Source organism: Amblyomma maculatum, chromosome 1 (genome assembly GCF_055883805.1).
Source record: "Amblyomma maculatum isolate TAMU_Amacu chromosome 1, ASM5588380v1, whole genome shotgun sequence".
Taxonomy (NCBI): Eukaryota; Metazoa; Arthropoda; class Arachnida; order Ixodida; family Ixodidae; genus Amblyomma; species Amblyomma maculatum.
This window is the reverse complement of record NC_139344.1, coordinates 167,915,723-167,987,590: the sequence shown is the minus strand read 5'-3', so window position 1 is coordinate 167,987,590 and position 71,868 is coordinate 167,915,723. Positions and strand designations below refer to the sequence as shown.

Sequence of the window (71,868 nt, the reverse complement as noted above, 5' to 3'; positions counted from 1 at the left end):
GGCCGCGTTTCGATTGAAGCAGAAAGCATGGCTCCCGTTACTGAGCGGTGCCAGTGCATGTTGAAAACTCTGCGTTGCAATAATTGGAAGGCCACCACTGCGGTGTCCCTACGAGCCTGAGTTGCCCTGGGAAGTACGCAAGCCCTTCTAGTGCGAAGGTACTACTTCACGAGGTGCTAAACCCGAATTCAGATTTTTATGTTCCTTGTCCTTGAAGCGACCTTGTGAATCTAGCATAGCAACAGCCAAACTAAACAAAAAAAAAATGCCTGAGAGGAACGGATTGGAACTCGGGCAGTATTCGTGGGAAGCGAGTATATCTCATATGCGATCACCATATACAATATTTACACAAGCACATTCAGCCGCATTTGACTGGCGTAAGATGGATGAATTTTCTTGTTGCTTTTAAGGATTAATTGCGGGAGCTAGTCACATGCCGGATCCACAAGTTTGATACCTTCAATATATCTTGCAATAATTTTCTGAAAATACCCTCGCACTGGCCGTGCCTAAAAATTTGCGTGACCTACCACCATCTGCTTCTCGATATACTATGCAGACCCAAAGTCATTCCAAGGTCCTATGTAATTCCCCCCTCCTTTTCAGTGGCGAGGTACCTGGCGCTGTGGCGGTGAAACTCCTGTTTTACTCGTTTTACTCCATTCTCTGAGACTGTGCATTGCAAGCAGTATTTATCAGCTTCCATAATGCACGCAATAGATCCAAATACACCGCTGTCGCATCACCCTCTTAAGGAGCGTTAAATGTGATAGATGGTTTGGCTAATGAACTTTGCACACCCTCAAACTTTTGGTACCTTTAAATATGACTTTGCGCATATCGAAAATTGACTAGACCCATATTGAAAAACAACTTGGCCCACCGCCAAAAATATACTTTGGCCACCCACAAAAGTTGGGTGGTTCACATCTAAAATTAGGTCGGAAAATGCTTAACAGTGGATGGACAGCCGAGATTTCCATGCTTTCGCATTATATTACGTTGGCTGGCTGAGTCAGGCCATCTGTTACTTTCGCTTTTCATCTCTATTATAAGGCAACCAGTTCGGCCATGGTTTAAACCCGTGAAATAGTGTCCGTTAAATAATTTCATTCCAGTGGCTGCGAAGACACTTCAATATTTAGACACCACGGACTATAAACGATAACTGATTAAAAGTCTAGTGAAAGCAAAGTAATCTATTATACGTGCATGCACCCTTTTTCCTTTGTGTCTTATCTTTGCTCAACTAGGACACCGCTGTTCAAAAATCCGATCGGGAGAACACGCCTATTTATCACTTTTCTTTTTAGTCCGAAAAAAGAAAAGAAAAGAAAAGAAAGAAGGTTCGAAGCCTCCACCTCGGTGGAGCTCAGGCCACAGGTCGAGGCCCGTGTAGTGCTCTGCTACACATTCCGAACAAGTACTGCACTAACCTGGAAAGAGGATTTTTTGCACTGGTTCTCGGCAATGCGTCTACGCTGCTCGCCGTCGAATTTGCGTGTGAAACCGCGGTCGTTGTCAATCGTCTCTTCTTCAAACCTCTTCTCAATGCCAATCTTCACTTCATTCACGTCGTCCAGGTCCAAAGAACGATCCCCTGGCGTCCGCCTCAGAGTCGAAGGAAGTCTGCGCGTCCAAAGAGGAAAGCGTCAAGAGCTGTACCGCACACTGAATCCTTGTGCCGATCCAGGCCCCCGCTCCAAGTATGAGCATGCGGGCGCCGATTCCTATCAGTAATGAAGAGCATTTTGCTATGCAAAAAAGCCGCGCATCTGCTGTTTGTGCGACTGGCCAGTGGGACAGACGTGAGTGAACCAATAGCGCTGAGCAAAACTCGGCAAGTTGTATAGTTGTGTCAGGGACGCAACACTAAAACTATTCACCCACGCGGGTGATGTTCGTTTCACGATGTAGCCGTTGTACGTGGCAAATCTGGAAGAAGGCTATCGTGTGAACGCCGATAAAAAAGCCCCGGTTGGCGACGTGCAAGGAACGACCTTGCTCCTCTTGTTTAAGAAGCTATAGAAAAACTGCCAACGCGTAACTGCGGCACGTTTCAACACGGTATTAAGCGCCATATACGACGAGACTGGTCCATTTGGTTACAAGTCATAGTGGTATGCTATTTTGACTTGGCACAGCCGCTTTGATTCAAGCAGGAAAAGAGGCCCTGCGAATTACTGCAGAGGCGCGTGTGTTCCATTTATTGAGAACTGCCACCTATAGGAACCGGTAGACTCCAGCGTATACTGTATGCGTATAGTAGCCTGTAAAGGTGACACGCAATAGAACTGCTGAGCGGTGGAATCTGTATATGTATGTGTGCTGCAAATCCCTGCAACTTATATTTTTACCCGTACGAACAAGCTTTACTGCATCATACATTGGAAGCCATCCCAACCGCAGCACTGTTCTACGATGCTGATAAAACGCTGGGAAGGACGGGAAGATATAAATACACTTCCACTTATTTTCCCGTATGGCTAACCTCTTAATTTGTGGCTCTATTATTTCGAACTACTCATTAGCATACGATCGTAAACATCCACATTATATGAAAGACCACAAAGCCAAGCTTAAACCAAATCGCACGAACTTGCTTGCGTGGCCTTGGAGTAGCCTGTCTACCCCGGAATCAATTACGATCTCACCCTCCCATCTCAAAGTTGGCAGATCCTGATAATTCGACCATGTCATGTGGTCTCGTGACGTCACACAAACCACTGACCAATCAGTGCCTGGCCATGCCACCTGCCGAAGAGGCACAACGCTGACGCCGACACGCCGACGCCAACAGCGGATTTTCTGGAGAACGGAGCCCTTTACGCTATGGCGTCAAAATCATTGTTGCAGTACTTTTCTTAGTGTGTCTACGTTAAGCACGTAATGCTCTTGACATGTTCCTTGCACATAGACTGCGTGCATCACCTTTACGCGGTGAAAAAAAAAAAAAAAAACCTCGATAACGAATGCTTGACTCTCAAATGCTTTCATGAATATTGGCTACAGCGTGCACTAGGAGGTTTTCCAGCACTTTGAAGGCCAGTCGCAGCAGCACGTGCTACTTGACGAAAGAAATCACGTTCGCGAGTATATTTTAGTGGTGGCACTAGTTAAAGTACAGAGGCGTGAAGAGACTAAATATGGGAAACCACGCATGCAGACAACGTAACGATTGGCTGCACGTTATTACCAGGTGGTGAAAAGCGCGCATGAATCTTAAGTTGATCTTTGTTCTTCCAAGGCCATTGTTATCCTACTTATACCAAAGGTGGGCATACAGCCTATTGGGACACCAAGCGACAGGTTTCTGTGACCCACATGGGCGCAGACATTGACACAAGAGATTGACGCGGAAGTCGCTTACCTCTGCAGAGACTGTTTGAAGTCGGGGAATGCAGTCTCGTACTGGCCAAGCAGCATCGCATTGGTGGTGTCCCCCTCCTGGGGCCGCGTCTTGTTCACCGTATCGATGAGCGCCCGCAGCTCGGGGTTCTCCTGGATGTACGCCATGTTGGGCTCAGAAACCACCTTGCCCGCATTCTTGACGTCTTCGTCGCGCACCTTTGCCATGGCGGCACCGCGACAGGGCTGTCCGCTCCGAAACGTCAAGGGGGACGCCGGCACCGCTCCAGCGGTCGCATGCCGGCGTGATTTCGTCTTCCTCGTCGTCCTGGCCGCTGATCTCGCGTCATCAGCAGGTTGGCTGATGATGCTGATGCTGATGCGGCCATTCCCCTTTGTATCGGGGGATCACAAAGTTCTGGATCAGGCCAGGAGAAACCGGTAGAAAAAATTGAGGAGTGAGAGAAAATTCTATGCTAAATGTTCAGTCAAATAGTCCGAAGAAGTAAGAAAGAGAGAGAAAGAAGAAATTTAACAGGCTTCTCTGTTGCGCCACCAGTCCTCGAGGCGGCGCTTTGTCGTCTCCACTGCCCTCATGATTACCCTAGTCTCTTCGGGTGGTGACGTCGACTGTAGACCGAGTGCTGTCAAAAGCGCCTCCGTTGGTGTTGTCGCTGTTGTAGTGGGGGCGGGTCGCAGTTCTGGGCACTCGATCACTACATGTTGGATGGTCTCGTCGGCCGCGCCGCCCCTGGGGCACCGGGTATCCAAGCCCTCGGTGTATTTGGCTCGTATTGTCCTTGTGCGCAGCACACCGCTCCGTGCCTCGCAAAGCAGCCCGCTACCTCGTGTGTTGTCGTAGAGGTTTGCTTTAGTGATGGTATGCTTGGCATTGGAGTATACCGCCAGAGATGACTTCGCCTGTGTTTCTCTAAGCCATCTCTCTGTTTCCGCTTCCCGAACCTGGTTGCGGATCTTCTTTCTCCACGCAGGCTGGGATACCTCTGACAGGCCAGCTTGCGGAATTCCGTACTTTTCGGCCAGCCTCCGAGTTCGGAGCATCCACTTGGTGTTGGAGCATTTAAGTACTATGTACTTTTACACCTCCCTGGACCATCTTCCGTCGGGCAGAGCACTCAGGCGACGCTGCATGGCAAGTTTGGCAGTGGTCTCACGCGCTTCAAAGGACGACCATCCGAGGTCGCCCTGTACGGCCTCGTTCGTGACATATTCATGGACTCCCAGCGCAAGGCGGCCAGCCTCACGTTGGCGGACCTCGAGGGCCCCCCGTGTAGCTGAAGAGAGGCACAGTATGGAGTTTCTGTAGGTGAGCCCAGGTACGGCCACCAACTTCCACAGGGCCCTAACAACCTCGAAACGGCTGAACGTCCACAGCGCCCTGGAGCCAAGGAGCGCTCTCCTCGCCAATGCCTTGGCGCGGAGCTTTATTTCATAGTCCCTCAGATACGCTCTCTCAGCAGCGAGTTCGACGCCGAGGTACTTGTATACCGTTGTCCAGGTAATCTCGGTTCCCTGGAGTCGCATGGTTGGCTTCTCGCCTCCTGCTTTAATACTATTGGGCTCCAGGAGCGCCGATTTCCTGGCGTTGAAACTCATGCCAAGGTCTGAACCCTCCTCCGAGCATATATCCAGCAGGGTCTGGAGGTCCGGGACTGAGTCCGCCATCAAAACGATGTCGTCAGCATACAGCAGGGCTGGGATGCGGCGATGCTGGGAAATACCATTTTCCATGTATGTGAGGTCAAAACCCACACCACTGTCTGCAAGTCGTTTTGTCATACGGGACACATATATAGCATAAAAAGTATGGGCGACATGGGGCATCCCTGCCTAAGACCACGAGATACGGTTACCGGCTCCGACACCATGTTGTCCCACTGTATGAAAGCCCAATTTTGTGCGTATATGGCTTTCAGCAGCTGTAGCCATTCTTCCGGCATCTCAATACTCCTCAGCACTGCCCACAGGGTGCAATGGTCAATGCAGTCGTATGCCTCGGAGATGTCAAGGAAGCCCAGCAGTAGCTGCCTGTCCTCTTTAGCGGTAATCTCGAGGGCCTCGGTGACAATAAAAAGGTTATCCTCGATGAAGCGGCCTTGTCTGAAGCCATTCTGTAGCTCTCCAAGCACCTCCGCGTTTTCTGCCCATCTGTGGAGCCGCGAGTTGGCGATGTGGGCAAAGAGACGGTAGAGTACCGGTGTTACTGTGATAGGGCGATAGTTTTTCACAGATTTCTTATCGCCACCTCGCTTGGGTACAAGCCGGACTCTAGAATGCTTCCATTCTTCAGGGATGGAGGCTGATGTCATCACTACGTTAAGGGCATCTCTCTGGAGCTCCCTGGTCTTGGGCCCTGCTTTTTTTATTAACTGGATGGGGATGCCGTCCAAGCCTGCTGCTGTGCGACCATTCATGCGTTTTATGGCCCTGTCTAGGTCTCTCGGCGTGATGAGGTCTCTGTTTCCGGGCTCGAGAGAGCTGATCTCGTTAGCGACGTGGCTAACTCAGTAACTGATTGCGCCGGTGTCTCAGAAAGGGACGCCGTACAATCACCAGTCATCTGCCACGATCAATGAAATAAATTGAAGAGAACTGAAATTTATTTTCATATAAAACCGCTAATACCTGCCACAGCTGACTGGTGGAAAAGCGGAGAAAAAGCAATCCCCTCAACTATTCTTCATTGCAACAATACGCGTTTTTCCTACTCTTGATAGCTAAATTTTGAAACGCCGGTGATTCGCTCGGACGATCGTGGCAATCGAAGACGGCACAACAGGGACTGCACAATGGGCGGTGATCTGTAAAGTTGAAAGATAAAGAGTACTTTGCATCTCCTTCTGCTCGTCCGGCGACACGTTGAAAGCTGGGAGAGTAAACTTGCAGGGACGCGGCTAAACTCATTTCAACGCACTTAACCAAAGGTCGTCTTTATCTCGAGGGAGATGCGTGCCATATCAGAGGGCAGTCGTTTAGGAGAAAAGTTTAAAGAAATTCCCAGTAAAATAAGAACGGTCACCTCCCTGGAAGGGTGAAGGGAGTACTCTGTTTTCCAAAGCGCTTGACTTTCGAGTCGTAAACAAAATTTTTCTTCAATAATTTTATTTTTGTTCGTGACTATATTAGTTTATATTGCATAAAATAATTACGCCTGCCCAGTTATGTTTGATTCTTGCGACTGCACCATACTCTAGAACTAGGGGCTTGACTGAGTCTGCTTTTTTTTGTTTTGTTTTTTCTTTTGCACGCACGCGCACGCTCTCAGCTCGCTACGTGTAGACGGCGGGCGGAACAGTAGCATGGTATGGTTATCACTCGTTATACGATCAAAAACGCATCAAAATATGAGCACACTGACAATCACTGGATGAAACGGCGGAAGAAAGCGGCTGTAGGGACGCAGGGTCACGAACGCCGCACATGGTGCCCAGCAGGGCGGACAAAATCTCTGTTAGAGGAATGCTCGTTATTTTCAGAGTTTTTGTTTGCAATAATGTCTAGATAATTGCATTTTGCGAAGAAAAAAGAAGTGTAAAAATATATCGGTTCTTTCTAACGTCATTTTTTACGCGTTTAGAAGATGGATGGATGAAATATAGGAGCGTCCCCGTTGAAACGGGGTGGTAGCAGCAGCTATCATGCTCATTTTTCTTCCTATATCTTAATTATTGTTTTAGATTGGTTAACTATACCATCGTTCTATTTATTAAATTTTTGTTTCTACATTACTAACATTATGATACTTTTCTGCTTTTAAGCCACCATCCAGTCGTTTTTTGCTAGCTTCCACCGCCGGTTTATTCACCCGGCCACTGGTATCTCTAAACCCCAGAGCTTCAGAAAGAGTGACTGCGCCTGCATCAACTTCCGGATGGATACCATTACATTCGAGTATAATATGGTCAATTGTTTCACTGGAGTTACCACATACAGCACATGCGTCATCTTCATCGTTAAATTTCTTTTTGTAGCTGCGTGTTCTAAGGCACCCTGATCTAACTTCAAAAAGCAGGGCACTGCCTCTTGAGTTAATAAAAGAAAGCTTCCTTCCTGAGCTGCCTTTTCCACTTTCGGTATAATTCCACACTGTTCCTTTTCCATCGAATTTATCCAATTTTTACCTTCTGTGTTTTTTACCTGTTGCTTAACGCTTTTTATTTCTTCGTCCTTGTGACCAGCATACTTACTGGTTAGTTTCCTAGTTCTTTCCTCCATTGTGAGTCAACGCTTTTTAGGTATAGGTATCTAAATACTTTAGCTGCCCATCTGTCACTGTCCAATTTCCTCAGGCGTTCCTCATATATTTTACTCTGAGCTTCCTGTACTTCGAAACATGTCCAGCCCATATCTCCCTGTACCACCTCATTTGTGGTTTTGCCGTGGGCACCTAGTGCTAATCGTCCGACGGCTTTCTGATTTATTTCTAACGTCGACTGTACCTCTGATTTTAGGCACAAAACCGCATTTCCGAAAGTCCGGGCACCATAATTCCTTTAGAAATACCCCTCAAAACCTCATACCTGTTGTATCCCCACAATGCCCTATGCTTCATTATCCCGGCATTTCTTCGCCCTTTGGCCTTAAGTGATTGCTCATGCTTTCCAATGTATGTCAATCCTTCGTTTACCTATACCCCGAGATATTTATATTCTGCTACTCTGGGTATTTCATGGCCATGTATTTTAAGACCCTGATCAGTTGAGCCGTTGAAAATCATCAGACCCGACTTAACTGCGCTAAAACTGAAGCCTAGAGCGTCCCCTTCGTCTCCGCAATTCCTAACTAGAGTTTGCAATTCTTTCAGACTTTGTAACAGCGCCTAATTATCCTCTGGCGGCTCTTCTGAGAAGCTCGTTGCAGCCCGTGTGACACGGCGATGACTCCTTTGAAGCGAAACTCCCTATGGCTCCATTGCGCTCCTTTAGGAAAAGGAAGTTCACGGTAGTTCTCAGACGACCGTGTGACGGGGATGTAAAACGCTCTATTGCGGACGGAAGACAGTACATGCATGCATTTGGGAAAAAGGCAGTTCAAAAGCGTGTGAGACTCGGCGCTCTCTTTCCACTCTGTTTGTGGCTCTTTTTAAACATGTATTAGTTAGTTGGACAGCACTACTTCGGGCTTTCTTTAAAAAAAAGAGAGAGAGAAAAGAAGCAAAAGTTCGAAATAAAAAGAAGTTTTAAGGAAAACGATGAAGTAGAAAAATAATTACAAAGTCTGAGTCCCAAACAGATCTCCTAACGAGAGGCGAGGCTGAACAATCGTTTCCAAGAGGCAGCATCCTGAACTGCAAAATAGAAAAGCAGAAAAACACACGGAAAAAGCAAAGAACAGCAGCAATACAATGAACCAGAAAGACAAAAGCCACATAGAATGTGCGGGGAGAGAGAGAAACTTACGGTATGCAAAGAAATGAAATAAAGGAGACACTGCGGTATACGTAAGCTGGATGATCCAGGACAAAAAGGATGGACGGAAAATCGAGCATACCAATCACACTACGGCACTGTAAGAGTCAACATTGCTAGAACCAGCTAGCAACGCTGTGTGAGAGTAGGACCACGAAGGAACCACAATGGAAAAGACTAGAATGAGGTTCAGAAGAAAGAAAAAAGTGCAAAGTTTAATGGAAGCCGCTAACAAATCAAGCCCAAGAGAAAGAGAGAGAGAGGGAAAGACTCCAACAGAGGAAAAAATAAGCAAAAAAGAATAACAGAAAATGCGAGCGAACCTGGACAGATGGAGGAGACGTCCATCACTACACCGACTTCAGACTATACCCGACGAGACGTGGTAAGCAGAAACACTTGATAAAGGTGCAGAAGAGATAACTAACGCACCCCTATCCTAAACAGCAGCAGCATGAGAGACAGGGAACAAGAGTAAAAAAAAAAAAAAATAAGAAAAAAGGAAATATACATATTCATCTATACCAATGCAAGTATAATCCAAAAATGCCAAGCGTGAAAGTAACATCATGAAAAAACTCAGTCCTTGTCTGCAAAATGTCTATGAAGGCATAAAATTGCGTGCATAAGAACATGCATAAGTAGAAGCGAGGGATGAAAGAGGAATGCGATAATTAATGCACATCAAGCCCATTGCGCAGATACTGCAGGCTTCTGGAGCACAAGTCTCGAAGAGTGAAGGTGCACCACATAAGAATCATAAACAGATTCGACCCAATTCGTACAAACCAGTCGCAGTACACATTTGAAGGGTAATGCTCCTGAGTGAGGTCAAGGCCCGCCAGAACTATACCCAAAGTGGCTCGACAACTCCGGGAACTGGCAGGGCACTCGGTTGAAAGACGGTTGGGACGTCGTGCTAGAAAGCTGGCCGCCCTGTATATGTACCGCATATGTATATGGCCGACCTCGAATGTACCGCAATCCTTGAATAACGCTAATGTTATCTTGATCGAGACGGAAGAAGTCAAGGACAAGGTTAAATACCGATCAGCTCGCTCTCCGATTTACTATACTATTTGCTAAAGTAATCGCTAATATAATCAGGACAACAATAAAGTTCAGTCAGTCAAAGATCTGGCGGACTTTCGTAAAGGCTACTTGACAATAGGTCATACCCACGCTGTCAAGCGGGTGATAAATTGCGCTGAATATAACGAACCATATCCTTCTTAGATTACGAAAATGCATCTGATTTAGCCAAAACACCCGCAGTCATTCAAGCATTGCGGAATCGGTTTGGTTTGGTTTGTGGGGTTTAACGTCCCAAAGCGACTCAGGCTACGAGAGACGCCGTAGTGGATGGCTCCGAAAATTTCGACCATCTGGGTTTTTTTTTTTTTACGTGCACCTGACATCGCACAGTACACGGGCGCCTTGTTTTTCGCTCCATCTAAAATCGATCGACCACCGCGGCCGGGATTTGATCCCGCATCCTTGAGTACAGCAGTCGAGCGCAGTAACCACTGAGACACCACGGCGGGGCGCACTTCGGAATCATGGCGTAGATAAGCCCTGTGTTAACGTTGTTAATGATGGCGACAACGGGTTGGCGCGGGAACTGCCGCTTATTTCCATCAAGGCAAGGAGTCCCGACAGAAAGAGGTGAACGGTCAGGAAACGGCGACGGCGAGACGCCACTTGGAGTGGCCATCACAAAAGAAAGCCGGAAAGGAACGCGGGGTTGTTGCGCCGGTCAGCGACAGCGGTCAACTACGGGCCATCGGGAACAAAAGGTTCAAGTGTCTCCCGGTGTCTCCAGCATGGGTCCGTACCATCAAGGCGGCCACGCGGACATTTCTACTGAGAAGTCGAGTGGAGTGACAGACGGTGTCGTCTCTGGCTACGCTTCTTCAATTCGTCTTGTCGTCAGCGCGCGGCAACCCGTTCGACGCAGGTGTGCCCCAGACCATGAGACGCCGGCAGCCACTGATCGACACAGGTGAGTCACAGACGATCAGACGTCGGCAGATAACGAGCTCCTCGTGTGCTGCCATCTACACCGCCCCAACAGCTTCTTTCCCTATCAAGTCTAAACTTTCGAGGGGGCGCATCTGCGAGAGTGAAAGTGTGTCAATGTGGTTTGGTTTGGTTTGTGGGGTTTAACGTCCCAAAGCGACTCAGGCTATGAGAGACGCCGCAGTGGAGGACTCCAGAAATTTCGACCACCTGGGGTTCTTTAACGTGCACTGACATCTCACAGCACACGGGCGCCTTGCTTTTCGCCTCCATCGAAAAGCGGCCGCCGGGGCCGGGATTCGATCCCGCATCCTTGGGAACAGTAGTCGAGCGCCGTAACCATTGCGCCACCCCGGCGGGGTATGTGTCAATGTGGATGACATTAAAGTGATAAGGACACTCCCTCAACAACGAGCCCGCCCTTCACCTAGGCAACCTGGGGAACACGAACCCTTTAAAACTGTGTGTGCGGGCATCGTCAGTTCTTCTCCGGAGTTCCTTTCTACTCCTCCTAACAATGTAAATAAACGAAGTTTTCGTCCTTCAACTCTTAACTCCTTCGCTCAGCGGCACTTCTCGGCGTCGATGCGGCCGTGGATCCGTCCAGCGGCACCCGAGTCCCACCTCTAACAACGTACTGGAATATACTTATTTTCCGGCAGCACAGCAGTCGTAGTGTTCCATGACAAATAAAATGTCTGCAACAAAGAATGTTCGGCAAGGAGACACGGTCTCCCAAGCGCTATTCATCGATTGCCTCTACAGGAAATATTCAGGAACCAGAACTGTAGAAGAATTTATAGATAACATTTAATGGAGAATACCTGATTAATAGCTGGTGGCGCTGCCATCCAAAGTAACTGAGGATATTAATTTCAGAACCACTGACCTGGACCGGCAAAACAGAACAGTGGGCCTAAAAATTAATATGCAGAAACCTAAACTAATCTCCAGCAGCCCGGATTGCAACACCAGTTTACGATACGTAGCCAGGCGCAGGCAGTGGTGAGGGAATGAGTGTACTTAAGGCAGGTAGTTCTGCCTGATGCAGACCTCGACAGTGAAATAACCAGAAGAACAATGGGGTACAGAGCATTTGGCACGTAGTCTCAGACCATGAATGGCCGCTTACTGGTATACCTCAAGAGAACCATATTATAACAGCCGTATCCTTACGGTATCCACCTTTGTGGCAAAAGCCGGAGGCTAGCGAAAAGGTTTCAACTTAGATTAACGACAACGCAGCGAGCCATAAAAAGATATAGATGCAACGTTAGGAGACAGGAAGCGAGAAGAGAGTGTTAGAGCGCAAACACGAGGTAATGACGTTCTAGACGAAAGCTATAAGTAGAAATGGGCAGGGAATATAACGCAAATGATGTAAGGACAACCGATTGAAGTTGAAAGTATACTGAGTGGACGCCAAGAAAACAAAAAGTAGCAGGGGTAGTTCGATGGTCGGATGAGATTAGGAAGTTTGCGAGGTCTAAGTAGATGCAGCTGGCAAAGGACCTGGTTGATTGGATGGATATGGGAAAGTGAATGAATGCAGTGAATGTAGTGATGGTTTGGTTTAGTTTGGTTTGTAAAGTTTAACGTTCCAAAGCGACTCAACTCAGGCTATTTCGAGAACACAAACGCCTTGCTTTTCGCCTCCATCAAAAACCGGCCGCCGAGGCCGGGATTCATCCTTGGACGCAGTAGTCGAGCGCCGTAACTACTGCGCCACCCTGCCGAGGCTGAATGTCGAGGCTGATGACAAACTAGTCTTCCAAATAGGACACGTGCGTTTTACACTGCTCAACTGCTCAGGAGGCGAGAGATGGTTCAACTCCACTGGCCCCTTTCAAAGGTCTTTTTAGACGATTCCCTCCTTTCTAAAATTCGGTACTCATTTTAATTACGCAGATTAAGCCATCACCCGAACCATGCTCATCTTAGAGAACACCATGCAATACGAAATATTTTTGCTATTGCCACATACGCACTTTTCTAGTTTGACCCTGTGTCCTGTCCACCCCCCCCCCCCCCCCCCCTTTCTCGCTTCTTTCCACTCAAAAGCGGAGTTTTCTCATCCGAAATGCGGATTTTTTAGTGGTTGCTTAGTCCGTAGTGCGAAAAATAAACTTGCAGTTTTAAGTTGCGAAACATTGCACGCAACAGCGGCAATAGTCATGAAAACCGTTGCAATGTACGATTCAATAAAACCGTAACCATGAACTGCAAAGCACTGCAGCTTAAAATTCCTCAGATGACTCCATTATGTGCGACCTTGGCTTTCAAGCCATTTGATTTGAGAGCGGACTTCATTGCTCTTCGCCGTATTGAAGGAAGGCGCCGGACCCATTAAGACACTAATATGTGTAATGTCCCAGAGCGTCAAGTTAGCTACGAGACGCTCCGTATTGGAGGGTTCCTGATCTGTTTCGAGCACCTGAGGCTTTTATACGTGCGTCAACATTACGCAGAACATTTAAAATTTCGCATTTCGGATTCATCAAATGCGGCGACCTACTTCAGGATTTGAGCCTACAACCTTAGAGTCAGATTGAAAATGTACACTGCGTTGCAGGACGGGCTTTACTGAAGCATGCACTGTCAATTTACTGCGTGGTGAAGACCACTCAACCTCGTGCGGAATAAAACGAGACAGCAAAACATCTGAAAGGCCACAGGACTTTATTACAATGTGGTGGTCCAAGCAATGTTGGAGACCGACTCGTGAAATGAGTATGTCAGTTGGTTGAATGGTCGAAGAGCGATGTCAATGATCGAATTATCGATGGCAGAGTTACGCGACATGATGCATGACAGAACGGCAAAATTACAGCGTGTTTGAGTTTAAAAGGGAGTTCGTGGAGGAAAATGGCAGTGCGATGTCACTTGATACTCGGCGATAGGTTCCATCCATTTGTCCTTTAAGCTGCACTTATAAAACATACCAACAAAAGTGCATACATTAGTGAAACGATGCAGGCAGACGCAGTTGCGAGCTCCTCGCCAATTGCTTGAACGTAGTTGCCAGAAGACATGTACAAATCAGGGGACAAGAAAGTGTCCCAGGACATACAATCAGCCGAGGTTACGCATCTCAATTGTGACTAACAGTTGTACGAGTTAAAATACGGTAAATGAAGAGATGAAAAACTAAGACAACCTTCAGCTTTTGCTTGCGTCACACTATTTGCATACAGAAGGAGCCCTAGGCGGTTATCGCTCAGGAACTGTCTTGCTCTGTCTTGAAACAGCCGCACCAGCGGGAGAAGCAACGGCAGCAGCGACGACACCGGCTCCATGCAGGGCGTCTGGCGGGTTAAATACGTAGGAGGGCATCTCGAAGGAGGCAAGCTCAATATTGAGACGTGGACTGGAGGACCGTGAGGTGCCCGTTGCCTCGATGTTTGCCACAAAATCCGGCAACGGCCGGCCCTTGGTCTCAGGCCACGCGAACACCATTGCCGTGGCGATCAGCATAATGACCGCATATAAGGCGGCATCTCCGGTCGGATTCTTGAACTGCACGCAACGAGGAACAAAAAAATGTTGAAACTGCCATTACCAAGCAGCATAATAGGTTACAAATGTAGCAATGGCGACGCAAAGAGTTGCATATCAGGTCTTGTGAGGTCGGCTCTGAAGTTGAGACAAGACGGCAAACAACGCAGACAAATTGGTGCGCTAACATAGACCCCCGTTCACAGAGTTCGACGATGTCGGTCTGAAGCAGTCGGAAGGAGATGCTGACTTGGGCAGCACTTTAGGGATGGGGATCAAACCCACTGGGATCACTAACAAGACTCACTGCTCCCAGGCCCTGTAGAAGCGTTCGTACGGCGTGGTTAACGCGGGGCTTTATATCTATTATTGCGAAAGCACTCATGTGCTCATCACCATCGACCAAGGATTTTGTGCGATCTTGTTTGTGCCGCCGCTGATTGGCTGAGCTGCTCTGTGAAGTCACAACCTCGTGGCTTCGCGCAGGTCATTCAAACCAAGTCTCCCCGACATGTAAATTTCGCCAGCTGACAGAGTGGTGGAGCTATAGTGGAGCCTAAGCATGACCAGAGACTGACCATGACCACCACTTAGTGCTTTCACACTAAAACAAAAACCAGCTGAGCGGATTCGAACTCATCGGGCTCGAGTACCCGGGTTCCGAAGCCGAGCGTCTTAACCACTGAGCCTCAGCGGAGGGTTCTTTCGCTCGTTATAACCAGGTTTAAGTAGGGTTACACATCTGTCATTTGACGCGACGGCTCTCAGATGGCGCTACATGTAGGGTAAAACTAAAGTCCCTTATTAGGTAAAACAGGTGGCCTCCGTGATCAAACGCGCCGTTGCACCGGAGCTGATCACGGAGGCTACTGTTCAACCTCCACTATTTGACACGGCGGCTCCCCGATGGCGCCACATGTACAGTCTGTCAAAAATATACTTTCTAAGAAGTCTAACTGGGTTCCTGGAAGCAATACTGGTATATGAAGTTAATCATATAAAAGTGCGAGAACAAGATTTTTTGTCTACAAGGTTTCGAGCGCTGCATATGCTTAAAGAGCCTCGTTACGAGGCTTAGAAGCAAAACCCTTGGGCCGTATAATTTTGACAAAGACTGTACGTACATGTCAAACTGCAGCGCGCCAGACTCATAGCCACACAAGAAGGAGGAGGAGAAAATGAGGGTGGAAGGCAAGGATGCTAACCAGAAAGAATGAATTCCGGTCGGCTACCCTGCACTGGGGAAGGGGAATGGGGGATTAAAGGGGAAGGGTAGAAGAGGAGAGGAGGTGCGAAAGTCAGTGTCAATCAGGCTAGTCTCTTGAAAAGCGAAGAAGTGCCTTGTAGGCTTGGAGCGCGTGGAAAACCAGTTTCCTCCCCCTTCGCCGCGACCGACAACCACCACCCCAACGAGCTTCATGGCAGCGCCGGCTGGGAGAGGAGGTAAATACCTCCCCTTGGAGGAAGGAGACCAGCGATGGGTGCGCCACCAAGACGTCTACGCGGGTTCCCGCGAGAAGACGAGAGGTAGATTCTGGATCCAGCCGGCAACGAGAGCGGTCGTCTCCCGCCGCCTCTCCCGGCAAATGCCGGGGGATAGCGGGCACGGAGTACGCTGCGCACACGGGAGGACCCGTCGTGCACAACCGCCCATCTTCTGGTTCCCAACGGCGAAGCGACCGGTAAATACCGCACGCTCTCGCCGCCTCCCGCGGCAAACGCCGTGGTACGGCTTTGTCCGAAGAATGCAGCGCGCACGGGAGATCCCGGCCGCCATATTCATGGCGCGTGCAAATGTCCGCCGCCGAAGTCGCACCCCCATTCCCCAGCCGGTGAGTCAAAAGTCCTTACGTAGCCTTGCCCTTCCGAGGAATACCTTGTTGATGTATAGCTAGCCGGCATGCTCTGTATTATTTGCAAGTGCAATAAATAGCATTGGAGTATTACCATGTGTCGTCCCCGTCCCTTGTCCCCCTTTGTTCCCTCCGCGGGTCGCCAGCGAGGACGTTGCACCTGCGGAGTAAGAGCGGGGCGGAAGACCGTTCCCCCTTTAAACCCCACAATGGCGCCTCAACGTGGTTCTCTCGTGCAGAAGCACTTGAGCTAGTTACCCCTCCCTAGGAACAAAGGACGATAGTCAGTTCACGGCGTGGAGTGTCTGCCCGGACTTTTAACATTAGGCCTGACCCGACATCGCTATGCTAGCAAGGCTAATATGCTTTCTTGACGGCGAGGTGGGAGGAGTTGCAGCGAGAACAAATGGTCGTGCATGTATTTGTGTGTGTGTGGAGCATTTTTTTATTCGTGTGTGTTTGTGTGCTGAGACCTTCGAGAGGTGCAGCCACGAGGTCCGTACATGGAGCGCGAGACCGAGCCGTCCACGGAGAACAGCACGCCGGAAGCAAGTGAGTGCCTCAGCCGGGACGGTGGCCCTACTTTTCTTGTATATAGTTATAACTTGTAAATATTCCCTCTCCTGTCTCTTTGGCTCTGGGAGCCAGGTGCCGCAATCGGCTGACTGGTATTGCAGCCGTGATTGCCGGAAAGCACCGGGGCGCTCCGACACCGCTGGACGCGGTGGGCGCAGTTCGCTCAGAAGTTGCCTTTGGATGGCAGCGAGCGAGTAGGGTCACCCTGGGTTCCTTGGTGGAGATGCACATCCTCGCGGCGCTGCGTTCTAGCTATTGTCCTTAGCGCTAGAGCGAATAGGCTTAAGGCTCTTTTTGGGAGCTGCCTGTCGCACGTCGGAGGACAGTCTAACCGTGGCATGCAGCATGCGCAAATGCGTTTTGCTTATTTTATATTGACCTCGCTGTAGCCGAACATCTCGCTGAATTAGAGAAAGCTAACTTCCTTCAAATGAACTTGATATTTTTGGGCTGAGAAGGAGAATCGGAAATTTTGTGGAACCAGATTATGCCGGCAAACGAACCTCGGATGCCCGTGCTTCGTTCGGATTAACGGAACGCAGTGCGGTGCCGGATAAAATTGTTTGGCACTCGCATTGGCCCGCATTTTACCAAATGGTCATTTTGCTCAATTTATTCAACCTTTTTGGAGATCCGGAGGGTTGTGCAGATATCAAGTGAAGCCGCCTGGACCTGCTGCCATTGTTTACGTTCCTGCCTGCTGCCCTGCGGCCGTGAATCACCGAAGCTCGGAGTCTCACGGAACCAGTCCGGCTTGACGGGAGAGGAGGCCAACCCCTACCTGCCAACAAAGGCGCGCCAGCGGGAACAACACCCTCCCGTCACACTGGCTTCTGGGACCTGCCGATGGACAGCGGGGGCCCCTTCACCTTGCTGCTCGTCGGATGACACCAACGTTTGGATCGCCCTGCTAAGCCTGGTGTTTACCTCTCGGATGGCGTCCAAGGAGCAGCTCTCGACAACCATAGGTGAACATTAAAGGAGGGAGGGATGTGGAAAACCAGTTTCCTCCCCCTTCGCCGCGACCGACAACCATCACCCCAACGAGCTTCATGGCAGCGCCGGCTGGGAGAGGAGGTAAATACCTCCCCTTGGAGGAAGGAGACCAGCGATGGGTGCGCCACCAAGACGTCTACGCGGGTTCCCGCGAGAAGACGAGAGGGAGATTCTGGATCCAGCCGGCAACGAGAGCGATCGTCTCCCGCCGCCTCTCCCGGCAAATGCCGGGGGATAGCGGGCACGGAGTACGCTGCGCACACGGGAGGACCCGTCGTGCACGACCGCCCATCTTCTGGTTCCCAACGGCGAAGCGACCGGTAAATACCGCACGCTCTCGCCGCCTCCCGCGGCAAACGCCGTGGTACGGCTTTGTCCGAAGAATGCGGCGCGCACGGGAGATCCCGGCCGCCATATTCAAGGCGCGTGCAAATGTCCGCCGCCGAAGTCGCACCCCCATTCCCCAGCCGGTGAGTCAAAAGTCCTTACGTAGCCTTGCCCTTCCAAGGAATACCTTGTTGATGTATAGCTAGCCGGCATGCTCTGTATTATTTGCAAGTGCAATAAATAGCATTGGAGTATTAACGATGTGTCGTCCCCGTCCCCCTTTGTTCCCTCCGCGGGTCGTCAGCGAGGACGTTGCACCTGCGGAGTAGGAGCGGGGCGGAAGACCGTTCCCCCTTTAAACCCCACAAGCGCAGATGACTTTTGTGGCCATGGTTCTTCCCTTCCGTTAAGGGGTGAGCGTCCAGACGATCCAATGCAGTACGCAGCTTAAGTCGTTCAGTTTCAAAAACAGGGCAATCACAAAGGAGGTGCTCAATCGTTTCATCAACGCCACATCGTTCACAAGCAGGGCTGTCAGCCATCCCGATCAGCATCCTTGCATGTTGAGCCACACAAAGTTTGTATCACGCAAGTGTCGTGTCAAAATAGCAATTACACTCAGTTAAAATAAAACGAAAAAGCTCTTGCTTTCGCATTAGAATCGGTTTAACAGAAATAACCGCTGCTAAATATCCATACAGCGCACATAACTTATTTTTACATACTGCAGCTATATCCGGCACCATAGCAGGAGGGGACATTTTAAACACAAAATGCGGGGTAAACGTATACAATGTGATCAACCAAATAAGAAAAAAAATCCTAAAAATGCGAAAGTTTAGTAATTGTACGAGCAAACAAACGAGTGACCATCAGGGGCCGATTGCATTATTAAAAAAATAATGTAATGGGGCGAAAGCGATATGAGCCGAGAAGCCTGTATGTAATTTCTGCCTCGACAGGGACGGAGGAGCTGTCAGGCAAAGCTGTCATGGACAGCTAGACTGACCCGTTGCCTCTGTATATACAAAGCAGCAGAGGAAAGCCTATCATAAACCTATTCTCTGGACAGAGGCAAACAGCCGCGGCGTGCTCGAAGGCGACATTCTTGATAAACGTGAAACAGCTGCAGGGAGTGAAACACAGTGGTGAGAAGGAACAGTTGCAACACATTACAGCTTGCATTTGTAGATATGTGAAAGTTATGCTGTCGAAATTCCACAGAAACGAAGTCAAACTAAATCTTTCATCAAGGAAGATATTTGGAAAGTTCTTGATACTTAATGTAGCGCAGTCAAGGCTTCCAGAGCGTGTTGAACGTTTTATGCCCGTCTCACCTGTGACTGTTCCATTACAAGCATGTATAACATACGCCCTTTATTCACGTAAGATGACCGTTTCTCAATTTCTTGCGTGACATTTAACAATGCCAAACAAAACCATTATAGTGCACTTCAAACCATGACACTGGCGGTATGCAACATAACGGCGAATTCAAAAACAGAATTAGACGTTTAGTGGGCCCTTCTAAAAGAAGATCTCAGCAGTAAAACTGATATTTTGTCCAATTGTGGTTGCAAAATATGACAAAAATATTCCTACAGACTTGCCTCCGCTGCGCCAATTAGCTGTCATTGTTGCGAGGTTCGAATACACGAGCGAGGAACGCAGACGAAGAAATTTGAGCCCGTGCAGAAAACTTACGGGATGGTTGATGAGCGGTTGGATGGCGGCGCCGATACCGAACATTGTCTGGGCGAACCCGATGGCCAGCGCTCGGGCGCCTGTGGGAAACATCTCGCTGAGGTAGATTATGTTGATGTTGATCGCGTTGCCGATGAACAGCCGGCCCACAAGCATCATCACCGTCTCGGCCAGGCCGTGCTCTGGACGAGGCACACTCATTTGTCACATTGTCACTGCACTTATCGCCATTCGTTTCGAGAACTTCCCAAGGCAATGCAGTTAACTCGATCATTTTGCCACCAACTGCTAAGAGCAATCAGTCTCAAGGCAGTGCCACCAACAAATTCAGTAAAGGGTGGACAGTAAACTACAAAAAATATATAAAATCCGCGAATTTATTACAATAATAAGCTTTAAATATGGCAAGGTATTAAACGCAGCGCAAAACTGGTGAGAAGACGTGCTGACAGGTTATGGGAAAAAGTACACCACTAATAAACTCAAATTATTGCACATGTATATGCGACTTCATTTTGTACCAGTATGCGACTTGTATACGTAATAAACATTTAACTGAGAGCATTTTGCCCTTTACGACAAAGATTGCAAAAAACAGCCAACCTCTGTCAGATTAACAAGCTACTATTTTGACCGTTGTCGCTGCATTTGGAATTAACATCAAATAAAAACTACGGGAGTTCTTAATTTTTGTACGGTGATAATTAGCATTCGGTCTTTGCTCTGCCATTCTTCGTTAGTGTTACTGAGCAAGACATGAATATTGTTTCCTAATCAGCTACCCGCCGTAGTCCCCCGCCATTCTGCCACAAGTGCAGCTTCAGTGCCCATCTTCACAGTGCCATTTGCCATTCGTTGTTGCTGGCGTGTGTTCAACACTATGGCATACGCGGGCTTTTCACGGTGAGGCTTGTAACGCCAACGCGTTTAAAATCCAGTGGGGAAAAGTAATCATACTGGAGAACAGCGCTGGGATGCGCTGTTCCCCAGTATGATTACTTCCCTAGTATAATAAATAAAAGCGCAATAATTATTGCGCTGTTCCAAAATATGAATGCATGTCAACTCGCTCCAATTTCAGCTTTACTAAAAGTGGGCAAGTGATTCGGCAACTATCTCACCCTACCATGTTTAATGCACGCCAAGCATTCCATGCACATTCTTCGCTCTTCTCTTTAGGAGTAAACTGTTTGCTGCAGGTACACAGGCTTTCCAGAGGCACTACGGCTGCTTCCACTGACTTGCAAGCGTGCACTGGCCAATCTTAACCCCATTTATGCATGCAGCTCTAGCTTTTCAAGCTACCAGCGCAAAGGACTGAGTACAATTTCTTCCCACCAAAGAACGAGAAAGACAAGGGGAACTATGTTCTCACAGGAATTCCTTCACACAGCGTTTATAAGCGTGTATATTAAATATCAAAGCACGACACGTGGTGTTTTGGCATCCTTTTAGTGAATGGGAGTAGAGACAAAGCTATAATGATGCTCTATTAGAAGAGCGTGTTTTACGCGCCAGCGGAGATGCACGAAGGTAACTCCTCACATCCATTACTTGAAGTTGTCGCTGAGCGATCAGCAGATACACGAGCGTCCAGTGGCGCCCTCTGAGCTGAAGGCTGAGCTCGATGCCTTCATCCAAGTACGCAGGAGAAGCGCGGCGGCGCAGGAGTCTGTTAGGTGTCCAGGTAGAGAATCATCTGATCTCTACGAACTGGGCATAAAGCTATAATAATTTCCCGCAGACCTTTGGGCAGATAGTTCACGGAACAAGATCAAGGAAGTGAGCTAGCGCTCCTGTAACAGTAGGTCAGCCAAGTATGTCCGTAGACAGCAGCAATACAACTGGCATTCCCGATCAAGCGTCTACAGTTCACACGACTTTCGCCAGCCGCTCGTAAACAAGATGTCACCGCAAAAAAAGCAAAACAGCTAATGGTGTCAAAATTCAACTACCTTAGTAACGTTAGCTTTCGGAACTAAAACCACAAATGGATACAGACCTGAGGGCACGCAGGCGTGAATAGCGTAGGCGGCCGTGGTGAAAAGCAGAAAGCAGATGGTCGACAGCTTGCGGGGCAAGTACCGCAAGATCCCGTAGCTCAGTAATCCGCTCACCGCCTCGATGCCACCGCCGACAACGAAGTTCAAATACGGGTTCAGCGGCAGCAGATCAGTGTCCAAAGCCAATTGGTAGCGCACAATAGCTGTGCCGAGCCTGCCGACAAGTACAGTGCCGTCTATCAATTCTACGAATTCTACCTGCGTGCTTATAATTGCTCAACACGCGCTGCTATTCACAAATAGTAGCATTCGATCAAATATTGTTAGACTAACTGGTAATGAACGACTCATAACGGAAAGCCTCAACCGAAAAAACTTCCACGGATAATATTATCTGTATAGGCGAAGTTAGGACGGCCCGATACCTTGCTAAGCATCACCAGGTTTGAACGTCCACATAAATGTGATTGCTCCGCAATAAGCTCGTTCCCTACCGGGCCCGTTGACTATCTTTAGCAGGCCAGCGATGAATGCTAGCGCCAGCTCCGAAATGCTTTCGCATTGCACTTGAACAAGCTGCATTTTCTGCCTTCAAGCCAGAAAACTACACTAATTTTCCCTCCTTTAATTTGTCTTTTTGACGCTGTCGTAAAAGCAGCAAAGCGTGCATATAGAAGAACGTCTGATTGGGCGAGTTGCCATGACGAACAGTAATACAAGAGCGCAACAAAAAAGCATGACAAGGAAGGGAAGAGGACAACAACGGCGCTATTTGTCGCGTTTTTTGTTGCTCTCTTAATTACTGTTCGTACGTATAGAGCTTGAATGGCCGCCCCCGCCAGCGTGACACACGTCTCGGTACGCTACAAATTGGTTATTCAGCGGCGTTCGTGCAGCAATGACGTCATGATGGTGCTTCCTCATCATGAATTTAGTTCAGATGGCGAACACGGCCCGATGAACCAGACCAAAACATTGGCGGCCGCGCCGCAGTTGGATTCCTACTTGGGCCAATTTTCTCGACTCTGCGGCTGTTTTTTCAAAGGCTATTGAGGGTATCTTTGGAATTTGTCTCATTTCGACTTCCATACAATTTTGGAACGATTTTATACCTCCTGCGCTGTGAACGGTTGGCCGGACTGTTTCACACAATGGCGCATGTAACCATGGTAACCGCTTTCTAGCCAGATAAGTGCTCGCGCTAGAGTCGATATTCTTCAGCTTATTCCCTATTAAACAAGCAGATGAGTTGTATAGCCCAAAGTTTCGTTAAACTTTTATCTCAAAACCTGGATTTTGCAGATAAATTGTGATAACAGGTCAGAAAACATTGAAAGACCATGTTGTTAAAGCTTACTTAGCTGGCTTCCGACCTTTATACATTTGCATTTTTTTTTATTTCGTAAATCTGTCACGAAAAATTAACAAGAACCAATAAAATGTGGCATTTTTTTTTTCCACCGTAGGATTTAAAATAGCGCGACAGAAAACGATCGTTGAAGAAGGATGCAGTAATACACGCTGTACTCACAAACTAGCAGATTTTAGCTTAGAGGCCTCAAAAGCACCTATTTGTTTCTGATCTTAAGCGCATCGTCTCGATGCCGTTTATACAGCCAAGCACGAAGCGTGCTAAAACTAATAAAATTGATCGTCACTAAGGAAAAGCCTTGCGTAGCAACGTGCAGAATAATATGTTACAACCAGACCATGCAGTTCGTTCATAACAACTCCTGGCGCGTAAGTTTACGGTATCTTTTATCCACATGGAGCTGCGCTACCCGGAGGTGATTCCTTCCGCAAAGTATAGGGTTCGAATACACTTCGGCGAAGGTAGCGCTGTAGCTGGGCAAGTTTCATGCAGCGCATCATCGCGTATTGCAGTCAAAGCTACGCTATGAATGCAATAAACGGCAACTGCAATAGTAAAATGTAATATTTAAAGGCGGCTGTCGCAGTTTCAAGCAGCAAGGATCGTCAAACGATTTCGCGAGACATTTAAATCAGTCTCCAGCAAGTTATATGCAATAATAATGTACAATTACAATTCCACTAGTACTGAGTGTCCGCCTGAAAATGTGCTCTTGTGCGCAGTATAAGCTAACGAGCCATGGTGGTCGATAGCAGCAAAGTTTCCAGCTGAACAGTGAACTACAAGGAGCAAGAAACTATCCCGTTGTTTACATTTTGCCCTAAACGTGCATCTGACTGAATAACACGTCCTTTAACCTCGTTCTGCAAGACTGAATCCAGCTAGTGTAACAAGGTAGCCATCTAGCCTTTGCCACATTTTATCTTGCTGCCTACCCGGTTTTACTTTCAACGCATAGGGGATTAGCGAGCGCTAAACTACAAAAAAAAAAAAAAAAAAAAGAAAAGCCGTGCACTTACTGGAAGACGGCGTTGGTCAAAGTGAACACGACCATCTTTTTAGACTTGCAAAGGACCACAAATCCAGTGCCGCTGTTCGCTTCTTCGGTCCTATGTTGCTGAAGAACACAGATATACACATCGTTCAGCTCATGCCAGTAGGTGTAAGCCGACTTGAAATCGCACTAACGTCCGCGCTAACTTCACACTGAAAGCAAGCGGTAAAGTGCACACATTCAGATAAACTGAGTTAAAGCTCTGAAGTGAATGGAGAGGCGCTATATAAACGCAGAGAGCGTGCGTAGGCCCAAATCACTGCATACCGATAAATATGCAGCTGTAGCACTGCGCACTAGTCAGTTGAGTCCTCTATGCTGAGTGTTCCCGATTACTATTTTCATAGCAATATGATTCCAAATGAATCGTGCAATGCAACCTTGTGAAAAATACGCATAGAAGATTCTGCAATGTGATGAGCCAAATATGTCTTAAAAGCATTTGATTGCGCCGTCGATCGCCTTACTTCGCACAGGAGAAATTCCAAGCACATACTACGGCTTTACACAAGAGGGCTACACCTAAGCAATGCATTTAAACCAGTACACCAATGGGAAAATATTGTCACAGACAAATTGTAGACTCGGAAAAGCTTTACTGAGATGTGCTTACAAAGTAGTAAGGGGCAGGATGACTAAGCCGCCAGTTCTCAACGCGATTAAGGCCAGACAACTGGCCGACAATACAGTTCAGCCGCGTGGTGGCGCTACCAGTGTGATCAGTAGTGGTGAGATATTCGGCACTAATCCGGCATGCAGTCCAACTTCAGACAGCACAGCCCTGCAATTGTACGTTTGGCATTGTTAAAGATAGCTGGAAACAAGGTCGAGCATGAATCGGAGGTAAATCGACAGCACGGGTTCAAGCGTGCAGCACTGTGTTCATTGTCCCTCATCAACACAGAAGCAGTGTCGGAGGGCAGTTAAATTTAAGCTATCACAATGCTACGTCTTGCTTTACGTGCTACAGTTCCGTCAACAGGATGCAAGAAATATGGTTGTGTGATCACCGTTACCTCTGTGTAATAAGCCTTCAGTGTAGCAAATCCTTCTGCATTCAACTCCGGGAGGCCGTTTATCTTCGATATTTTCCTGATGGCTTCTTCGGCTTCTTCGTACTTTCCAGCCGTCAGGAGCCACTTAGGAGACTCCACTATATAACTGATAGACATAGAAAAAAAACAGGGGTCATACAGCAGTCAAACATAGAATCAAGTATACTAAAAGGGTCAGATACAGCGCTGTAACAAAAAGACCATGAAACGGTCCTGGAAGCGGCTACGAAATGTGTATATTATGTACAGGCTATTGAGCACTCGTGCTGCTTACAGGTCTTCAAAAGCGAGCAGATAGACATATCTTAAATCATTTCCACGGCTCCCGACGACTCACGCTGCCTTTTTCTTGCGCGAGTCTAGCATTACGATGTCGTATGGCTAGCGTGCTATCGTGGGACTGTCATTGCCTCGCCGAATAACGTTTTATTAGACGTAATAGGCGGCAGTAGATACGTAGGGACTCCGCCATGCTGGGGGCAGCGCACACTTCTCAGTCCAGCCATAGCGGTGCAGCGCGCGCGAAAACCGGAAGTGAACAGCAAGCCGAGTAATGTATTTGTGGGCGAAGCGTAGCCCCAGCCTGCAATTTTGGCTTGCTCGGTCCTACGTGCGACAAGGAAAAAAACAAAAAAAGGGAGGATGGAGTTTTTACTGAGCGGTATAAGCAATAACAATCTACATCAAATGAAGTCAAAACTTTTAACGTTTTGTTGTGTCACAAGTTTCATTTGCTGTTTCAACCTAAGCATAGAATGCTTGTTGGTTGTCCAGGCAGCTCGAGGAATAAAAAAAAGTGTACAAAAATTCTCCAAAAAATAATGAAAGTGCATCAATAGATATTTAGAAGTGTGCAATAGTATAAACAACGGAGACATGACCGATAAGGTTACATTACAAAAAGAAAAGAAAAACAACTATATATGTTTGCTTTATATGAGCAGTATGTAAAGCCAGTGACATGATATATATATATATATATATATATATATATATATATATATATATATATATATATATATATATATATATATATATATATATATATATATATATATATATATATATATATATATATATATATATATTCAAAGGACATTCAACATGAAGGCGACCGTCAGCGATTGGTCTAAATATGACATTTTCTAGTTGATTTTGCCTTTTTTTTTTAAAACATTGCTACTCTCCTCCAAGTTCATTAAATACCTGTGGCACGCAATATTTCCTCACATTTTTGCCATAATTTGTAAAGCCCCATGGCTTGATATATTTTTGGCCTTCCTCAGCTCAACGGTCTTCATAACAGGTACTTTGCAAGCATTTGTAAAGTAATTAACGCGTCAGTACAGCATAGTAAAATATTTCCTGCATTTCCAATATACCAGGCCTATTGCACTGTTCCTTCTCATGAAACTGCTGCAAAGTATTACCCAAGTTATACCGTTTACTACTCTTTATGCGATTTATAGCTTCTACATTGGAATCCGAACAAGGGCCATATCATGTAATACCATAGCTAATAACTGATTCAGCCAAAGCCTTATATAGGGTTCGTCTTAAATACGTCGTTGTTTAATACCCTAGGTTGCACAGTAAGATTCACTGTTAAAGGGAACATCCCGCGGCATGGCCGCAGCGTGGAGTCAGCTTTGCGTCGTCTGCTACGGTGCTTCTCTGGGCGCTTTGCATGCGGAGATGGAATATCTAGAACGCGACAGCCGAACATTATAAACTGCGTTTTACTATTTATATATATATATATATATATATATATATATATATATATATATATATATATATATATATATATATATATATATATATATATATATATATATATATATATATATATATAAAGGAGGGCAAGGAGCGATTTTAATGGAAGATACTGAGCAACCCATCAGGGCGTTATCCCGGCTTTCTGCTTTGTTGCGTCGCGGTCACACTCGCCCAGTCTTTTTTATGCGATTACATTCATTGCCTCAGGCTTTATGTGGTCAGACAGTGGACTATGAAGCGCTACCAGAACGCGTGCGCAGAAAGTCATTCGTACCTGTCAATCACCCAGAGATCGATAATAATGGATCAATCGCGGGAATAATCATAATTGCATTTAATTAGGCATAGTTAGTCGTAGTTATTCATTGTAATAGTCATGGTTAGTCATAAGTAGTATATGAAAATGGCTGACTAACCATCATTAGTACTAAATATGACAGAGTAACCCTAAACCCCAACTGTGACTATGACAAACTACGACTATTAATAACCCTTAAATGATTATTAAGATGACTATGACCAACCAATTATGACTGAATAGCAATGTCAGTCAGTCATGGGCAGTCATAATTATGGGCAATCATAGTCACAGTAATATTCTTTGTTCGTCAGTCGTGGATTAGGCACAGTCATGGTTAGGCAGTCGTAGTCATGGCTTGTCATATTGATAATCATGTTTAGTCAGTCATGAGTTATGGATAATCATGGTTCGTCATTCTCATGGTTAGTCATAATCAGTAATTCTCATGGTTTGTAAGTCATAGTAATTCTCATGGTTTGTAAGTCATAGTAATTCTCATGGTTAGTAAGTCATAGTCATAGTCAGACTAATTAGTACTAACTAGACTAACTATGACAATGGATAACTGACTAACCATGACATTGAGACTAAAATCTTCAAATGATTAATTATCAGTGATTCATTTAATTATTCTCTGGTTGATTGAAAGGCACAAAAGGACGTTTTCAGTTCACACTTGTCAAGCTTTCTGGTAACACGAATCATGAAGCAATAAATGCTATCGCATAAAAGTAATGACTGAATGTGACCGCGACGCAACACAGCACAAAGCCGGACGCCCTGGTGGGTTGCTTAGTCTTTCTCATTATGATCACCCCACAGCAGCAACAGGAGAATGTCAGGTTGAGGGCAGGAAATCGTCGAAAAGTAAATGTAAAAGAAGTAAATTGCGTCCGAAAAATCGATAATTATATATATTTTGAAAAAACTTATATGAGCAAGGGTTGAGAGGAAGCCTCAGCTCGCGAGCTTAGCCAACGTCCTAGCGGACTGAGGCTGCCCCTTTACCCTTGTTCAGTCCTCTTTCATACTGTGTAGCCATTTTCTTGCTCTCGTTCTGCCCCCCCCCCCCCCCCTTTTTTTTTTTGCAAGTGATATCAGAGAGTAATATGCAGTTTACAATTTTAGTTCAGCTTTCGCATTCTAGATATTCCACCTCCGCAAGGCAAGCGCCAGGAAAGCGCCGTAGCAGACGACGCAAGGCTAACTCCATCTTTCGCACTCGCTTCGCATTCTCGCCGGTTATAGAAAGGGGCTCTCCACGGAGCTCTGCGGCCATGATGCGGGATATTCCCTTTGCAGCTCGAAGCCTGCTATAAATATATTGCACATGATTATTTAAACATTATTCTGGGGTACTTCACCACGGGTTCACATGGCGTGGACAGCAAGTGCACGAATTACAATGGCAGAGATGTGAAACAAGTGACTAGTTTCTATTAAAATCTATTAAAATATTAAAATAAAGTCTTAAAATATATGGAAGCCGGCCAGTCTATTACCTTAGGTACGTCTTGTCGAACGTTTTATGCGCCAGACATCAAAGTCTGGCGAAATCTAGGGCGAGTGCCATGTCATCTGCATATTGGACGGGTTAACATAACTTTCTAAAAACCCAGTTCAGAGACATATCGAAGAGCAGTAGGTCATTTGTGTTTCCTTGCGGAATTCCGAATTTTGTTGCTTTCAGTTCGCTGTAGTTAGCACACTGCGACATGTCTGTGAAATAACCCTGGAAAAATGGATGAAATCAACCGCTGAAACCCGTGCATTTCAACCTTTTCAATATTAAGAAGACATAAGTCGTATACTAAAGCTTGTTATAGCTTTAAAACGTTTCCTGTTTATGCGGGAGGATAATGCGTGAATCAATATGCAAATGTTTTGCTTTTGTTACCCTCTGTGTGAACCTGTCCTTGCACCTGTTAGCGAGCCGCCCCTGTGCGATGCTCAGTGAGTTAGCGCACAGGGAAAAATATCGTCGTCTAACCAACCTGGCGAAGAAGAAACAGCAACCCGGTGGAGGAAGACTACCGACAGCAGAAAAAAAAAAAAAAAAAAACTGACCCCCAACCATCGGGACGAATGCAACCTTACCCATTAGTTTGACAGTTAATAAACAGTTGGTTATCAAAGGAAAAAACGGGCATCCTGAATTTAATACGCGCACCATTAATAAGAAAATCTCCTACACATCACCGTTGTTTCTCATAGCAAATACTCAGCATCTGCACTATGCGAACTCTGTAAACAGCCTTAGCATGTGAACGCGATGAGGGACTCATGGTTGAATCACTCGAGTACCGGCCTTTTAGTTTGGTTCATAAGGCTCAACACCCCAAGACTACATCGGCTATGAAAAACTTCATTGAGGAGATACGGAAATTTCGACAAAATGGGGCTCCTTAACGCGCACTGACATCGCACAGCATACAGGCTCCTTGCGTTTCACCTCCACGGAAACGGGACCACCGCGGCTGGGAGAGAACCCGCGTCTCTGGATTAGTAGTCGAATGCCCTAAAACAATATTATATATTGTAAAGAAGACAAAGAACAGAAAAACGCTGCGGCATCGCCATCACCATCGCTTGTCTCCGGCGCCCATCTCGCTCGCGCTGAAGCTGTGCCCTGCGGCTGGTAATTCGACCCTGCTGTGCCAACCATTAAATCCACATTTCAATATAAACAGTCTCGAAGGCAGTCGGATTAGTTATCGGAGTCTTCAGGTCTTGGTCTTTATAGCGGAAGTTCTTGTACATTTAAATTTAGCGATACAATAGTGACGCTATGAAAGGGCACTGAACAAGGGTAGCCGGGGAGCCTTAGTTCGCAAGCCGAGCCAATGTTTCGGCAAGTGGAGCTGTCTTCGTCCGGGCAGACGTAGACAAGTCCACTTGCCGAAACGTTGGCTCGGCTTGCAAACTGAGCCTACCCCTCCCTAATCCTTGTTCAGTGCTCTTTCATACTGTGTAGCCATCTTTCTCTCGTTCTACAATAGTGACGGCGACATATATTCGATGACCACCGAGCAGGCTTGCTGCTATTGCTGCCGCCAACATTTCTTTGCGAATACCGGTCAGCCCATAAACGCAGTTCATCGCCAGCATTTTTGCCTGTCGTCAACGTGCGGGCCTGTTGATGTCACCCCATGCTCCATGAAATACTGATGGCAATTGGAGGATTCACTCCTTTTCTATTACCGCAGCAGTTAGAAGCTTCGATACCAAAAGCTCTCTGCCTCACATTTGTCGCAATAAATCTAACGCAATGCATACAAGTTTACCACAGTTGCGCTTCAAACGAGCTTTACAAAGGCTTTAACTCGAAATAATTGTTACGGTTCGTAAAGACTTAAATTTAATGGCACAGACTTTTATGTCTCAACTGACAGTCTGCTCTTGAAATTGAAAACAAAAACAAAACAAAAAAAAAAACACGAGCGCACAATAGCTTCCTAAAGCTCACTACCTTTGCCGCGTTCCGGCAATTGCTCTTGCGATCCGCAGAGGACCCGTGGAGCTAGTCTGCTGCTGCGCGTGATTCTCATGTCAAAGCTCAAAATGTGGCTTTAAGAAAGCGCTAAGTTTAGTCATAATTTGAATGGATGCGCAGATTAGGCTTCCGCGCATCCTTTCAAATTATGTTTTCCCAACGAGCCCAGTGCCAAACACTTCCTAGAAGTTTAGTCAATGAATGACTTACCTCCATAGCAGCAGGGGAAGCGCGTACATGGTTGCGTAGACAATGAGCTGGTACTGCCAGCCAGGCACAATGGCAGCCAGCCCGGCCAGCACGGCGATGCCCACACCCCAGAAGAGGCCGTAAGCAACCATCGATCGACCACGGTAGTTCGGTCCTATGCTCTCCACGTCTGAAATGTGGGCAGAATACACACAGTGGCGCAATCGCGGTAGGTCAGTACCACGAACAAGAACAAAAAATAGGTAAAGGGAGGGGTAACACTTAAATTCCCCCTTTAGTAGACAGCAATAATGCCTCCACTCAGCGGCTCCTCTTGAGGGACCTTGTTCGCACACAGTCATCCCTCATTTTCTTTCAGAACAATTCAATTTTAATATCCGAAGGTCCATGACGTCAAACCTGGCCGACTAACCTTATTTTCTCCTCAAGCCTGCACCGGCCCCGCCATGTTCTCGGCAGAATGCAAGCCTTAAAGTTTCAGTGTTTATACTCTCAAGGCGGCTGCAATATATGACCATTATTATGCAACGAGATATTCAGCGATAGCTGTTGAGGTATACTTTCGTTTCGCGACATAATGAGGAAAAGAATCTCCTAACGATATGCATTTATGTATAGTTATAGAGCACACCACCTCTTCACACATACTTTTCGCACTCCTGAGCCAGTCGCACTTCGCCTTTGCCGTTGACCTTCTCATGTACGGGAAGTCGCCGCAGACTGACCGTGCTGCATTCCTCCGCAACGTTACTCTCGCTCTCATTCCATGGCAGCCACTCGTCTGATGGTTCGCATGGAAACCAAGCCTACGCTGTTCTCACTTTGGTCGTACTACTATATTTATACGGCACAGCTGTACGTAATCGACTACTTCGAATTAATAACATTTTTGCGTAATTTTCTATTTAATTGGCTTCTTTTCAAACGATAACGTTTCGGGTGATTCAGTTAAGTTTCTTCTGTCATTTATTACTGGTAATCAATTACAGCTTTGCAAGAAAGGCAAAAGCGGCGAAACGTCCGGGACAATGTGACTGCGTCAAATTGTTTGGCCGCACGACGGTGTGCTTGACTGTCTGATCATGCTCGCCGTCGACGGATGTCAGCAGCTCTACCCTCGAAGTTCGACGTTAGAACGTCCACCAGCTTTTGGCCGAAGAATTAAACTGAATTTATGCTTTAGGATGATTTTTATGATATCATTTTATGTTTTCTTATAATTCCAAACCAAAATATATCATCCCGGCAGCGGCGGTCGCTTTTCGAGGGATGCGAAAAGTGAGGAGTCCGTGTGCTGTGCGATGCCAGTGCACGTTAAAAAGATCAGTTGGTCGAAATTTCGAAAGCCTTCCACTACGGCGTCTCTCGTACCCTGAGTAGCTTTGAGCCTGAGCTTAAGAGCACGTCGAAGGAAAAATAGCTTGCGTAGGGCGTTAGCTGTCGCGTCGTCAATGTGCTATATCCAGGAGGTGCTATCGCAGTTCCGAAGGCCAACGTATTTCTAGGCAAACATTACAGAGAGAATTTTATTGTTAGCACCAGACATGGCAGTAATTAAATTACAGTAATGAAATTACTGTAATTTAATTACTTGTCTTGGTAATTTGTAATGTAATGAATTACTTTTTCTGTTTGGTAATTTAGTAATGTAGTGAATTACTTTTTGGTAGTAATTTTGAAGCAAAGTAATTAATTCCTCTTGAAATTACTTTTACTAAAGTGCGCCATCACTCCTTCAATAGACAACAAAGTAGAGTGCGCGAAAGCAGGAACGACGTGCTGCAATCCGAAGCCAGCGTAACGGATTGGCAAAAGGAGACAGAATTGAGCAGAACTAGAATACTCTGGAGAACAAGTTGTTTTGTTTAGTAGCTTTACTTAGCTTTTGCATGTATGGAAACTAGAAAGTAATTTCAAAGTAATTGAATTACTCTGTAGAAGTAATTGTAATGTAATTTTATTACTTTTGGGGGAGCAGTAATGAGTAATGCAATTAATTACTTTTCTGCGATCTTCAGCAAAGTAATTAGTAATGTAATTTAATTCCTTTTCAAAAGTAATTCTGCCATGTATGGTTAGCGCCATAGTTGAGAAGGAGAGGCTTCTTTTTTAGAGTTATACGCATGAACACTGTTCTATCATAATTAACACACATGTGTCTGGTTACATAATCTTATTACCTTAGTGAAATTGTTATTTTTAACCAGGCTTTATACTCAGCAGTATTATACGCTCTATGCAACGCACAATCGTCAGCATACAATGTAGTAGAAACAGATGTTGGCGACAATATGATTCTAAAAAGAAGCGACCCAAGAACAGAGCCTTGAGTAACGCCGGAATCAACAGGAACTGAAGGGCAAGCGTAGCATTTACTACCACAAGGGTACGACGGTTTAATTAGGTTGCGATTCATGAGAGTAATTTGCCATTTTTAGTTCATTATCTGGTTTGTGACAAAGCTTGTTATGAGAAATTTAAAAAAAAATGATTAAAGTCCATAAATTAGCGATGGCAAATCCTCGACGAAAGCCGTGCTGTGCATAGGAGCTCGTTTTATGCAAGCAAATCTGCTACAGGATTACGTATAATATGTTATATATATATATATATATATATATATATATATATATATATATATATATATATATATATATATATATATATATATATATATATATATATATATATATATATATATATATATATATATATATATATATATATATATATATATATATATATATATATATATATATATATATATATATATATATATATATATATATATATATATATATATACAGGGTGTTTCATCTAAGATTTTACCCATTTTTTTAAAATAGGCAAATTAAGTTTTACTGTCGATTCCTTTTTTAGCTGTTGTATTAAGAGTAGAGAAAAATCAGGAGCCTTAAAGGGTACTAATTAGCTTAAAAATAACTAAGATTAACTAATTAACTTTTTCATTATACCAGCTAGAAGCTACTTTTAAATTGCAACAGTGAGCTACCGGTGTGAGAATGCCAAATGGTATTTTAAACGACAAGAAACGTGCATTTATTAAGGACTGCAGCACTGGCAATTCTGGCCCCTTTCGACGCACGAACACGAAACCTAGCAGACGAAGCACGGAACTGTACGCGCCCACGAGTGACGCAGTCGTGACGTCGCCGGGCGAATCAAGTAGCGTGAAGGCGGCTGCTGCCGCTCGTGAAATACTCGTCTGGCGCTGCGTCATCACATCCAGTGGTGCGATATCTGTGCATGTACTGCTTTTCTTTTTATTTCACCCTCTGGGAGCAAAAGCTTGTAGTCAAGAGGGAGGGCTGATTTGCCCATACCATCAGCGCTACGCCCGCACCATGACAAGCTTCGCCCGCAATGCGTTGGTGATATCTCAAGATCCTACCAGACCATGACGCTGCTCCAGGCGCGTATTTCGCGGGCGGCAGCGGCCGCATCCAGACGGCTGGTTTCTCTAGGTGACGTCAGGGCTGCGTCACTCATGGGCGTGCATAAGTGCGCGCCTCGACTGCTAGGTTTCGTTTTCGTGCGTCGAAAGCGGCCAGAATTGCCAGCGCTGCAGTCCTTAAGAAATGCGCGTTTCTTGTCGTTTAAAATACTATTTGGCGTTCTCACACCGGTAGCTCACTGTTGCAATTTGAAAGCAGCTCCTAGCTGGTATAAATAAAAAGTTAATTAGGCAATCTTAGTTAATTAAAAAGCTAATTAGTACCCTTTAAGGCTCCTGATTTTTCTCTACTCTTAATACAACAGATAAAAAAGAACCGACAATAAAACTTAATTTTCCTATTTTTAAAAAATAGGTAAAATCTTAGATGAAACACCCTGTATATATATATATATATATATATACTAAAATACTAAAATTTACAATCTGGTCGTATTGAAAAAATTAGGAAAGAAACTGACAGTATGTCGGCGATCAAAGTTTGCATTCATCAATGCGAGTAAAACAGCTTTGTGAACAGAAATACCAGTCGTTACATAGCATTCGACATTCCCTTCGACAGCATCATTTACAAAAACAGAAATAAATAATTGAGCCTTAACCAATGTGAACTCTATTAAAATTCTTACCTACCTGAAGCAGGTCAAAGGCAATGAAAATATCAAGCATAGTTTGTTCAGTGGTGTAAGTAGAATATGAGAACCCAGTCCATTCTCGGTTTAACAAGTTAAAATCTTCAGTAAAGATTATCCCATCATTCCGTGTTATATCGCGGAATTGTAGCTGTTTCCCGGAGGAGTTAGGCGGCATACATACGTCTCCTAAAATGCAACGAACGTCATTATTATTATTATTATTATTTTTTCAATTTACATTGAGGGAATGTTAAGCGTAGCGAATGATGTCTTCAGGAGACAACGTTGCGAAATAAGTGCCGACAACTTTGGAAAACAACTGTTGAAAATTAACGTTTAAAAAAAAATATCAACAAAGCCGCAGTAGTTTATTGCATTTAGAGCGAGTTTGTCTTATGCCAACCACGTTCCAAGAGAAGTAATGCAATTGTAATCGATTACTGTTCTGTAATCTTCAGTTACTTTCTGGGGCAGTATTTGGGTCCTGTAATCAGTCACGTTTGAAATATAGTAATTGTAATGAATTACTTTATGTAACGTGTACAGCACTGTTATATAGCAACCCTCCTCCTTCCACGGTAGCCACCCTATGGTAACGCATTCATACGCCCTCGCCATGCCACTGATATTGCGAAAACCCTTCATACACGGTACCCAGGCCACTCAGGTTGCAGATTCTTCCACTCTCGACATACCGTCCTCCTCAGGTGATAATTACCTGCAGGTTACGCATTTCTACAGTCTCGTCATACCATCCTCCTTCCATGGTAACCATTCTCCGGGTGGTTGCCATGGAGAACGGGTGCTTAACAGCTATCTTTGTACAAGGAAAACTTCAACGCTAAACAGTTCTCTCTGAACGAATTGTGGTATTATATGCTGTCTATGCGAGCTTACAGAGTGTCAGGCTGTTGTTGGCGGCAGCAACTGAGATGGCGTTCAAGAAGCGCAGCACGCAGAACACGGTGAAGGAATTGACGAAGGCCATGCAGTACTCCGAGATCACGTAGCTCACAATACCGCCCAGCAACACTGGCCGGCGACCAACTCTGTGAAATGAAGTAGGGCATGCACCTTGAGAGCAGCAGGAAATCACTGCGCAGCACAGAAGTGTACGTACGCGCAGGACGATAGCCGCAACACAAGGAATACAACTGAAACTGCTCGAGGATCCTCGTAGAAATAAGCATTGAAGCACTTATGTTCCTAAAGAAGTTTTACCGATATGGATTTCATTATTCATGCGTTAATGTCAATCGCTAATATCGCCCAGAGCAACAGTGACACATCTAGTTAATAGCCAGCATAAAAGGAAGTCTTCAAAAAAAGAAAAATCTTGAAACGCGGTTAAAACACTCCATTGCTCTAAATGGATTTAGCAATTCTCGTAAATCCATAACAGTCTTTCAGATGAAGTGAACGCTTTTATCCCTGAATTATCATTTTCTTCGCGGAATAATATGGGGTCGAAACCTGACAGTGTTAGCTAGGCAGCATAGCTTCTGGAGCTATGCGGCCTTTTGCGAAGTATATAATGGCATAAGCAATACTGAAGGTAAAATTTACAAAGCTTCTTCAGAAACCAGAGCAGAACATGCTGTAGCTCATTTCTCTCAATGTAATGTCTGTAGGATAAGAACTTCTTGAGGCTATAGTTTTTTCGCGTCACTTAAAGCCAAGCGTAAGATTAAAAACATGCCCGCCATGTTATTGCTAATATGACAGTTTTTAAATTCCTGGTTTCGCTGCATTTTAGCTCTAGCACAAAGAAACAAAACCTTAGCAGCACTTCTAGCAGCAACAAAACACTGCCCGGTTGCTGCAAGAGACGTTGAAATTGACTTTTCTTAGGTTTCCGCAGTAGCATAAAGCTGCAAGTCTCATAGTACTTTGCATAGTTTCGACAATTATTTGCAGCTTCGTGTTCGAGTTGAATTAAGTTTTCGCACACTAAGCTACATTGCCTCACCTGACAAACGAGTTCATAACAGCGCATGCATAACTCACATGTCCGAGACTCGACCTACGACGACGAAGCCGACTGTCATGCCAACCATGTAGACAGTTTGGGGCATTGCGTTCAGCCAGGACCATTTACACACCAGGTTCCACTGCAGGCCACAAAATGTTACCAGTCAGGGCGTGCTAAAATACCATACGAAATTTGTGAGCATGAATGCACCTTTGAGGTTAATATCGTCCTCGCAGGTACAGTGGTGCCTGCTGCAACTGACGAGTGCGGAGACATTGTAGTGAAATAGAAGTTAGTCAGTTTTAATAACATGCACTCGTAGAATTTAGATAATCTCGTCTAGATGCATCTTTGCTGCCTGTAAATCAATTTGGGGTTTCACGCAACTAATTCGCTAAAGAACTCAGATTTTGAGACATTCTAAGCGCCGCTCCTTTCGCGGTGTTTAGAGACACTGAAGAGCTTTGTTAGGCAAACAGCTGCACTCAATCGTATAAATGCTTTTCGGTGTACGCGACATCCTCCGGCATCCCGAAACCGACTGCTGCTAAAATATACATATATGACGAGATTACCTTGCACAATAAGCATTCATCAAAGGGCGCCAGACCCTAATGGATCAGATAACCATTTTCTAAACATTTCCGGCCTGAAAATACGATCGCTAAGCTAGCAGAAAGCTTGATCCCAATTTGTAATTTTTTAGTACCCGCCTGCAACAAAACTGAGGTGTACTGTACTTTCAAGGAATTAAGTACTAGGATCCTCTTTTCCTTACTCGCCTTTAAAGGGTGCATCACAGCATGCATTATTGCATTGCGGCGAAGCTTGAGCTCAAGATAGCAGTTATTTATTTATTTATTTATTTATTTATTTATTTATTTATTTATTTATTTATTTATTTATTTATTTATTTATTTATTTATTTATTTATTCATTTATTCATTTATTTATTTTTTTTGCATGTGCCTTTGATTTAACGAATGCTAAAACTTATGGTGCTGGGAATAAAATTAATCTACGGTAGAAATAAGAGCTCGCAACGACCAGAAAGGGAACTCCGTGCCGCTGTAAGTAGAGAGGGATGAAGACTGTTCGGGACACCACACTTATACGCCCAGAATTTCCAGAGTCCGCGCTATCAATAGGCAAGCTGGTTGATCAAGCGGGTTGTATGCAAAACTTTCCGAGGAGGAGGAATGGTATGATTACAAGTTCGAGATGGTTTATGAAGTTTAACGTCCCAAAGTGACTAAGGCTAGGAGAGAGACCATAGTGGAGGGCTCCGGAAATTTCGACCCCATGTGGTCCTTTAACACATCTCACAGCCCAGGGGCGTGTTTTTCACCTCCGTCGAAAAGCGACCGTCGCGGCCGGTATCTAGAAGGTGGAGATAACAGCAAAAAATCTGAATACGCAATGCTCGAACGTACTCTTCAAGACAATTGGACAAGCCGAGGAATAGTGCAGAATGTAGATGCTGTAATGAAACCCGAGGAACCGAGACTCAAGAGGTAGTGAATAAGTATTTTGCGATGTATTCTATTCTGCATGGTGGTCGGCTAAGGATAATAAAAATGGCATTCGGCGGTTTGGGGCCATTTAAAAAAGTCCTAAATTACACCGTTAATATCAGCAAAAATAACAGACTTAATCCAATGTCCAAGATAAGGCAAATGTATTTTAGCTCTCCAGCATATAAGCACACATTCGCCAGTTTCGGCCATCTTTTCTCTCGTCCTTGCAGATGATAGTTGGCGGGTGGTACCTGAGGCAAAATTAAAATAAAATGATTAATGGCAGCGAGTGGGTTTCAAACACGCGATGACGCGAACAGGTTAGCTTCGCTGGCCACCGCATTAGATCACTACGCGCTCGCCGCAGCCGAGCATCCAGCATGTTTAATTGCCACACTCTCGCACTGGGCTTGTGTCATCGTCTTCGATTCATAACCGTACGCAGTGGATGCAGAACACACCGCTATCGCATTGCTCTCTTAAGGTGCGTTAAGCGCCATTAAAAATTTTATTGTGCGCGACTACTGTGGCCACCACTTAGCGATTTCGTCTTCTATTATCTGAAGCTTGTTTGACCTTGACAACCCAGCCTCAAACCGAAACCGAAGTTAGAACCCAAGTGCTAGTGCACCTGACTAGCCTTTGGCTTCGCCATGCTAAACAGGCTGTCACTTATGCACACCCGAAGGTGCAAATATAAATGAGAACTGAATAGATACGACAGATAGTAGAAAAAGCGGGTCTGTGAAGACTCCTTTAATCTGTCGTAGAAGTAGATTGGTCGAGTGGCATGTGGAGCAGAAAATTTTATTATCAGCAGTGGTGGGCTTTGGATATTGGTTGGGAAGGAGGACAGCGCAGGGTTTTTCCGATGATCATGACAGAGCTGAATAGCTCGACTCTTGTCAACGCAGCACCACTCGACTGCAAGCGACTTGCCTAACGCGCTCACCTGTTCTGTCCCCGAAGGCCAGAACTCCGAATGGTCATACTCCCAAGAATCGCAAATGACCCCGGAGCCCTGGTCAAAGCCGTCGCCGGAAACTGCGTAACGCAGGCAAGTGTGGTAATCTCCTGTGGCCTTTCGTGGGATGGCCGCAGCCTTCCACTCTTTGGGGCTCATGTGGGTGTAGCCTGGCAGGCGAGCGCACCAGTGGTTAACGTCGGGGAAGAGGAATGAGGCGCACAAGTTGTTGATGGCCAGCATGATGCCACGGTACATAGACAGCACCAGCATCAAGTTCTGGTAGGTTCCCGTCTCGCCTATGATGTTAGTCACCTCCATGGCTCCTCCTGAAATAATTACACATGTAACGAGCAGAACAGAGCCTGTTTACACACGCTGTTTGAACAAGCCAGCATATGAACTGAAAGTTAAGCTCCGCCGTAAAGGATATAATGCGATAGCGTTTCACACATACGCACGGCGTTTCCGCAATTTTTATTTTTATTGCGAAAGCAATACTCTACGTTTTGAGCCCGCAGCGTAGCGCGGCCGGTAGCCACGTCTTACCCACGTGACGCTGTGACGTCACACCCCACGTGGGCTGGCAGGAGCTGTCAACTTGAGTCGTTTCACATGTGGCGGTTATGTCAGAATAAGCCTGCCAGGACCCTGGCATTCACGTTACGGCTATAGGCCACTAAGGCACGTTGATACGACTTGGTTAAAGCGGGGCTTTATATGTGGGCTGAGGAAGAAGAAAAAGAAGAACGCTCGGTCAGCAGCAACTAATGTTTTCGCTTAATATTTGGTTCAGCAGCGTTCAACCCTTGTAATTTTTTATTTATAATTTCTTTTTAATTTTTATACATCGATACTTAGCATCACCAAACATTGGTTTTAATTCTGAATCGCTTGACGCATTTTTAACGTATTTTCCTTCCTTCAACTATATCAATTACTTGATCAACTACACACTAGATTTTCTTAAATTAAAGCACCAAGCATCGGCTTTTCATTCTGAATATTTTGACACTTAACTTCCTTTTTATTTTTTAATTCATCATTTAATTACAACGATTTCATTAACCCGTAATCGCCTATCACGCACCATCAATCATCGATCACTAGAACTATTCAAAACCACATGATACAATTTTTTTTTTTTACGCAGCCCCGATTATTTCCCACACGCGGTGCGTAATGTAGAATGTACGGGAATATATTGGCAAAAATGGCATGCACTCAGGCTGCCCTATGTTGTAGCCTTCGCACGCATGGAACGATAAGACAACCATCTGATTCTTTACCGCCAAGGCTCAATCTCACAAAAGCAATTCGAACCGAAACAGTCGTCTAAGACACGCTGCTAGGTCTCATTTCTAACAGCTTTTGCGAGGCGCTCGTAGCGCTTGCTGGTAATGTCTATAGGAGACAACACGCGATACTACGTCTTCCATTGTTCAAGAAAAAACCTAGTCAGGGTACTGCAGTTCTCATCGTTCCCGAATGTTCTATTCGGCGTACGGGTAACGGCATTGGTTCTCCTGCACCAAAAATCGGTCAGCTCGCGATGAATATGCACGTGTGTGCGTTTCTGGGTAAGGAAGAACTCCAGTGCTCAAGACAGTCAGTGACCAGTGGCAGCAGTTAAGGACACCGCCTCGGAAAACTTAACATTGCTATTTACGAAACTAGTAAGATAATATCACCTTCGGACTCCTATTATGTTCTACTATTGATATACATACGAAAACTTCTGCAATGCATTATTAAAACCAGCTATTCCACAGATCATTGATTGGCCTAAAGAGTATATAGTGAGGGAGTATAGCTATTTATGCATGACGCATACTTCCACCCTCCTGGTTTGGTTTGTGGGGTTTAACGTCCCAAAGCGACCCAGGCTATGAGAGACGACGTAGTGGAGAACTCCGGAAATTTCGACCACTTGGGGTTTTTTAACGCGCACTGACATCGCACAGCACACGGGCGCTATGCTTTTGGCTCCATCAATAAGCAGCCGTCGAGGCCCACCTCCTGGGCAGTGGCTTTGCCAGATATTATGGGGGGGGGGGGGAGGGGGGGGTTACGGCATAGGTAAAAAAATAAAAATAAAATGAGCCTGCGCCCAAACTAACAATATCTTCGGCTTTATTAAAGCAGAAAAATGACTAAGAGTTAGTTGTTTTGTTAACTGCAATACCTGCATAAAAATACAAGTGCACACAGGACTCCAATGACTTCATTACTAAAAGACAGTTCGTCGCTTCCTGCGGGTGACAGCACCAGAGGCAGCGGCAGGCCAACGCCGTTGTTAGCGTACGTGGCTACATCGCTTCCTGAGGTTGCCGCCGCTTTTTAGGCGCACACTCTCCTCTTGAGCGGCATTAGTAAGCTGTCATTCGTGACCTGAGAGCACCTGTGAAATTCATTCCAACAGTTCCTATCAATTTTTCGCGATCAAATTCAATTTTTTGGTTAGAAGACCGCTTTCATCAGCATAATATTGTCAATGGCGGTGTGCATCAAAATACCATTAAGACGTTAACGCAGGCCGGTTAACTAGTGTTACCAGCAAACTGGTAAACATTTAACTGTTACATTTAGGCTCCTTGAGAGGCTTGAAGGTCACCGTAAGTAATATCCATTTCAATTCTTATATTTTCAAAAATTAGGAGGACACTTAAGCTCCGCCATTAAGGGTATGACGAGATAGCCTTTCACACAGACGAACAATGTTTTTCACGGAAGTTTATATTTTTCTGCCGATATTATGCATCATCAGCAAACACCGACTTTGTTTTGAGCACTTCCACTTCTTTGAACTAATTTAATTATTTCAATTTCAAATAATTATTAATTACGCATAAATTTTTCTTAGCATCATCAAGCATTGGCTTTTCATTCTGAGGATTTTAACACCTTTGAACTCCCTTTTAATGCGTAAGCATTAAGCGGGTATGTTTTCAAGGTCGTGTCACCAGATGTTTGTCGGCAGCACTACGCTCGAACGAAACAATTGATAAGGAAGCAAATGATTGCACTAGATAGAGGAAGAAAAAATCTCGCTGGGGAAAAATTTTGGTGCGTGCAGAGTAATTAGTTAAATAATTAGAACAATTTAAGTCATTCAGACATCGGGTATGTCGTGTCACCAGCGGCAGGATTAAGTTTGAACGAAACGAGCGATAAGAAAACGAATGGCTGCACTATATAGAGGATGAAAAATCTCACCGGGGAATTCTTTAGGCGCATTCAGAGTATTTAGTTAAGTAGAGCCAATTATGTCAATCAGACGTCGGGGATGTTTTCAAGATCGTGCCACCAGTAGTTTGTCAGCAGGATTATTTTGTTGTTGTGTTGGGTTTAGCGGCGCATAAGCAACTTAGGCTATCATGCGCCGACTTCAAGGTTAAGAGTGTTGCATTTATGTAATTTAAACTTACATTCTGTTTAGAACATTTGCTTCTATTAAAAACCTGAAAACACAGGGCAAATCAACGAGCGCATTTTTACCTAAAAGCAACGCTGGATGAAGAGGAATATGTTGTTTGTAAAACTGCGTAAAATATTTTTTTTTCTTAGTTGTTCAAGTTGTCTGCATGAGATTAAAATGTGGGTGACTGTTAGCTCGTGTCCGCATGAATCACACAGGGGCTTATCCTGTTTAGTTAAAATGAAGCTACGTGTTAAATGCGTGTTTCCTATGCGAAGACGGCATAGAGCCACTTCTTTGGAACGTTCAAGGTGGGTGCTCGATTTCCACTCTTCTATTACAGGCTTTATGAGGTGTAGTTTGTTATTTGTTTCAGTGTTCCAAGTGGACTGCCATTTTGGCATCAGTTTACTTTGTATCAATTTCATGCAGTCTTGAGATGGTATCTGCACTTCTTATTTTCTTGTCTCGAGCTTTGGCAGCGCACATATCTGCTTTCTCATTACCTTGGATTCCTACATTACTGGGGACCCAGCAAATTATTATACTTCGTCCTTCATCTGTAAGTGTTGCTATGCTGCGTATGATGTTTCCCAGTATTGGTATAACTGCGTTTCTTGTGTGAAGGGCTGTGACTATACTTAAGGAATCTGTGTAAATAATACTTCTCCGGAGGTTTTCTTTCATTATTTTCTCTATGGCAACAGAGACAGCATAACATTCAGCAGTAAAGATGGACGCGCACTGTGGAAGTCTTATTATTTCCTCCCATTCGCCTTGAACAACTGCGCTTCCGACATAATGATCTGTTTTCGAGCCTTCCGTGTAAAAGTCCGTGAAGCTACTGTATTTTTCTTTCAGCTGTAGGAAGTGGATGCAGCTAGCACAGAACCGGGTTAAGTGGAGAAATATGGGAGAGGCCTTCGCCCTGCAGTGGGTATAATCAGGCTGATGATGAGGATGATGTAGGAATTCTTGTATGATATGCTCTTGTGGGGTTATTGTTTTTTGGAACTGTGTGAGAGAGGTCGCAAACTGCAGGGACCAGGTACCAAGGAGGCAGAGGGTTTGGTCTTTTGGCAATACTAGGTAAACAATCCGGTAGCTCAACCTCTTGACCCATTTGCTCAAATCTTAGGAGCAGTGGTCTCACTGCATTGGGTTCGTTGGTGAATAGTGTTCTAGATGGGCATTTAGTTACTAGGAAATAGCAGATATGCTTTGGCAGAGATCTGATTTTAAATATATAGGCACATGTAAGTGAAGTTCTGATTTCGAGAGGAGGTTCATTTGCTTCCACAAGCAGACTGGATATAGGAGAAGTTCGGTATGCTCCACATGAGAGTCGAAGTCCTGTGTTATGTACCGGGTCTAGTTTTTTTAAGTATGGTGGTCTAGCTAAGCTGACCCATACACTATGCAGCCATAGTCTAAGGAGGAGCGTACGACAGATCTGTAAATGTGTTTAAGACATGTCCTGTCAGCACCCCAGTGTTTACGGGAAAGAACTTTTGGTATGTTTAGAGATTTGGAAGCCTTTTTCTTCAGGACATTTATATGAGGAAGAAAGGTGAGTTTGTTGTCAAAAGTTAAGCCTAGAAATTTGTTTTCGTTTTTCACCGGTAATTTCGTTTTGTTCAGGTGTAGTGTAGGATCTGTCTGTAAGCCTCGTTTGAGAGAGAATAGAACAGCCACTGTTTTTTGAGGGGAAAACTGAAATCCGTTTGTGTCTGCCCATGCTGCTAGTTTATTTATGGTCAACTGCACCTGTCTCTCACATGTAGATACGTTAGAGGATGTGTATGCAATCTGTAGATCGTCAACATAAGCTGAATACATTATGAATTTCGGGATAACTGTGCTTATGGAATTCATTTTTACTCTAAAGAGTTGTGCTTAAGACTCATCCCTGTGGTACGCCATTCTCCTGCACAAAGTTCTTTGAAAAGGTTGAGCCCAAGCGCACACGGAATGAGCGATTCGACAAGAAGTCCTTCAAACAGTTTAACATCCTACCACGTATGCCTAAATCTGCTAGGTCACGGAGGATGCCAAACCTCCATGTAGTATCATACGCCTTTTCCATATCAAAGAAGACGGCAAGGCAGTGCTGTTTGTGAATAAATGCTTCACGAACAGTGTTTTCAAGGCGGACTAGATGGTCCGTGGTAGAACATGCTATTTTGAACCCACATTAGTGAATGTCTAGAAGATCTCGGGAATGAAGGACAAAGGCTAATCTGGTATTAAGAACACTTTCAAAAGACTTTGCAAGGCAACTTGTGAGAGCTATGGGTCTATAACTGCTGGGGGCCGTTGGTGGCTTTCTTGGTTTCAGGAAAGGCACAATAGCTTTTTTCCAGGCCTCAGGAATACTGCCGGATACCCATACTTTGTTGAAAAATTTCAGAAGTGCTTCTAAAGCAGGTGTAGAAAGATGTGCAAGCATCTGATAGTGAATTTGATCTGGGCCAGGTGCAGTCTTCTTGCCGGCAGATAGAACCGTTTTTATTTCTTGTAGTGTTATTAACTTGTTATATGCTTCATTTGTACTTCCACTTGTTGGCAGTTTGTTTTTCGGCCTTGGTTTTGTATGTTATGAAAGATTTTGGGTAGTGTAGTGAGCTTGAAATTGCAGAAAAATGCTCGCCTAGAATATCTGCCTGTTCCTGTAAGTTTCTTTGGGTGCCAGGAGATGTTAAAAAAGGGACTGTGTACAGGGAGAAGTTACCATCCAGTTTGTGAACAAGCTCCCACATTTTTTTTTCTTTATGTGATTGAGCTATTTATTGATATGTATTTTTGCCAAGAAGCCTTCTCAGCGTTTCGGCGGACATACCGTGCCCTAGCTTTCGCCTGTTTACATTTTACAAAGTTTTCGTTTGTAGGGTACCTGCGAAAGGTTCCCCAAGCTTTGTTTTGTTTCTTCTTTGCATCTCTGCACTTCTGAGAATACCAGACTTTGCGATTTTTCAGTACCCCACAACCTGAAGACTGTGGTATAGCTACAAATGCTGCGTCAATGATGCAGGCCGTAAACTTTTCATTTAACTCGTCAACACTGAGGTTTTCGGAAAATACCTTTTCCAGGCTGGCTTCAGACTGGAATAGAGCCCAGTTCGCAAGGTGCAGCTTCCACCGCTTGGGTTTGTTTAGAGTGATGGAGGGTGAGCGTGTTAGGTTGATAATGACAGGCAAATGATCACTTCCTAGAGGATTGTCAAAGACGTCCCATTTAAAATCAGTAAAAATTGATGGGGAGCTAAATGATAAATCTAAAACGCTCATTTTCCCCGTTCTTGGGGAGCAGTATGTATGCTTTCCTGTAATTAGCAGGCAGACATCATTGCATAATATAAAATCCTCTAATATACGGCCTCTAGTGTGTCTGATCGCTTCTCCAAAAAGTGGAGTGCGCATTGAAATTTTCAACAACCAGATATGGTTCTGGCAGTTGTTCTAAAAGCTCTTCCAGATCATGAAGGGTTACAATTAAGTGCGGTTGGAGATACAGTGAGCATATAGTTATTGTTTTATAATGAATGATAGAGACAGCAACAGCTTCGATCTTGGTTTTGAGGCTAATTTCACGTGTTGCTACTCCATTCTGCACTACAATAGCGACACCTCCAAATAGCCTATTTGCTTCTTTTCGGTCGCAGCGCAAGACGTTGTGTCCTTTTAAAATGTTTCGGTGTGGTCCTAAGTTTCCTGTAGGCAAAGGGCTACAGGAGAAAATGAATGTAAAATGTCTCATATCGTTGTAGTTGTTTATGAGACCTCTGACCTCTGCAGTTCCAGTGTATGAGGAACGGCATTTTTTTTTTTTTTTTTATGGAATGTACCTGAATTTAGGTTTCAGGTTTGTCTGGTCCTGTTATACAGGTTCTTTCTCTCCGTTTTTTTTTTTTTTTTTTTTTGTTCCAGAGAGTTATGTCGCCGCTGCAGCGTGGACGAAGAAGGGGTTGTGTCCATTGCCTCAGGTGCTTTGAACGTTTGGGGAGAATTAGGAGTGTTGGTTGCAGGCTTCCTTCTGGGGGAGAAGCCTTTTGGGCTGCTGGCTCTGGGGCCAGTGTGCCCTGTTTCTGCGATGGCAGGGCAGCTTTCGCTGCTTCTGCCTGGGGCAGGGATGGCCCTGCCTGAGGCTTACCCTCGGCGGAGACCAAATCCTGTTGTGGTGTGCTGCCCCCATGCTCCACCACATTGGAATAGTTCGGTTTGGCTGTGAACACAAAAGTGCCCTGTTTAACAAGATATCGCTGTCATGCCTCTTTAAACGTTATGATTTCCTTGACTTTTATGATAATGATGTCCTTTTCCTTCTTCCAAGAAGGACATGACCGTGAGTATGCGGCGTGTTCACCTGCACAGTTCGCGCAGTGCGGCGCAGATGCACACTCGTCAGATTTATGTTCATTTGAGGCACATTTTGCACATGTTTTGCACAGCCACGGCAGCTCTGGGAGCTATGACCGAATCTTTGGCAATTGAAACAACGTCTAGGGTTTGGGATGTAGGGCCGGATGTCTACTTTGATGTAACCGACTTCAAGGGATTCAGGGAGTTTGCCAGAGTTGAAAGTCAGAACTATGTGCTTTGTTGGTATTTCTTGGTTGTTCTTTAGGATTTTGATCCTGTGTACACCGATTACATTTTGCTCGGAAAGATCGTCTAGAAGTTCTTCTTCGGTGAGTGACAGGAAGTCGCTCTCTGAGATCACGCCTTGGACTGTGTTGAAGGATCTGTGAGCACTGACTGTTACTGGGATGTCCCCAAATGTAGCAAGTTGCTGAAGGTTGCTGTACTGGAGTTTGCTTTGCAGCTCAAGCAGGAGATCCCCGCTAGCCAGTTTACTAACTTTGTATCCGGGGCCTAGTATGGTTGTGAGAGACCTAGATACTGTAAAAGGGGATATTAGCCGAGCTTGTTTGGCAGGGCTTTCACTGTGGATCACATGATATTTAGGGAAAGTTTCAAGCTTCGCTGAAAAGAACTGGGCTGATACATCGGTCCGCCTTTTCTTGGAAAGGCGATCAGTTTGTTTGGAGGAAAAAGCCATAAATAATGTATGATGTTCGGCCGCGGCGCCAGCCACCCACCATGGAGCCCAACGAGGGGATGGGGTAGGAATTGGCACGCAAGTCCTGTCCACGTCAGCTGTACACCGTAACTATAACCTAATATGGCGTAACTCAGGGTAGTCAGCCACACAAGGTTAACCCTCGCCGCCTGGAAGTAAGGAAAAACCAAGAAGAGAGTAGAGGACAGGAGAGTTGTAGGATAGAAGATAGGAACGTGAAAGATGAAGGGGAGGATAGGAAAAGGCGACTGCCGGTTTCCCCCGGGTGGGTCAGCCCGGAGGTGCCGTCTATGGGAAGCGTGGGCCAAAGTGGTGTGTTGCCTCCGCCGAGGGGCCTTAAAGGTCCAAACACTCGGCATCGGCTCAACCACCAGGATCCCCTTTTCCCCAGACACGACGATGCCACGCACGGCTAAGCGTGGGTGCTCGGGGTCCGTGGTGTCGCACAAAACACACAAACACCTGCTTTTTCGGCAGGATTACGTTCGAACGAAACGAGTTATAAGAAAACGAAAGGTTGCACTAGACCGGGGATTAAAAAATCTCGCTGGGGGAAAATTTTGGTGCATGCAGAGTAAGTTAATTGGGGCTAGTTAAGTCAGTCAAACGTAGAAATAGCCACTGGGGTAATGTTGACGTCTAAGGGGAATCGCGTGCTACCAAACTTCCATGGGGTCTGACGTCGTAGTGTGACGTCACAAACCGGAAGTCTTCAGAGTCTTCTCCAAAGAATGCTTTTGCATTCCCCGATGCGAGTGCCGCATGATCTCGAACGTTTTCCTTTTTTTTTTCATCTTAATTCATGAATTACTAGAACGAGCTCATTTACTCGCCACCGCCTATCACACGTACACCAATCAATCATCAATCACTAGAACCACACGTTAGCATGACATGATTTTTTCACGCACGACACAGTGCCGACTACTAGTGCGTCGACGGCTTTTCGATCGGACGAGCTGTGAAAGCTAATACTTAAAAATGAACTGATCACCGCTGCAGCGCGAGTAATTGCGGGCCCTACTCGTGATAAAGCGAGAAAAAAAAAAAGGGAGACTGATCGGCCACAGAGAGCGCTAGTCACTTCTACCAGCGCTCATTGCACAGCGGTGCACGCGTAACGCCCGCTCGCCGCCTCCACTCTGTCGTTGTGGAAGTACCACCGCGTGGCTAGAGCTGCCTGCGGCCAAACAGTTACACTTTATCACCACGAGCATAACCCCAAAATACATCTACCCGCAGCGGCGACGAGAATAGCATTTCCACAAATTAAAAAAAAAATCTAAATTTATCGCGTGTTCAAACCTCTTATTGATCTTAACTACGACAACTGATCCTCTCGTTAATGCTATAATATTTTTTTTCTGTTGTCCGCTTTGCAATTACTGGTTAAGAATACCACAACTAGCCCTCGACGATCCGCTAAATCACGACAGCTTAGTATATGTCCGCACTGCAAACACTTGCCGACACGTTCGTGCGAAGTTATTTTGATTATCCGAAACTTTTTTCGTAATAAAAATCAGCAACGCTTTTTTTTTTGTTTTTTTTTTTAGCTGCCCATCACGTAAGAAAGTGACAGAACCAGAGACAGTGTGTTTGCGGGCTGTAGAACTTCATGACGACATTTATACTTCTCAGTTTCGAAAAGCGAATATCTGCTAAGGACAAAATGTTCCACATATTTTGTCCAGCAAAGATTCGAAATGTAGCCGGTTTTAGTGGCTTCGTGGAAGCAGAACTAGACGCCTAAAAAAATTGCGGGAACAATTATATGTGGTGACGCAAATTATTGTATACAAGGGAATGCTGCCATAGTCCATTCTGGCATCTAACTCCACCCATGAAGCATAAGAGGCTTTGCCAATCGCGGCATTATTTAGTTCAATTTGAAGAGACTAAGAAGCTGGACTAATAAGCCTCTGCCTTGGGTTTTTTTGGGTACGAGAGTTTGTTACGCAAGAACGGAACTGTGCCACAGACTTCATTGCGTGCGCTGTGCGTTCACCGCAACCATAGGGATACCCAAGATGAAGACAACGGAAGTCAGACTCCAACCCAGTCTTTGCCACCCACCTAGGTAGGTACACTAAACAAAAATAAGCCTACAAGAGAATAAAAAGAGAGTGACATGTCCTCCAGCGGACTCCCTTGTAGGGGCACTGTATTCTCTCCACGCCCTCAGTTATTTTCACAACAAAGTATACGGAATGCTATGCTTAGGCAACTGAAACATATTCCCTTCGCAAAGAATATTTACTTGATGTATTCAGAGATCAAAGCAGGCTGCAATTACAGTAATTACAGGGCACAGAAACCTCATTTAAAATGTTCATAACTGCTACAAATTCTCATATTCTCTTTAGAAAATTGTCATCCATATGGCTAGTGATGAAAATCTGGGGTTGTCAGCATCCGCTGACGTTTATTGGGAGTGCGTCAGAGGACTCGCTTTTTACTCCCTCATAAGCTTAATTGTGTTTAGAGTGGAGAGCGAAAGAGTCAGGATTGTGTTGCCTTCACTCTACGTACTCCACTTATCGAATATCTGTTGATAGCTCGTCCTGAAAAATGTCGTGACCGGTGTATCTCGGTCTATGTCAGTCATCTACTGAACGGTACAGGCCGAATATTCATATAAAACACACCCTTTTCACTGACACTTGGGTACAGAGGTGAGTCGACTTGCCTAGAGCGCTCTCCTGCTAGATAATTAACATGGAATCGGAACACGTTTGTTGCGTAGCTGAACTGCGCTTACGCTCTTACCATTCGTAAAGCTATACGGCAGTGTTTGATCCCGAGCCTGGCCCGTGAAAACTGCTCTTTTCGTTTAAATTTTGCGTATTTTACTCCGCCGACCCCAGCTTGAGCACTCTAGATAAGCCTGCTCACGTCTGCACAAGCACAGTCGGCGTCAGCCTTGCATATAGAGCATTCCAGCAGGTCTTACCAGTCTGCGAAAACCGAAATCAGACCCCAGCTTCCGATTTCTCGGGAAGGTGTTCGTGTCTACCTTGATTACGGGTCTCTGTATAGCACTAGTTCCGTTCAGGTGTTGCCTCTACAACGTAACAGCTGAGGCGAGATCTGGCTTTACTTGCAGGAAAGTGCATCCCTCAAACGCTCAGCTGTACTGATGCTCGCAGAAATAAATTGGACGACTTACATATATATGCGCATATTTGTAAAAGTAAAAATGGCAACTATAAATTAGTCGCATTCCAGGAATGTTTCGCGTTATTTCGTGTTTTCTGATCAACCAAATGAAAGCAAGCAAACGAGAGAGACAGCGACATGTGTGGGGGCTAACGTAAATAGGATAAACCTATGCAGCACACTTTGCGTCGTATCTACGGCGAACGAAGAGATTATAATGCTTCCAGTAGCAGCTGCTCGCGAAAACGAACTTCAATCTTTAGAGACGGCACAAAGACCGACAGACGGCAATACCTGGCGCTCTAGAAAATGTTTACGGAGCTCAGGCCGCTGCAGTGGACGAAGCCGCTTAATACACTTCACGGAAAAAGACACATCAGACAAACTAAGCGACGTAAAACAAGCCATATCAGTGCACGAAAAATAAATGAGCTCAAAAGAAATGTGTCAAGAACAGAACAGAAAAGCACTACGTACCGTTCTCTTTTTTTTTTGTCGAGTAGTGTCCTCCGCCGACACGAACAGAGTCTGATGTCCCGTTTGAAGCACAGTGGAAATGAAGCCCGCCCACCCATTGGCGACCGGAAGACGCTGACCAGGCACAGCGCCCTCTATTTCGGCATTTCCTAAAAGGCTCACAGTGTCATCTGTCCCAATCGCGCAGTGATCGCAGTCAGCGCGAGCTTGATGACGCCACTAGATGCAAGGATGTCGAACAAGCTTTTCTTTGTCAAACAAATAAAAAGCACTCAAATATATGAAACTGCGATAGCAGATAGCCGTTATTCATGACAAAAGCGTTAGTCAAACTAGACAACTTTCCTACCGTTTAACGCAATTTGAAGGGGATCGCTTCAGGGCTAACCTACTCAGATTGAACTGCTCGGACAGGGTTCATTTCGCAAGAACCGATAAGTGAATGCTTGGGCTTAGCTACAAGAATGATTCCTATTTTGCACCGTCATGGTTGGTACAGACTAAGCGACCGGAAACCGCGAAAATTCTATTGGTTCGTTTCGCCAGAATGAACGTGATAACCTTCAAATCACTCAAGGCTACATTTGCTTAGCAACATGTCTTAAAGACCAAGGTGAAGGGAAAAGGAAACAGGTTTACACTTCGCGCTTTTCGTGATGCAGGCACAGGCTCACCTGCATTAACTGCAAGGCAAACACAGAGGCACAAGAAGGCAAACGGCATTAACTTCAGCGACAAAATCGGGGATCATCATCGCAGTCCCTCTTTGTGCCGTATACGTCAAGAGTGAGCATCGGGGAATTTGTGCAAGGGATGATTAGCTCGCGTCTTGCAGAGATGTTTCTTAAGGGAAACAAAATTAAAACCTTGGCAGTGAGGTTAGGTTAAGTCCAAGAGGCACTATAGTTTGGAGCTAGCGAGCGCTAACAATTTCGCGTTTGATACATACAGACATGCATGTCCACACGCACACATGGATTCACGCGCGCAAGTATATGCTACAGAAATATAAAAACACTAAAATATTTCCGCAGCTTTCGACAAAACTTATGCTACCAAAATTCGCGAAACAAAAAAGCGTAATTCGGCGTGGTCAAGCAAGTCAACCAACTAAAAGCTGCGTGAGCATCAGGTGGCATGCGTGCTGTATTGGCTTGTGCGGACACCGGCTGTCTGGATAGCGAGGAAGCGCAGCAGTTACTACAACGCAAACCTATCTCATAAAATTTTTTCACCGAGACTGCAGAATGCAGAACACAATAATAACGATTAAAGAAAGGGAGAAAAGGAGCCAGGGGTGCGTCGTGAATCCTGAAGTCGCTCGGTAGGGGTGTAATGAGAATCGCAGAAACGGAAACTGCTCTTGTGACAATATTCTCTTATAAACGACGAAGACATCCAGCATTCGAAGGTTTAATTCTAAACGCGTAGCCAGCAAACATCCTTCATATATTTCAATCTTTTTTGTATCTTACAAGAAGTCACACGTTTCCAAGACGTAACCAAACAGAAATAAGAAATTTTCATATCCGCCTCTATCTCGCCTCCACCGAAATGATGTCACTACGGGCAAGGCCAAAACCACGACCACGTGATCGATGGCGGAACGCTCTAGTCATTGAACCCACACGACGGGTGACCTAAATTTTTAAGCACTTCGTAACCGCACCGCAAATGAATCCGTTCTCCCAAGTACTGAAATCGGAGATGATGTGCAACCGATCGCATCACACAGCGCGCCATGCCAAGCGTGGGCCCTTGCTCGGCAGGGCAGTTTTCCTATACGGATTGGAAAGGTCCTCGCGGTTTCCGCATAAAAACCTCGGAAGAGCGGATGTTGTCGGAACCAGGCGCTTCCCACGAAGCGCTTGCGCGCGCATATTTGCGGCGTTCTTGGGTCCCAAGCGTCTCCCAGCGGCAGCTCGGGTGGCGTGTCGTAATTTTAGAGGCACGCCGCCCAGGGAAGCCGCGCAGTGGGAGATCATCTTCACCAGCTCCGTCACCGCAGTCACGTGGCACCGCATCAAGCGACGCGCCTGCGAGCCAGACTCGCCCCCGCCAAAACTCCCAGCCGTGGGCCGCACGGCGCTAATTCTTTTCGTGATGCTTTCAAGAAATGGGCGCTAGATATTAATAAGAAAAGCCGCCTCAAGTAATGGGGCGCGCTTTCTCTTTTTCCTGGTTTTCTTATTTTTCGTGACTTTTAGTCATTAACCGTGGTGAGACGCATTCAGAGAATTAGGCCGTTAAACTTACCCGATTTTTTTTTTTCTTATTCCAGGAAACGTGGTTGCATGGTCTGGCCCAATGCTTGGTTTTATTACAAGCAGTATCCGCTAGCAATATTTCCTAGAAGAAAAGTTTGCCTGTTTGAGGGAGTTCGCTGGAGACTAGATGTAGGTCAAATCGCCGGATGTGGCAAAAAAATAAAAATAAAAAAAACTGCGATACTCTTCAAGGTTCCTGACGAGGGGAAAGCGCGTCATTCCACCTTTAGTTTATGGTCGATTGCTGTTACGGTCTAGAACCCACTGATCGCTCGAGAGAGAGAAAGAGAAAATTGCCAGCAAATAAACACTGCTTCAAGGATATGGCCACCGCTTGCTGCCAAAGCCTCCAAAATAACGCGCTGGCTGCTCCTGTGCAATGGATTTACTATGAATCCCAAAAGCGCCCGAATTTCGGCACTTCAAGTGTCAGCAATAACTCGCTTTTCCTCCTCAAACTCTCCGTGGTGATTTGTACCGGGCCCGAGCTCTGGGGCTCGATCCCTGACGCGACGGCTGCATTTCGGGGCAGATGAAACGCAGAGAGGACCACGTTTTGAGATTTCAGTGCAAGGTAAACGAACGTCAGGTGATCCAAATTTACGCTCGACTACCCGGAGTAGTGTCTTACCTCCTTCCGGTTTAGCACGTAAACAGACACTGAATTTTGTTTTCTTCATTACTGCGTTTATCCTAACAGGAGTATTTCCTTCAGTGCGTTTTTACGCAATATGGGCAAGTAGATTTAGATTCGATGCAATTAGATTTGAAAAGGTGCGCACCAGCTGTGAAAAGCAGTGTGCCAAAGGGGAAATAATAATTGAGGTCGGTGGCTCGAATTCCACCGGTGCAATGTTTTTTTTTTTATTATTATTATTATTGCTATCCGTTTTTCTCTATTATTAAATTATATTTCACATTGGTTAACAAAAAAAATTCATTTGTGTCAGGGACTATTGGCTCCCCTTGTATGCATAGGCTATACGGTCACCCAGTTCGAAAGAGTGGTCACCGAGCCCATCCCGATGCAGCCGTCTCAAGTTTCAATCGAGTGGCGGGAAATGTTTTTTTTTTTAATTCAATTCCCAAACCAACATGTGCGTCTTTTGCGGCTATACAACGACATCAACATAGCCAGAAAGGACCATAAAATCGAACTTTAATAAAGAACAAGTTGGGTTGAGGTGTCTTCAACTTATGTCATTTTATTAAATGAACAGCAGACCAATGTATGGTAATCGAATAATAACTTAACTCTACAACACCAACCAGTTAAACAACAAGACTTAGCTCATTTACTCGCGTAATATCGGCACTATAATTCTCATATTTCGCCCGGAGGCAAGCTTTACACTAGTCCGACATTGATACATCAGAAAATAACGGTAGGGGCAACGTAACGTTGTTAACAATGTAGGCTTTTATTCGCTGTTTGGTACCTTCGGCTTTAGAGTGTTTTGAACGGCCGTTTGACGCGCAAGTCCAGTGGCTGCAGCCTGTCGTCATGCGTCCGCCGAGAGCAGGGCGGCGACAAAGCAGCTAGAACCATCTAGCAGCATATCGAGGAAGCGAGCGCTGGCGGTTTCAGTTTCCTGTCTTTTGTTTTTATTTTGTTCAGTGCTGATGCACTACTAGCCGCATTCTTGTAAAAACCGGATGTCTGAAGCCGATTTGACATCTCACCTTTCCGAGGGATTTTAGGTGTCCACAGAAAAAGGTGCGACAGATACCGCGCCTCTCCTTTCCTGTAAACCAATTACAGAACGCTGGTCAACTTTGATACGTTCAACGGAATGCTGGTTGTGTTCGGCAAGGGGTGCATTACTTTAAGAAGATGGTATCTGTGAAACGCGTGCAATGTGTGATCTGGAAGCATAGCCGCCTGATTAACACAGTAAATAACTTTTAATAATTGAGACACAGCAAACAGAATGCCGTCAGAACACCCTTCTGCTACACGATATTCCGTGCAGCAGCATGGAGTTAAACCATCTGTATTTTTTCCCTCCGATTTGTGCATCCCAAAGGCGAGGTGCGGGCCTCACTCGAGGGTGGGCTTTATGTACTCATTGATTCTCCGTTGCATGATAATTTGCTGAATTTCCTTGAGAACCCCCTCAACGAGCTCGACTTGACCGCGGGTGTGCACACCTGGTGCGCCGGCGACGTGCTGTTTCTACATTCGAGCTCGGTAAACTAACTGCTGCCAAGAAGAAAAGGCATTTTAGCTCTCAACAATCGTTCAGTCTGGCTACGTGAATGTGGCTTATATCGAAGAAGCTGAAAGACCTCGAAGGTTTTGACGTTTGTTGATTCCATTATCGGCGAAAGTGCGAACGTTACACGGGTATAAACTCTGCTGCTGGTCACCAAGATTGAGCAGCAGATACCACTTGGTTCGAAAAAAACAAACAAAAAAAAAAAAAACAGAAAAAAAAGGGGGAGGGGGGGGGGGGGGTTAGAAGGTAAGAGCGAGGACCGAGAACAAAAATTGCAATATTTGGCATTCACTCAGTGAGAGCAACTGTTGCCTCAAATATTGGTCACACTCAAAATGTCCTCCATCTCTGTTAGATGAGGCAAAAATAAAGAGCAGACTCCCTTTATTTTTGTCGTTTTGCCTTTTGCATAGTATTCGCTGAGAGCTTATTAATGTTCGCTCACTGTCGGAAAGGAATCTCCTTGCTTTGTGTGAAGCGCTGACCGAGTTGCACGCTCTCTGCTATCGCGATGTACTGCGTGCGACGCATTCCCACCGAGCGGACGGACTGGAGGCCAAGTCGCCGAATGTCGCTGCACGCCGGTCGTCGGGGTCGCACAGCGCCGCACGCACCTTCGCGGTGCGTGCGCGCCGAAGACTGTGGGTACGAAGAAAAGAAACAGAGGGAACATGGGAGAAAACATCAGTCGCCCGCAAAAACAACACGGGTTGAAGCCCGTTCAGTCTAAACAAAAGAGCTTCGCGCCTGCCCCGTGTGGCTGACTGCCAGTAAGACCGCAGAGGCCTAGGCCACCGCGCTGACACCCGTGAGTGAAAAAGAAAACAAGAAAAAAAGAGACTTCGACAAAACGTAAGAAAAAAGTGGAAGCATAATCTATTTTCCCTCTTCAATAAGAAGTGCTGGAAGGTAAATATGGCTCCAGCAAACGACAGCTGTGTGACACTTGCGGCGTGGCACGCGCACCTCGCCTGCAGCCCGAGCGGCGTGCGCGCGCCCTGGGCGGCTGTCTCGGCACTCTGTGGGATTCAAGAACGAGGTCGCCGCACGCGCGCCGCGCGTCAACCGACGCATTCCTGGCACTAAACGCCACGAAACTTCCGCCCATTTCCTCCCGACTGCTTGGCAGAGGTAAATCGCTAGTACTGTCCGTGTGTTCCGGGCGCGTACTTCAGTGCGCCATTCTTTTTTTTTTTTTTCCTACTTCGAAGGACCTCGCAAACGGAAGAAACCCCAGGGCATGCCCTCAACTCAGGCATGTCATCGACCGACTGTATCCTACAATAGCCGCTGTTAACCGCTGTGGAGAAGTCGCCGTAAGGTATCCGACCTCGGTGTTTCCTTTTTAGTTAGTGATTTCGTCGCATGCGTCAGAGACATTAAAATATATTTAGCTGTAATTCATTGGAGAACTGAACGAACAGCGACTCTGGTAAAGGACTGTAAGAAAATTCGCTTGAAGGGCGCTCTCGGGTAACACAGATAAGGCAGGTGTGAACAGTAAGCATAGTGGGTACACTAGAGAGAACACATACACACGCCACACATCAGCGGTGCGCGGAGCGGTGTTGCTCGCATCTTACATTGATTTAAGTACTATACGGTATAAAATATTTTTTATACACATCATAAGCGCCGCTCTTATGCGGGCTTGACACACATCTGAGTTTACCTAATGGCGTCACGCTATTTAGTTTGCTTTAATAAAGTGCCCCTATTCTCCGGACGTCCTAAATGAAGGTGTGTAATGCTGCAGTGGTATAAAATGTGGTACCTCAAACTGTAAGTTCCTTTCTGAGATTCAAGCTGAGAGGCAGCCATTTGATCTCAAGCTTTGTAGTCGAACAACCATAAGAACGAGCTCCGGGGAAAATCCCGGAAGTTCGCTTCGCGCCATATAGGTTCTTCCGTTCACTATAATCAAAGCCGCGATGATAAACACTTAACTAAAACTTCCACCATTCAGTGTAACGTATGAGTTAAATAGTCTGAAGTGTGGTACTCATACAACTTCGTGGTACCGCTTTTGATTGGAGAAAATCAGTTGCTCCTGCACTGCACCGTAAGCGTCCAAACATAAAAGAGCCGGTCATCTGTGTTACACTGGAGTCTAGATCTCCCTCATGCGGACAGCTTTCTGGAGTACTTTGCCATGAAAACCTGCACCATGGCTCCAGACGTTGGTGGCGTCACTATTGTGTGCGTGTCTGCAGGATATATCTGGATATTGAATATTTAAAATGTGCGTAACAAAACTGCGCTGTGCAGTAAGGGTAACGGGGCGTGTGCTAACACGCGACAAAGCGGTAAAAGAAAGGGAGCGGAGTAAGCAGTACACGGAAGTTGTCCCTTTCTTTTTTAATTTTTAACAGAATCGATGCTCTTCTTGGATTAGAAACTAACAAGGCACTTGAACAAACTATCGTTAATAACGAAGACAACGAACGCACTCGATAAAATTCAAAGGAGGTCTACATATATATTAAAGCGAACACCGCATACGCTAAGGAGCGGCCAAATAGTTCAATGCGAATTTAGAAATTGCCTGCAACATTGATGCAGCACGCCTCTTTCCTGTGACAAAAAGGAAGTTGCTCGCTTGGATACTGTTATGGAGGCTAAATTTTCCCCAAATAGTAAAATGAAATATGCCTTCAAGAGCTAAAATGAGGAAAGACAAATTTAATGAACATTATCGAAAAGCCGAACGAGCAGTGCTCAAGATTATGAAACTGGGACAATCTGGCATCATTTTGCATGTTGATACATTGGCGCCATTAATTATTATTTTGGGCTTTTTAATGTCATTGTTAAGCGCCGCAAACCAAACCAAACCTTAAAGGGACACTAAAGACAGCCAAAGATGGTATGAAAATCTAATAAACTACATTCGGTGACACTGTCGCCGCATATCCGGCAGCAAAAAATTGAATAATTGCTGAGATATTGCGATAAGATTTTCTTGTTCCCGCCGGTCAAATTCAAACTGTGCCCTCCGACTACGTAGTTGGAGTTGAGTGACGCACACTATGACGTAAGCGGAGACTCCGTGATAGCTAGCGAGCCGGCGCGGCCCGCGGCGTCACATCCCTCAAGGGCTAACATGCAACAGCGTACTCGCAATGACGGCCTCAGCCGAAATAAATAAAACGATGAAGAGAGTAATTTACCTAGCGATGGGCCCATAAAGGAAGAAAAAAAAAAAAACAGAGCGCTTGTAATGCACAATACTTTACATGTTTACCAAGCTTTTGCGCTCCTTCTTGCACTGTGTATAAACAAACCGAGCCCTCGGTCATCGCAACGCTTCCTGACATGTTTACATACAAATAAGATTTAGTTACCAGCAAAATAGTGTCCTCGCTGCTGCGCTTGTCAGTTATGAAGCTTCGTCGCACTTTTTTCCTTCAAGGTTTGTGCTACAGCTCCGTGTTCAGCGAAAATTACGTCCACGGTGGCAGAACATGACCGAAGTGCCGGCGCCACTACATTTGCCAGCGCTGTGAAATTCCACATGTTAAAATGGATCCAGTGCACAATATAGTGCGCATAGGCATCCAGAACATTAGTTGCAAGACGTGAGAGCAGGCAGCATGCGTCAATGATCAAGAAGTTGTAATTTTTAGACCGGCAGCAGAAACACTTTATTGTAAATGGGGCCATGACATAAATACTAGAAATATTTCCAAGCTTCCTGTGTTAGCGCCGAACGTTACGGAGCAAGCAATAGCGAGTTCGAGTCTTACCGCTTCTGGCGATTTTTTCTTTTTTTTTTTTTACAAATCGGTTTTTTTTCAAACTTTTGTAATGTATTTCTGGTGCTTCGTTATTTTTAGTTTTTACTTTTTATCCGAGGCCCTTTTTTTCGCCGGGCGACGAGCGCAATATATCGACGCTCTCCTTGGTATGAGCGGCAAATATGCCCCTTTTGTTTACGACGCCTGCAAATAGCACGTTGAAGGTCTTGTCGACGCAGTATATGTTGGTCAGATGTGCCATGATTTAGTGAACAATTGAATGATACTGCGTTTTTCCTTCGGTACTTAGCATATGTATGCTTTTCGTGGCGTACGTAGCTGCAGTCAAGCGGTCAGGTCGAAATCGAAGCGGCAACGGCGGCGATATGTTGGCGCAGAAGTGTGAACGAAGGACTGTGTCGGCGGTAGCGGATTTCGCTCGCTCGTGCCTCCGAATGCTCAAATGGGAACCATCAAGGCGCATCTGCTGCTCCAAGCTCGTAATTCAGGCGTTGCAGGTTCAAACAAACTATCCGAGTGCGCACGAAATGCCTGAGCCGAAACATAACCAAAACTGAAGTGGGCGCCTGTGGCGCCTCCAAGTATATTTTTGTATTTGCCTTGCAACGTTTACGTTGTCTTTTCGCCGTCGTTTACGTATGATAAAAGCGTGTTATCATGTTTGAGAAAAAAACGTACTACCGCATTCAAACATGCAACGTAATTCGCATTTGTCAGCCTCCGGGATCCCTAGCGCGTCACGTGATTTGTAGTTGCGAGCCTCGGCTGTTTGGCTGTGGTGGCGATACCTGTATTTCTGTTATTCTTCTTTACTACCTTATAACAGCTCTGTTTTCAGTAAGAGTGGTCTTTTTGTAATCAGGAACTAGCATTCTATCGATGCAAACCCACTTCCTTTCTCTCTTTAGTGTCCCTTTAATGTTATTATTGACAAGAAGTCTTCTTACACCTACTTTTTGCGTAAACACGTCATAACCACTTCTCGATTGTTACTATATTCTACACAACAGCTGCGCCCAGCAAAAATCACAAGTTTTAAAGCGTTGCTGTATACTCAGTGCTAGAGCTGCTGGACACCCGCAACTCAACTTTCTTTTATGTTTGAAGCAGACGGGGCGTCATAACTTTTGTTTTCAGCAAAGTATTATGCGCTAATATTTGTAGCGCTAAAGAATCGAAGGGAAATATGCATGTCACTTTTCTCTCATGTAAACTGCTACTGCTATTGATGAATGCGCAAGTGCCGGCGACCACCTTCGCTGCAGCCTTGCTTGATGTCCGAAATCTCGCCGCTGCTGGCCGGTATGTATACTGCGACTGAATCGCAGGAGTTCAGAGAAGGTTTATCGGCTTATTTGCGACATAAGATATAAAAAGCTATAGGAGATTATTTGGCCTCTCGGTTGAGTGGCTCAAAAGGTTCTGCGGGAGATACATATTTCCTGTTATGCTTTTTATTTTTAATTTTTTTTATTTTTTATTTTTTCGCTGTAGCACACTTTCAGGCATTTCATGGCTGAAATCAAAATAACACGGCCTCGATAATCACCAAACCTTCAAATGGCGTCGCCCAGGATCCTTAGCGTCATCATCAAGCTAATGATTTCGTGGATACGGTATTTGCATACGATACTACGGCATAATGATGTTTAGCAAGAAATCGTGCGCTTGGAATACCGCTCTAGCAAGGTGCTGCGCTCCCTTCCCCGAAATTCTCCGTTATGACACCCATGACGCATAACGAGGCGCCGCGTTGCGTAGAAAAACTCCCCCACAGATGATGCGCGCCAGCAACGCCTGTCGCAGCCGGGCCGCTTGACACGCGGCCCCTGCGGTGGCGCCGCGACTGGGCCACCAAGGAAAGGTTTATAAATAACGGGACGCGCGACGCGCCAAGCTCATTCCACCGACCCAGCGGTTCGCGACCGCAAACAGGACAGGATGCCACCGGGCAACACTCTTCGTGCTCTCTAGAGTCGATGAGGCTTGTGAGTACACGTCCCTGCTGACACTTACTGAAAGTGGCACGTCCTGAATCACCGCTATATGCAGAGTTTAACTCGTTCGAGAAATAGACTGCTTGTTCCAGACTTGTGATCACCTGTGATCACCTGTTGGAATTGTGCGTGATTGTGCATGCGCGGCAGAAGCGGCAATTTCCATGGAGCCCGCCGCCAAGTCTCAGCTAGTGGTCCCTGTCAACTTCGACAGCGAATGGTTGACGCCAGGTGGTCTGGAAGTGCGCGTAGATAAAGTCCACTCGCGCTTCGAGAGCTACCAGGTCGCCGACATAGACGATTGTGCCGACTTAGACGCCGAATGGCTGGACTTTGCCAGGGACCACCCAGACTGCGCGGACAACCTGGGCGCATTCTTGGACCCGGACTTTGAAGCCTTTCGAAGAGTCGACGGCGACCCTTTCGGCGCTTATGAGGCCAAGCAGCTTGATCTTGAAGGTTACAGGCCGGAGTCGGTGACCGTGAGGGTGCGCGAAGGAGTGGTCTGGGTGACGGCCAGCGAGAGTGAGAAGACGTGTGTCGTCGATAGCGCGGCCATGAAGAGTTGGAAAAAGCTGGAGCGCAAGTTCAGGCTCCCGGATGGAGTGTCACCGGACGCGGTCTGCACGGAATTCACGGTGGACAACCAGCTAAAAATATCATTAATGCCACCGCCGACACGACAGAAGCAATACGCCACTGGAGAAGACGACAGTACTTCGACGACGACCACCTGGAATGCGTCCGATTGGACAGACGTCGAGACAGATGGATCAAAAAGTTCGATTGTCGACAGGTAAACAAGCTTTGCCGGTTTTTCAAGCGGAGCGTTACGCTGGACGTTACCCAGACGTTGTTCTGTGCGGATGATCAGCTGATGATACTGACTGGGGTAGATGTGTTATGAGGACATGAGGGTCTGTAAGAGCGACGACGTCGTCAACGGCGGCATTTGGTTTGTGTGTGTAGCCGACCGTGTCGTGAACGACGTCCGGAGACATTCCTTTGCTGGCAAGTTGAAAGCTGGACGTCGTGCGGCGCCCTGTGGTTTAGACTGCTGATACGTGGGTGGTAGTGCTTTGCTAACACCAGAATTATAGCCTGTGTTCCAGCCGGTGGACGCTGGGTACGAGAGGAAAAAAAGTAAAAGCTATACACCACGGAACAAAATACTGACGTGGTCTTTCTTTATTCGTTTCTGTGCTCGTATCTTCTATTGAAGGAGTAAGTAAGAATGTGGGATGGGGGAATGCAGAAATCAAGGCTGGCATAGTGTCTGCATCATGCCAGGCTTAAGATCTGACAGCTTTCACAAGGTTTCACGACATTGTGCTGTTTGTGGCGTTATGGAAGAAGTGACGCTTGTGCGTGTAATATGCACGACCAGTGTACAAAAAGACCAAGTCAAGTCAAGTCACTTTTATTTTCAACATTTTACAATGTTGACGGTCTCCCAGGCAAAAAGCTGTAGGGACAGCTTGACAGCATTATAAATCCTCCATAAGCGTTTAATGTCATGTAAAACAGAAGACGCGCCGTATTCAATATGTGTTAAAATTCTGAAATAAAAAGCCACAAAGAAAGATGAAGGCTGATTTCGGCGGACGAGTTAGTCGCTTGTTCTAAAGCCTGTTCTGGTGCTTGTCATTCACATTGAGCCTAAAATAAACCCGTGCTAGCAGAAAAACACACACTCGTGGTGGAACTTGTAAGAGTGTCTTTTCTGACTACGGTACCTCCGTAGAAGTAAGTTTATTGCATGCGTACACACAACTGTACAATGCACCCATCCTGAGTCAGGCACCTAGCCAGCCAGCCTTTAGAGCGAATCTGAGGCGTGTGACCTTGGCCCGCGCTGCACTCCGCTCACGCCGGAGCACAAAGCAGGGGAATCCCAAATTGCAGTCGCGCGGCGCGAGTGCCTTAACCGCTGTGTTTCTGAAAATAGTTGAGAGCCGCATACCTGAATTACATTAGGGGCGCTCTGACGAGAATCTCATACCAAGTGACCTGAAGAAACAAATCTGGTTCCAGAGGCGGGGTTGAGGCTGGTGCACTGAATTTAGCGAGTAGCGGCCGCGCTGCTGACGCTGCTCTGCAATCTCTGCGTGCGCTGATTCTAGCTGATTATAATATTCATGAACGCTGAGAGGCAGTCTCACTGGAGAATTTTGACCCACTCCCGCTGACGGAGACTTTGGCCGCGGCTATCATCTGCGTTGAAGGCCTGTCACTCCTCCGTTTCCTGACAGTGTCGGGCGTGCACCACGGGTTGCGACTTTCCAGTGCGCTTTTCGCCAAGGAATTTCTTTCAATTGCCTTCTTACTCCCTTTTCTCCTTGACCTTCATATCCCTTGATCCCTTTTCCTCGAGTGCATGATAAGTTTACCTCCCCGCCTTTTCTTCTCGTCCTCACTGCAAAAATTTTCGTATCATGATCGAAAAAAAAAAAAAAGCTAGCGTTCGCTGTACAGCCAAGAAGTGGAAACGAGGAAGCTTCTTCAGTTGTTCGACAGCTGTAAAGCACGGCGCGATGGCCCACCTACAGGACTCTTATGGCCTGTCTTGTGGAGCAGTGAGGTTTATCGGCACTGTTCGGATCTACGCGAAACTGCTTCCTCCCATGAACTCAAGAAATGTAGGTTCAAGATAATGCATTCAGTTCTAGAATAGAAACTGAGAAAAAGATTAGGGCAGGGTATAAAACGATGGGAGTAAACCGAAGCAAATAGTGCAGTGCCCAGATCATTGCAGGCAATAACAAACGCAGCATCGCCAGGTGAAAAATCTAATAATTACGCGAGTTTTTTTAGTACTAAGTTTAAGAATCAGCACACCTTAATATGCAATGCCACCCCCATCATCAACCGAGTCAACTCCGCGCAAGACAGGAACTGGTGGGGTGAAGCCAGTGAGCAAAATCAACACGAAAGCCCTCTCATCTGATAACAATACTTGACTATAGTGCTTTTCTGATGCTAATGTGTGATAAGTGGCGTCGCGACGTAATTGGGGACCCTGGTAAAACAAAAAAGGACTGTTGCTGACTTCTTACTTTGCCAACACGTCTTGCGCGGCCTAAGGAGGACTTCAATCTGCCATACATCATACACCGCATGTACCTTTAGCGGAATAGCCTCCTTATTAGGCACAAAGAAAGCACATAAACTGGCATGCACTTAGGAACACGAGGGTAACCAGAGGAATGATATAGTCGTGCTGATTCTCTGACTTCGCTAAATCACCATAATCATCGTCCATGACTATGATGATCTTGATGTCTTGATTTATGGACAAGTAAATGATAAGGGCGTTATGTACCGGAAATGCCGCAGCGCTAGTTTACACTGCAGCAGTGACTTTCGTTGTGTAGGCAAACGGCGGGACCGCCCGAATTCATGGCGCCTATTTGACATGGAGTAGGGTGGCACATGGAGGCAAAGCCGTAGACGAGTAGACTCGCATGGTACCGAAATGAACTCACTATTATGCTTGCATGAGCCCGCAAAGAAATGAACAATTCGGTGGCGTTGGTGATCGTCCAGGAACAGTGTCACCATCGTTTCTCATCCGCGCGCTCAATTACAAAGTATAAAATAAATTTCCATCTAAGACAGCAAAAGCAACTACGGCAACCTGAAACAGTGTAGCTGCAGCTCATCATTTGTGCTATCATTCATGATAAATCTGGTTGCATCTCGCTTTACAAACAGCGGTAATGCCGCATACCGGAGGTATTATAAGCACGGATAAACAAACAGTACACAGCTTCACGGTGTAAGTTCGCTCTAGTTTATTACGGACTTACAGGCCTAAAAGGGGAGAGTGGGCCCCTTCAGCGGCGGACTGGCTTGTGGCTAGCATTTTATTAATGGATAACTGAGTCGTTTGGCGGCGATTCTAAATCTGTATGACCTCCGTTCAGACGAATTTGTTCTTTTGCAGTGCTCTCATAGGAAAATTTAGACGTGGTATTTCTGAGCACGGAAGGCCCATCTTAAGTTCTTCAGTGCACGGAGGCCCACTCGCCTGGGAAACGCCCCTCCATCCTTGATGAAAAATAGAAAGAGAAAACAACTCCTTCATTATAGGATGCTGAGTTGGGCAAGTTGGTCGAAGTTCATTTTGGATAGGAAAAACAGCGCAAAAGGTCGAAGGACAAAAAAAAGAAGAGCACACAGACGAGCGCTGACTCGCAACTACATTTTTATTCAGAAATCAAACAGACAAAAAATTGCAGTAATTCCGTATGTGCATCGAACTGCTCGTAATCTGAGGGAAGGTTTGACGTGGACGTTGTGTTTTCTGCGCCACAAAGGTTGGGGGGTACTTTGCAGCATAATAAGGAACCGGTGCGAGAATGTTACAAGAAACAGCTAGCCCCTTTCATTGTGCGATATCACATAAGTCAAGGTGTGTAAAATGTGCATGTTCAGTAGTTTACGAGCTTCCTCTGTTATGCAAGAAAGTGTATATTGGACAGACCGGCCGGTATGTCAATATTCGGCTCAGGGAACACCTCAGATCACTCTCCGAATCAACGTATTCCCATCTAAAAAAGCACCGCCAAGATTGCACCAAGGCTAATGCCAAAGTGTGCAGACCACTAGTCGCGCAAACGCCTATTTTATTCCGTCATAAAGATAAGGCGACAAGGAAGTTAATGGAAGCATACCACATTCGCAAAAGACATGATGAATGCGTTAGCCAGCCATCGTTAATGATAGTTCAAAAAGAAATCGCTTTTCTTGACAACACTTGAAGCGATTGTGTGTTTTTAAAGATTTTACACTTGTTCTTTTGGCGTTTTTTCTGTTTTTGTGACTCTTGTTGCGTTTTTTCCTGATACCGGTTGTTGGGGTTTTGCTTCTTTTTTCTATGATGTGGCGTTCTGAGGTATGCTCTGGACATGTGCGCGGGGAAGGGAAGGTCATGTGAGGCTATATATACATGTTTTTGATTTCTGAATAAAAATGTAGTCGCGAGTCAGCGCTCGTCTGTGTGCTCTTCTTAATTTGTTCTTCGTCCTTTTGCGCTGCTTTTCTCATCCAAAATGAGCTCCTTCATGTCGTCCAGTGTCTAACACAGCGAGCCGCGCTGGGCACGACGTTGCAGACCTAGAGCGTAACTTGGGGAGTACGGCACTCACTTTCTTGTTCAATTTTCACTTTCGCAAGTGTATATATTGAACGCTGGTGAATGTAAATTCTTAGCGAGCTCTACGGTGCCGGAAATATCACGCCGGATGTTTTCTTCCAGATTTCGTAAAGTCCTCGCCCTCAGAGCAAGTATCACACGAGAAGCCTCTCTGATCAACTAGAATTAGCCAGCTGATTGCATATACCGAAAATGGAAACAGGTCGACAAGATTTATTTAGTCCGACGCACGACCAACTGTACGTAACTGTCGCTTATAAATCTCATAACTAATCATATGCCAGAATCCATCCGACTATTCTAACTGATTCATTTAAGACTAACGAATTATCTAGAAAATTTTAATATGCATCATGCGAAATAACTTGGATTTCGTAAAGGTTTCTCCCCATAATCTTCCTTTCATTTACTTCATGTGATAAGTGCAAATTAGAATCAGATAAAATTACATCAGATCTCTTTTCCTTGATTTTACCAATGCTTCTGACACAATAAACCATAACCTTAGTGCTAAGTTATCTCATGGCATAATGGGATGCCATTAAAATTTCTTCACAGATTCTTATCTAACCCCGAATAAACAGTGTGCATTCCAGGCATACGTATTTTCTAACACAAAGCTTATAAAAATGGGAATCCCATCGGGCTCAACTTTAGGTTCGCTTCTATTTTTAGTCTATGTTAATGATCTTCCCAACTGTCTTTCTCCTCCTACCATTGTATTCTGTATAACAATCACGCTACTTGATATCTTCACATAAATATCTGATATTAACTTCGCAGCTCAGTTAAGATCTCAATAATATTGCTAATCAGTGCTCTAAAAGTTCACTCTATGTTAAACTTGCTAAAACTGATTTCATGGTGCTCAGTTCCAAGTGCAAAACCATCTAAAGGCTTTTCCCGATCAACGCTCATTCCATACACAGGTCGGATCACAGTACATTTCTTGGCGTAAACTTGATCATTACCTGTGATCCAACAACTTCGGACAGAGATACCATACGAAATCAGAATTATTCTAAAGTCAAGGCATCCCTTCATTTCACAAACTTCAATTACACTCTACTACGCCTTCATTCATTCTCATCTCAATTCTTGCATCACTTCTTGAGGCCAGACATATCCTTCCCTACTCTCTACCTACAGTTCAGCTTATCCAGAACAAAGCGGTTCCTATAATCATTTGGCCCAAGCGCAGCGCCTCTATCACACCAATTTACTCTCACCTTAACATTCTCCAAATTTCAGATGCCGCAGAACTTAAATTTGACGTATTTGCTTACCATGTGTTATAACCGTAACATTCTTCAGCACATATACATCCAAGAACTATGTACCCTTAACACTACGAAATTTGCATCGCCTAGTTTCTCACTATCATAAGTTCGAACTGACTTTGTAATAAAACAGTCCGGTTCTCTCTAATCAAATTATGAAATTATTTGCTTTATACTTTGCAAATTGCACCATCTGTGACCTCTTTTACACATATATTTTGATCATCCAGTTTTGATTCTTGGCTTATTATGACACAGTTTTAATCCACTTTATATCTACACGGTTCTTTTATATTTAGAATTTTTAGTAAATACTATTTCTTGTACGAATGTAATTCTACTGGATTTATTTCTACATGCAGCTAACAGTACTATATTGGTATATTGGCTGCATTACATCATTATGAGTTGCGCTGTCTTAAGAGGTCCCACTAGGCCACGGCTGCGGACGTCTTGCTCTATCCTGCTTTAGACACGTATGCTTCGTATATATTGTTGAATAAATTTTGAAACTCACCGTAAAAGGTCGATTATGTACCTATACTAGTGAAGCTTCAAGAAAACTGTGACAATGAATAAAATAAGGCGCCTTTTGGCGAACCTGCGTTCAATGCCAGTGTCTGCGGGTGTCTATTTCATATAAGTAAGCAGCATAAAGCTGGCTTTTGTCTAAAAGTTCTCTGTCCACCCAAGCAAGTTAACAAAATAAAGATAACATTTTATTTATTCAAAGTAGTTGTGCGCCTTAACTGTACTGTTATTGCCCTCGCTCTTCAGAATGAAGTAGCCAGAGAAAACGGGAAGCGCATCACAAGGCTTGTCACGTGCGTATGGAAAAAGCCTCTTCTCATCTTAAAGTGCACTTTATCATTGTCCCCTTTCATGCTCCTTCAACTGAGTGATCTGCATGAACCATCAGGAGCTGAGAACCGGAAACAACGACTTTCTGTGCATACCTTGCTTTCTTCGGTTTCATTTAGTCAAATAATGCTGTGGACTGTAGTTGTGCCTTGTTACTTGCTGCCAACATGGAGTGGAAAATAAACCTCCTGTTTTATTCGGTCAGATGAACAGGTTAAGAAATGCGCAAAACCGCACCCAAAGCGTCAAAAAAAATTCTTACACCCACAGGTAGTGCACCCTCTCTGGAATGCTTTCATGCAGTAGTATACTGCATTTAAGCTTCGAATAGATAATAGCGTGCTGGTGTACATATTGTCACACCCTGGTGAGGCGTACTCAATGTACTCTTTTTTTTTTCTTTTTCTTTTTTTGCCTACTCCCCGAGTCGCTGTCGGCCACAACACCATCTTTGTTTACAAGTGCAACATTCTTTTCTAGTCGAGTACTTTCTGTCAAAAATGGGCCTGTTTCTGGATGCCTTGTTAAGCTAGGTAGCATATTTCTCAAATTATTAGTGATTACCATGGCTGATAATTCATACAAGTAGGATTTAAACATAGTCTTTCATAATTCGTATACAGCCTTCTTCTTTTTTTGTGCTTGATCTCTGTTCTTTACGGTGTGTTCCAAAAGTTTCTGATAGCCTTCTCGTAGTGAATGAGGCGCTCCTGTCGGCGAAAGTCTGCTTGTGCGATTTACCCCATTCTTGTGTAGCGCATATGTCCTCGTGTTACGCCTCTTTTTCAGCATGGTGTGCTAAACTTTGCTCATTGGCAATTATTGGAACCTAATGCGGTAGCATTGTTCACTCCGATGCCGAAAGAGCATGGGACTATACGATCGAAACGAATGATAGAGGAGGTGCAAGCGTAATGCTTTACTCTTGTAGCTTTTGTTTAGCTTCGTCACCTTCCGTAAATATATATCACACCTTGCCTTGCTTTTGTGAATTTTTTTTTATTTGCTTAATATTTAGGTCTGATCGTAATTTTGTTAGCAACAATATTCTTTTTTGCTGACGTTTCTTTGTTGACATTTTTTTTTTTTTTGAAATATTGGATATTGAGGTAGAACAAGGCAAACATTAGTACACACTTATTACATTTTTACGAATTTCACATAGTCAGAATAACCGATTATGTGGCTAGTTGGTGCATGAATACACAGGAACAGCGGCACAGCAGTGAAAGCACAGAGAGAAAACAGAAGCGCAATATTTGTTATTTTTGGAAATGAACGACTTGCATTGCTGATTAGCCTTATGCGCAGGTGATAGAAGGGCGTTGCTTGATTTGTAGTGTTTTATGAGCTTGTGTGAGAAGGAAGAAGTTTGGCTGCTTGTTTTCACATTAACAGTTATATGTCATGCAGTCTAAGTCGGGATCATCTATTCAATTATTACACATGTACTGAACTGTCGTTGCTGCGCCCCTGTTCCCGAGTTCCCCTGTTATTCCTTATTTAACGTTAATGAGGTTAATTGAGGTTAATGAAGAAATTGATAAAAGCAAAAATGGGGAAAATGTTAACGAGCACCAAGAAGTGGAGTGTAGTGTGAGCAATTCTTCTTGTCTCTGGCGTGGTATCCCCACGCGCCCAGATTAACGCATTCCTGCGATCGAGGGGGCAGAGATGGGAATCAAATGCATCCGTATAACAGATGACAAACTCATTGAAAGCAGGCTAAGAGGCTGTAAATTTACATAAAACAAGTAACTACCACTCGCACGGTTCTTTTGGCCTTTTTGCCAGTTGCACTAGCTGAAGGTGAATGAATTTAAACTTCGAATTAAAGGTTGTAGAAAACATGAAAAGTAAATAAAAGTAAGCAATGTATACATGTATGAATAACTTCAATGGAATGCCGGCAAACGAAAATTACAGAAAACAAAGAGCAAAGAAGTGCTGACAAAAAAAAATAATAACGCTTCCGTCGAGCCGGATTCGAACCAGCGACCTATGGATGCCCGCAAGATTGCCGTCTACAGCCCAGCGCTCTACCACCTGAGCTATCGTTTTTTTTTTTTTTTTTCTTTATTGCCTGGCTTTGACACAAATACACCGCACTGGAACTCAAAACAACAGGAAAAAAGGAATAATATATGTACACAAAGGTAGCTAGCGTTGCCTAACACCCACTGAGGGGCAGGCATTGTCATGTTAAAATTCCTTGAGCACCGTCAAAGGTTCCAGCTTTGACAGCCACTCAGGAGCACATGGTTGCAATTTAAGCACGTCGAGCCATCGCTGCACACATTCACGGAAATACATGCGGGCTGGCCGTGCATCTGGATCGCAGTGATAACCAGCCATTCGTGCGCGCCATATACTGTGGAGGCACATTAACATAACCTGGTCTAACGGCATATCATCGTGGTTATCCAATGGCAAATACCTAATGCCATGGGAATCAAGTGGCAACTGTTTTTTTTTTATTGCCCTTTGCAGAACATCCCACAAATATACCCCCTCCCAGCAATGCAAAAACACGTGATCTATTGTCTCTGGCTGTTTACAAATGAGACATTGGGCCCCCCACGGTAGGAACATACCCTTCTCCTCCATAAATGAT

General features: G+C 45.3%; 4 protein-coding genes across 4 annotated transcripts in view; 1 reads left to right on the top strand and 3 right to left on the bottom strand.

Moving 5' to 3' along the window:
* The window catches only part of LOC146204835 (uncharacterized), a 6,142-nt gene extending 2,433 nt beyond the window's left edge, over positions 1–3,709 (bottom strand). The window contains exons 1-2 of the mRNA XM_084586565.1: positions 3,374–3,709; positions 1,440–1,632 (exon numbers count right to left, since the gene is read on the bottom strand). Coding sequence (XP_084442691.1) covers positions 1,440–1,632; positions 3,374–3,579 — 399 coding nt within the window. The 5' untranslated portion in view covers positions 3,580–3,709. The remainder of the gene's footprint in view (positions 1–1,439; positions 1,633–3,373) is intronic.
* A 740-nt stretch (positions 3,710–4,449) lies between these two features.
* On the bottom strand, positions 4,450–5,151 carry LOC146204834 (uncharacterized). Its single transcript, XM_084605430.1, has one exon. The coding sequence runs from the start codon at positions 5,149–5,151 to the stop codon at positions 4,450–4,452; it is 702 nt and encodes a 233-aa protein (XP_084461556.1).
* Positions 5,152–13,461: 8,310 nt separating this feature from the next.
* Positions 13,462–51,842, bottom strand: LOC146204833 (solute carrier family 22 member 6-like). The gene is made up of 10 exons (XM_084589548.1): positions 51,715–51,842; positions 39,569–39,909; positions 37,135–37,238; positions 36,025–36,176; positions 31,018–31,186; positions 25,196–25,340; positions 24,145–24,242; positions 21,753–21,967; positions 19,751–19,932; positions 13,462–14,315 (listed from the first exon to the last, which is right to left on the bottom strand). The coding sequence occupies exons 2-10, from the start codon at positions 39,899–39,901 to the stop codon at positions 14,010–14,012; spliced, it is 1,704 nt and encodes a 567-aa protein (XP_084445674.1). The 5' UTR covers positions 39,902–39,909; positions 51,715–51,842; the 3' UTR covers positions 13,462–14,009.
* A 10,277-nt stretch (positions 51,843–62,119) lies between these two features.
* LOC146204832 (uncharacterized) lies at positions 62,120–62,755 on the top strand. The gene has a single exon (XM_084586564.1). The coding sequence runs from the start codon at positions 62,120–62,122 to the stop codon at positions 62,753–62,755; it is 636 nt and encodes a 211-aa protein (XP_084442690.1).
* Positions 62,756–71,868: the final 9,113 nt, after the last annotated feature.

What these genes read in the sequence shown, in the direction of transcription:
- LOC146204834 (XM_084605430.1), bottom strand. Translation starts at nt 5,151, where the DNA reads ATGACAAAACGACTTGCAGACAGTGGTGTGGGTTTTGACCTCACATAC.
- LOC146204833 (XM_084589548.1), bottom strand. Translation starts at nt 39,901, where the DNA reads ATGGAGGTGACTAACATCATAGGCGAGACGGGAACCTACCAGAACTTG. An exon ending in GTAGGTCGAGTCTCGGACAT is followed by an intron (nt 36,177 to 37,134) that starts GTGAGTTATGCA and finishes TTCATTTCACAG; the next exon opens with AGTTGGTCGCCGGCCAGTGT. An exon ending in TCACGCCTGCGTGCCCTCAG is followed by an intron (nt 19,933 to 21,752) that starts GTCTGTATCCAT and finishes TGCCTCGTCCAG; the next exon opens with AGCACGGCCTGGCCGAGACG.
- LOC146204832 (XM_084586564.1), top strand. Translation starts at nt 62,120, where the DNA reads ATGGAGCCCGCCGCCAAGTCTCAGCTAGTGGTCCCTGTCAACTTCGAC.